This window comes from Lagopus leucura, unplaced genomic scaffold (assembly GCF_019238085.1).
Source record: "Lagopus leucura isolate 7727_CA_CO unplaced genomic scaffold, USGS_WTPT01 Super-Scaffold_100015, whole genome shotgun sequence".
Lineage (NCBI taxonomy): Eukaryota > Metazoa > Chordata > Aves > Galliformes > Phasianidae > Lagopus > Lagopus leucura.
In genome coordinates, this window is record NW_024962269.1 from 11,846,633 (window position 1) to 11,917,938 (window position 71,306).

General features: G+C 45.2%; 2 protein-coding genes across 4 annotated transcripts in view; one reads left to right on the forward strand and one right to left on the reverse strand.

Annotated features, from left to right (window-relative positions):
- Positions 1-7,218: 7,218 nt before the first annotated feature.
- FAM174B (family with sequence similarity 174 member B) lies at positions 7,219-26,317 on the reverse strand. The gene is made up of 3 exons (XM_042875957.1): positions 26,034-26,317; positions 17,655-17,786; positions 7,219-11,007 (listed from the first exon to the last, which is right to left on the reverse strand). The coding sequence occupies exons 1-3, from the start codon at positions 26,315-26,317 to the stop codon at positions 11,004-11,006; spliced, it is 420 nt and encodes a 139-aa protein (XP_042731891.1). The 3' UTR covers positions 7,219-11,003.
- A 26,543-nt stretch (positions 26,318-52,860) lies between these two features.
- Positions 52,861-71,306, forward strand: part of CHD2 (chromodomain helicase DNA binding protein 2) — an 83,010-nt gene continuing 64,564 nt past the window's right edge. For 2 of the 3 annotated variants that reach the window (XM_042875633.1, XM_042875634.1), the window contains exons 1-3: positions 67,377-67,449; positions 70,022-70,093; positions 70,792-70,871. The gene's annotated coding sequence lies outside the window, so the exon portion shown is untranslated. Of the gene's footprint in view, positions 53,084-53,187; positions 53,273-54,821; positions 55,025-62,310; positions 62,391-65,073; positions 65,183-67,376; positions 67,450-70,021; positions 70,094-70,791; positions 70,872-71,306 lie in introns of those variants that run through there. The other variant, XM_042875632.1, reaches the window with a different exon arrangement.

A 71,306-nucleotide genomic window follows, 5' to 3' on the forward strand; every position in this document is an offset into this window, starting at 1 on the left:
GAGATGTGAAATGAGCTGAGACTTAACACTTGCATATCGGGTGCGGATAGGTTCACAAACTGAACTGTTGTTTCGGGGCAGGCTGATCCCTGCAGGGTGTGCTCCTATGGGTGGGTAAAAACACAGCAAGTGGGCAGGGATTGTGCATACAAGTGTATGATGTGCTGAGATAACCCTGCTCTGGGGATTGTGTTCTGCCTGTGACATCTCCCTACGCACGGGATCTCCCACTGCCTCCTCCCAGCGTGGCCAAATAGAGCTGAAGTCCCTCCAGGTGATCCCCATGTGGAATGGACACACATGACTGCAGAGGAGACTGGGCCCAGCCTTTTGCAAAGAGGCTTAGGAGCAGTGGGGGATGATTGCTATCATTAATGTCAGGAAGCAAGCGAACAGAGAACTCTACATTCAGTATTTTGACAAAAGCCACGGGGTCTCTATTTGCACTCAAGTTCTACAAAATGCTCTGCAGCGAGGCTTGAAACAACAAGGTAGAATGTTTATGGCACTAATAACTTCTTTAGTTAATGTCAAGGCAGGTGAAGAGGGTTTCTTGCACTTGATCCCTTGTTAAAGCTTCGGCAGTGCTAAATGCTGGGAAGGAGCGGGTTGCACAGAAGGAAGGTTGCACACTTTGTGTTTGTAATTAGAGAGGGCCGCTAATTGCACAGAGCTGGCACCGGACTGCTGGTGTCCTGGCTCATAACCTGCACACAGCCTGAAATCCAGTGTCAAACCTCTGGATCTCACCAATCATAGAATGATAAAGGTTGAAAAAGCCCATAAAACCACTCAGTCCGCCTGCTGATCCACCCCCACCATGCCCACTGCCCACGTCCCTCAGTGCCACATCCCCACAGTTCTTGCACACCTCCAGGGACAGTGACTGCACCACCTCCCTGTGCAGCTGTGCCACTGCATCACTGCTCTTTCTGACAAGAAATTGTTCCTAACCTGAATAATACCCTAATATCCAGTTGTGCAGTTTTAAGCCTGGGAAATGTAGGCCACTGATCTTCAGTCTGATCTAGCCAGAGTGACGTCTCAGTGTAAAGGTATCTATGGACACAGCTTTGTCTATTTTTGCCTTACAGGAAGGTAACAAAAGGAATTTTATCATTCCTGCTATCTTTCTAGTATGTAGAACAGGGTCAGCAAAAATAAACCCAAACCCTGGCAGGTTCTTTTTGTGAATAAAGGAATACGCAGGGTGTTTCATATGCCTTATCCATCTTTTTTAACCAAAGTGCCAATTCCACTGATCCCTTCAGACTTCATCTTCACTGCATCCATCACATCACTTCAATACTCGGAGTATCTTTAGCTATGAGAAATATGAATAATAGCAGCTGGATTTTGCCGGTAAGGTAAAAGAAAAAACCCTCACAAGCCTGCAAGGTAGGGAGGATGTTTAAAACAACACATGTCAATTCAACAAGCCAAATGAGGACAGGCATTAGAGACACAGCAAGGCTGCACTGAGCATCGTTTTGGGGTCCCATATATGAATGCAAGACATTGCATAGACCACATCTCATTGCTGTGAAATCTCAGCTGATGTGCAGATGGTTTTCTCACCTCCTGTGGCTCCGGGCTGCTGCTGTTGCTTTGAGTTCTTTCCTTGCAATGAGTGCTCCCAGCAGTGCTGGGAAAACTCATAGCAGCAGTGGCTGCAGCCCACACTGTGGCTGTGTGTGTAGTAATGTGCACATATATACTGGTGGTGATGCTATCCTTGTATTGCTGCAGGGAGGGCAAAAGAAAAGAAACAAAATGAAGTGTCCACATTGTGAGAATACGACAAGCGTTCATCAGCCAGGCACTGGCTGCACACTAAATCCACCTCCCCCTGTCTTTCAGCACACCTCAGCTGGATTTGGGCAGGAGCCCTTCAGGAGTGCTCAGCTGAAGCCTAATGCAGGCTGGAAGTTCTCTGGGCACTCTGCAGTCCCACACCGACAGATGAAAGCTGGCCATCAGAACATGCCAAAGAGCTGGGTGAGTCCATAGGGTGAGATGATGTAAAGCACTGCCCACGGCAAGGAGCAGGGTCTGTGCTGAGCTTCATGCTGGCAAAGGCTGCAGAAATCATGAAAAACTCAAGATGGAAGGTACCCATAAGGATCATGGAGTCCAACTCCTGGTTGAATAAATTTGTCATCTGCACTTTCCTAGCTCCATCCCAGCAGGGCTTCCCACAAGATCTGCTTTACTCTGTGCTGAATAGGAGCAGCTGCACATAAGGGCTCTCTGACTATGCACACTATGCATTTTTTTGGGAGTGGTCAAAGAAGTGGAGTGAAAAACTCAGTGCTGCAAAGGCCTCCGTGGCTGACACCTTGTTATTTGTATTCTGCATGCAAGTTTTCTATGTTTGCACACATTTACATTAAAGTTTAATAAGCTTCATTGAGGTATTTTCAGGTTCTGCAGAAAAACAAAATGCCACTGGAAGCCTCAGACTCTGGGTTCCTAATGTCCTTGTTCAGATTTCAGCTTTTTAGATGGTACATCAAAAAGGAACATAATGAAGCTGCTATTATTACTAATGTCTTCCCCATTATCCGAGTTGCAGGGAACAATTAAATGGCATCAATGACGTGCTGCTACGCTTGGGTACACCACCAGGCTGCAGCGTGATTCACCTCCTATCTGCTCCTGCTCTTCCCCACCTGCTCCCTGTCAGCAGGCAGAGCACTGCAGCTCTGCTTCCAGCAAAACTCAGTGAAAACTTCAAATATTTGGAGCTCCTTTCAGAAAAATAAAATAAAACGTGTGCTGAAAGCATCACCCCCTGGGGGAATTTGCCCCCTAACAGCAGCAGCCCCTTAGCGCCTCCAGTGTGGGACAAATTGCACAACAGCTCTCCACGATGCTGAGAACTCAGTATCAGCCTTGAAGTTAAAAAGCTGAAATTCAATCAGTCTGCAAAACTCAGAACCTTACAGCTCACACCTACACCTCTGCAAGCTCTGTTTTTGATTTGCAGCCTTATTCCTCCACCTGGGTCTGAATGGTGAGGAGTAGGATGGGAGAGGCTCCTGACCAAGGAGGGCAGCTGGAGGGCATTGGGTCGTTGATAGGATGCTGCTCAGGGCCCAAAAGTTATAAAGGGCACAAGTAGAGGGCTTAGTGCAGGTGGTGCAGTCACTTGTTTGTTAGGGGCTTGCTTGTGGATCTCCAGGGATTTCCCAGGGACAGGTAGGAAAAGACTGGAGTTTTTTTTTCTATTTATTTAGGGGATGAGATGTCTGAAAACTGAACTTTGATGTGGGCAGTGGTTGAGCTGTCTGTGATTTCCTGTAGCAGCAGTGTGGGATGTGAGGGTGGGCAGGAGATCTGTATTTAGTCTTTGGTTTGCATCTGCTGCTAATAGTATCTGAAACATACAATGCCCAGAGGTTGTGAGCCTGAGTGTGGCAATGGCAATTTGGAGAGTGAGTGCAGGGTGTGTTAGAGCAGTGTTTTTGTATGGCTATAGGTCTGTGCTATGCTATTGTAGGCTTTATTGCAGGCAGGATGGGGAATTGATACATCTGAAGTGTTGTGTTCTGTATTTGACATCTAATGTGGTGTTGTGAGCTGTCTTGTGTGCGTGTGGGTATTTGCTCTCACAAAAGGCTCCTGCTTGTTTGCTTTCTTGCTAATGAGATATTCTCACTCATTTCTTTGTTACGCCAGCTCTCATTTAGAGCTATTTGACACAAGCAACCATTTTTCTGTGAAAGGCTGAGATCATGTGGCAGGATTATGAATTTACTCCTGAAACGTCCCATTAATAAATGATAAAGTGTTTATAAATATGCAAAATAGATTATTAGTCAATTCTACAAAATCTCGGCTACAGGAGCATAAAAGTGTGCCCTGCAGCTTGTATATCTATTATAAAAAAGAGGAAGAAACTATAAAGAAATCCAGGCTCCCTTTCTAACTTCCGAGCAGCAAGTGCTGAATAATTTACTTCTGATAGTGATTATGTTAAAAGCAAATCATTTGTTTCCTTGAACAGCTGCAAACAATGTGTTGTAAATATGTGATTTTAAAAATGGTGTGCATACACGGAGGGACAAAGGAAGTTGTTCATTTGAACAGCTCATTAAATAGCAGCTCTTCAGCACGGGGCTCCCCCAGTCCATGGGCATCCTGAGAGGTACCATTGCTTTCTTTAAGCTTAGCAGGCTTTAGGAATGCTAATCCTGCTTAAACAGACCTGACTTCAACAACAGGAGCTCAGAGTGGAGGCTTGAGTGAAGTCCTATTTAATTTGGTTGCTGTCAAGGCAAAGGATGAGCCATGTCTGCTGTTCCATGGAGGCCCATCCCTGGCAGCTGGTGGTTACAGCAATGGTTTGGCAGTCGCTCCAAAAGAACCCGCCATATCTCTCTTTTGCTGTGACTTTATGAGGGCATTGCTAGCCCATAACTGTTGGGCATGGCAGGGAGGAATTCAGGGCTTTTGTGGCCAAGCGCCGGTGGCAAGGAGGGCAGAAGGGCAGGGACCCCCTCATCCATTTCGTGGCACTGACAGCATTTGCTCACCGTCAACACCTTGAAGTGGTCTGACCTCCTTAGAGAACAAGAGGTACTTTGAAAGCCTCTTTTTCCTGTTTACCTGAGAAATAACACTGGTGGGCTCTGTGCCTTTAGGAGTCCCTAAGCGAGGAATGGGATGGAGCCAGGTGATGGCAGACACTGCCCAGAAGGCACTGCTGAGACAATGCTGCTGACAGCCAGGCAGAAATGAAGTGGGGAAATGTCAAATGTTCTTGACCCGAGCTAAACCTTCACGAATTGAGGGCAGGAGACGAGAGAAATGTCTGTAAAGAAGAGCTGCTTTCCAGCTAAATATATTTGTACCAGGGCAGAGGCAGTCTGGAAACTGATGGCAGCAGGGGGGAACAGCTTGGGGGTGTGAGGGCTTTACAAGTGATGTCTTGAGGAGCTGAAGATGATTTGAAGTGTTTTATTCATCTTTGCTTATCAGCAGCACTGTGCTCACTCTGAGTTGGCATCAGGGCTGATGAGGAACAGCCACATCAACCCAGACTGCTTTGTATCTCCTCTAACAGACACAGGGCAGCACAAACACATGCATTACCTGGCATGAAATACAGCCATGTTCAATCCTTCTGTACTGCAGCTGTTTGATTTCAGTGGTTTCACCCCCCAGGGCTGGAAGGAGGAATCCTAATTCAAAGTCCATGGGCACCTATGTGGCACCATCTTCCCATCAGGTTGTTGGCTTAGAGAAGGTTTTGAGGCTTTTCCTTCCTATCCTGCTGCTAGCTTTATGCCTATTAGGATGTGGAGAACTGTATCTGAAATGGCAAGGCTGTTTGCTTTTTAGCTTTAACAGCAACGGTCACTCGTTCCGTACTGTTGTTTTTTCATCAGATGGAAGTGCTGCTTTGAATTAAACTCAGCTCATTGAACATGCCCTGAGCAAACCATCGTTAGAAAAGCAAAGCAAGTGGGAACCTGGTTGGTTGAGCTCAGAGGAGCAAGTGTCTGCTGGAGACGAAGGCTAGGAGAGTTTCTGGTCTCTTAGAAATTGGTAATTGCCAGCTGATGGGGAGATCAACTGTCTTCAATGATGTTTCTGTGCAGCCTGGTTACAGACTACTTGGTCTTAAGCAATTAGAGCCGTTTCTGCTTCATACTCTAATAGAGCTCGTTGTCAGGCATAATTCAAATTATCTCAGTGCTAAGCTAATGTCTCTTTGATAGCACTTGCCAAACATCACTGACAATTTTGTACTTTTAAGTATCAAGGCATCCAAAGATCACTGACAGACACAGGAGGGGCACCCCTCCCTTCTCCAGCGTTATAAATACGTATTGAGTTAACCTCACGCTTTTGGGTACAGACAGTGGCTGCCAGTGAGAGCAGTACCTTGTATGAAGGTAGCAACACCATGTCCAGTAAAGGAAAGGTCGTGTTAAACCTTGGTCTGTGCAGAACTCTACCAGAAATCAAAATAACCTGTTAAGAGGACCCATTTAAAATATATGTATGTGAGGACGTGTCTTGTAGCTTCAAGTTTCTTCCATGTCAAAATTCAGAGAGGCTAAAATGAGCATCCCCTTTCTGCCCAGAGCCCCAGCTGCAATCATCTTTATCCAACTCCAGCTTTTCAGCCCTTAGCTAAGAAATTACACCAGATTTTTGGTCATTTATCTCCCACTTGAGTTCTCATCAGAAAAGCAAGTGTGTACAGATTGCAGCTGCTGCTTTTCATTTGATCTTCCCTTCTGCAGTGTGCACCAAATGAGGGAGTTAGTCCTGTTTGAGCATGGCTGGGTTAGGCTGGTGCTCCTCTCCGTGGGTCAAACTGCCTATGAACACCAGCTTTGCACAACAGCTGGCTCGTGGCTGAGGCCTGATTACATTTTGATAAGCACGTTGAACTGGATTTAACTTCACTTTGGCAGGACGTCATTCAAAAGGCACTGGCTGGTTGGCGGCTGCCCTTCGTCTACAGCACTGAATTAGTCTGGCTATTAAAATAAGGCATGAAAACATCAAGGCAGCAGCAATTCTGGAATGTGGGAAGAGGCAGAACTGACTCATGCAAGGAGCACTGGATCAGACTGTCCCATAACTAGCAGCCCCTCCTCACTTTATATAACATAGTGCAAGAGGAGAAGCCTTCAGAGGACTCACTCACAGTCCTAAAATGAGCATTAAGTCCCCACGTGCCTCACTGCCCCGATGCTCGTCTCTAGCTCTTCAGCATCTCGTGTGCCCTAAAAGCCACAAGGCAGAATTGTTTCAGATTGGGAACAGGGGCACAGGACCCAGCTGGAGGAAGCCTGCCCACTGCTGCCATGCAGTCTGGCCACCCCGGGGAGGGGGCACGGCTCGGTTCACTCCACTTGCCTCAGCCTGGGACAACAGGGCTGCAGTTTGTGGGCTTGATGCTACTTAACAAGGTGGGAACCAGCAGTACTGATATCTTCACTATTGCAGTGATGTTTGCTTTCTGAATCCAGGTGTCCATCTAGCGTATTGATAGGGAGTCTGTGTGACTAAATGTATTTCTCTTCTGTGCTGTCACAACCAGTTTCTCTCCTTGTCATGCTCTGGTTCAGGCTCACTGTACAAAGGGACGTGCAGCTCTCTGTACCCAGGCAGTGTGCAAGGCACTCTGAAGATCAGTGCACTTCAACAAATGACAAACCCCTTCCCACCCCCTCCCTAAGCACAACAGCACAAGGAGAGGTTTCAAGAACATGTTTAATGATGGCAGTTTCCAATGAAACATGAGATGTCCATTCAAACTTGTCTTACCAATTTTTCTTATATATAAAAAAAAAACAACTTTTGGTCACAACAACAAATTCTCTTAAAACACTTTTAAACAAAGTTCAAGCAATTGCACGAAACAAAATGCATGGTCCTGATAACTCCTCACACAAAGACTGCAGCAGCAGAAACTCATCTAACAAAAGGAAAAAACCTTAATGAAAACCATAGTGTGCCACCCTGCAGAGATTATGCCACATACAGTGCTTTAGAGGGAGCAGTAATGAACAAAATGTTCAAATGCATTAGCAATTAAGTGTTCATTAGACTTCTACAAGTCGTTTGGAGCTTAGGATAAGCACTGACCTGTGTACAAGTTAGCGTGCTGAACAAGTGTCTGCAGTGTCTGCAGTCATCTCCACATCTTCCAGGGAAGGGGAAGATGCTACCTGTGCATTTCTGCCTTAATCCTGCAGGCAAACATGGCACACTGACTTCTGCAGTTGGAGTAACGAAGCTGTGATTCTGTGCAGGGTTTTCTTCCGCAGCACAGCATGCACAAAGAGGAAAGCCTCTAATTTGCTTGCTCTGTTTGACTCTGTTACCAGTCAGTGGATTTTGTAAGCAGTGAGCAAGCTGCAGGCAGACATCTGTAATAATGTTTCTTTTCATTTTCTGTAACAGAAAAATGCCTTTAAAATGCTCTTGAACAAAGCAAGCTCGACTATGCAACACAAAATAGCAGCAAATACTAAGAGACAATCGCAATCAGATTAAATCTGCATTGTAAGATGCACAGAATGTTAAAGCAAAACATTCATGTAGTGGTTAATGGTTATTCCTTTCCAATGAAATAGATCTACCTGAACTGAACAGTTCAAATTATTAAAACTATGTTTTAAACTAATTCCTACAATTAAAAAAATATTCTTATATATACTATTAGATGAGTCACATCAAGTGCTCTTAAAATCTTAACTAAATATAGCTATAGAATATTTAACTAGACAATTTAAATCACATACAGCAACTTCTATAGAGGTAAACATTGCCTCACATTTGCAACAGCAACTGAGCAACATCAAACAAAGAATTCAGGTTACTTTCATGACCGTGAGCAGTGGGTGAGGCCGGCCTTCTATTTTCACCAAGTAGCTCCTCCTCCCTCTCAGCACTCCTTGGCTTATGGCACATCTGGGACTGCTCTGAGGAGCCAGCTGAGCACCTCTGTATTCTACATCTGAAATGCTTGGTCCCATCCACCACTGAGATTTGTCCATGTTATGAAACAGTGGGGTTTTTAGCCACAAGCAAGTGGAGCAGATGGCCTCTGCCAGCTGAACTCTGCAAGTAACCTGAAGTTGGTGGAAATAATTCATTTCAAGAACTGACTTGCCCTTGGAAAGAAGTACCCTTCATGCTCCTCTCATCTTTCTCCTCTGTCGCTTGGTCTTGCCCTCTTTTGTGCAAGGAGGCTTTATTCCCTCTATCCCCACCACTTCCAGAATGCCTCAGCGTAATGAATTTGGCAGAAGTGTGGACATGAACATGTTGCCATGGTGTTTGCTCAGAAAGCACAGCTCCTGCCCTTCATCACCTCCTCCAGCAAATGCAAAACGAGCTTTTAACCTAGCTTTCCTCTCAGCATCGCCACTTCTTTGACTTAAGAAGGATTCTACCTATCTAAATTTAGTTCCTGCTTTTCGAAGCACTGTACTCCTGAAGAGACATGCTATTTCCTTCAGAATCATCCAGCCTGAATCTGAAATCTGCTTTACCAAAGCAGGGAAAGATTCTCTGGCTTTCATCTCAACCTGCAGCACTGCTCAACCCACCAGTACTTACATGCTATACCATCCTGGAGACAACCTGCTCGGCCCCATCATCAGTTCCTCTACTCTCACTTAGTAGCTGACATGAAATATTGCTTAGTAACAGTACTGTGGAATGACTCAAATTCATTCCGTGAATGAAAATAGCAAAGCATTTTTATATTGCCTTGATGACTAATGGTAACACAACAGTCTCCCATGGGATTTTTCCATGCCAGTTGAGTGGGATGTTTGCGAAGCCTTTGCTAAGTCACAGTTACAGAAAGCAAGCTACATTATGGGAGCTACTCTGATGAAAGCACAAGGCTGCTGGGGAAAAGAAATTTCCCTTCTCCTCCTCTTACGGACTGCAGGGCCCAAGGGAACCATGCAGAACCAGCACAGGTTAAGGTATCATGACAAAGCAGTGTAGTGTTCTCAGCAATCATCAATTCCATCAAAAAAAAAAGAAAAAAAGGCAACTCACTGCAAGGATGGTTCTTTGCCAGATACTCTGCGGTCTTGAAGGGCTGTAACTGTAGGAGTAAGTCAAGCAAACACTGGGACAATCCAAAGAAACAGAAAACGTGTGGTTCCCAAGAAAAGCAAGGCTCTCCAGCGAGCTTCAAAACCCAAAGTACAAAGGTTTCAAGGGTGAAGCAAATGAAGAGTAAACGTGTCAAAGAGAAATCTGAGCTGCATCTGTGGTTATTCTAGAGGAAAGCCACAATGTGAAGAAACAAAACCAGTTAGGCTTGCCCTTCCTAATGACTGCCTGGAAAGTATACATGCTTGTGGTTTCCTTAGCCTGATCCATCCAGATGCAGCTATCTCATTTTATTAGTGTCCTCCCACAGCTCTGACCTCTGCAGCGTGAGGCACAGCAGGGAGTAATGGTTCAAAATGCATCCTTGAGTTTAATGGGATTTGCCAAGCAGGTGGTAAAGGAAAACTTCCAGTTTTTCACAGATTAAGATCACTTATATAAAGCTCCCGTGCAATCTAAGTAGTGGTCTTTCTGCAGTCAAATCATTCCATGTGAGGACTTACTCTGCTTAGAAAAAACGTAGTAAGATGATTGGTACACAAGTTACAGGAAGCGTAGGACACACAACAGTACAAAACACTTTAACTCCCTGTGGAAGGGCAGAAAATTACAAAAATATATCTTTTTTTTTTTTTTTAATCCAAGATTGTTGTAGTTTAGGGCATGTCTGATTCCTCCTATTTCCCTGTGATCTCATTTATTGTTGGTCTGATCAAAGCTCCCAGGGACAATGAAAATGTCATTATGAAAGCTTAGTGCAACTATAATGTTTAAAAAATCAGTAGCAAGTCAAGAAAATTTTCTGCATGAGTCAACCTCTCACCTTATTCCCCTTAAAATCCTGTACTAAACATAGTACAGCATTTCAACACGGCTTACATTTTTACCACCTAAAGTCACAAGTCACTTCTGTAAGGCCAGAAAGAAAATACCCTTCTTAATATTTAAATGTATGAACTGTTCTACAGCGAGCAAAGTTTAACAGTGGCTAAAGTACTGAATTGGGAAAAAAAGTCCTTGAGGCAGCTTGATTGAATCTTCCTCTTCTTCCTTCTTCTGCAAAACTTATTTAGACCATAATGAGCTGCAAGTTAGTACACAGGGCTGAATCTTGTCATGCTTTAGTGACACAGCAGTCCTCTTAAAGCAAGAGGGAGCTGAGTTGGCGAGGAGGATCTCCATCATTCCAACATAGTGGTTTGGAAACCAGGGAACTGAATGGTGACATTTTGGTCGGAAGATTTGTAGCCTGCCATACAAACAGCACCTCGAGGAGGTGAGGCTTGGTTTGGTTGTAATGCTGCAGAGATGAAAGCCTCCCCATTCACAGTTATGGCTTCAGCAGGTCCCTCAACAGCAGAATGCCACCTGGCAGGGCACCAGTGCTCCGCAGAACTGCTCTACCTGGAAAGAAACAGGGGAAATCAGTGCTTTTGTAGATTTGCAATTAAATAGCTCACAGACAGAGATGAGAACTGATGTGCATGGTATGGGGAAAAAAGCCTCAAAGGCAGTGTTATTCACTGATTGCTATCAGCTCCCTCCAGCAGCTGATCTCCACGTTGACAATGGACACTGATATGAGGTTACTGTTATGCCAGGAGAAGGCAGACCAAGCAAAGGAAAACAGCAGCACACCAGACAACCACTAAATTGTGTGGTCAGCCACTGTGCAGGCCAGAGCAGGGAGCGTGCACACAGGAGGAGGTTCCTATATCACTGCACATGGAATAACATCTTGGACCTAACAGCTTTTTTCACATCAGTGCAGCCCCTCGCTAACCAGCATGTGTGGATTATTCACCTTGCAATGGATTCTCCTGCTGACTCCCTATTGCTTTAACTGCTTCAGGATTTAACAACTAAAGACAAAAAAGAGAAAAAAGTCTTAATAGAAACTTGTTATACTGTCGTGCATGAGGTGAGCACCTTCCCATAGGACTGCACTGCCTGCATATAATCAGCTGAACTGACCAGCAGAATGTGGTGTGCTCTGTAACAAGTGTGAGGGAAGAGAAACTGTCCTTCAAAACCCAAGCAAAAAGTGCTTTCTAACTATGTATTTCCTCCCCTGCTGCAGATCCACAGGAAATCATAAACAGCAGCATCAAAGCTTTGGCAACTTGCTGTATTTATGGCAAGCAGCTGACTGAGTCGGTGATTTGCACCCCCTTCAGATGAGGGTAAATGATGCACCTCCATTTATACACAACCTGTCACTGCTGCTAGAAAAAAAAATTTAAGCTGCTACAAACCCCAGTGCAATTCACCTAGCATCATCCATAAAGGCCCGAGGCTTTCACTTGCCAAAAATCCATTACAGCTGCTCCCTTGAGAGCAAACACGCTGCCTTAACAAGCAGACAATGCCCCGCTCTGTTCAGGGCTGCACATGCAGTTAGGATCTGGAAAAGATGTATTCAAAGACACCAATATTGCAATCGTATATTTTGCAGAGAGACTCCCAGAAGACTGGAGCACATCAAAGCTGAGCCCCACAACAGTGATGAAGATGTATTCACACAGTTCAGTGCTATCAGCACCTGAAAAGGGGTGAATCCAGAAATAATGTGCTCCACCAGCCCTTTGATACAGCACATCTTTCCTCTAAAACATCCCACACGCTCTCCAAAGCCCTTTAGTCCAATGATGAGTGCATAAATGTTACTGACCTTTCTGCCTGCCACCACTCCTCACACATAAATCTTTCCGCTTTCAAGTGTGCTTTGGAAGATGCATTCCTAAAATGCTTCTGTGCTTTGCTGGTACTGCTGCTGGTAGAGGGAGAGGTGGCAATCCACGTGGAAAACAAACTGAGACATTTCACTTAGCTGACAGGAGGGACAGAAGCTTCAATCTGCCCCGAGAAAAACTTGTGGCTTTCTTTCGGTTCTTATTTAGGAGTCAGACATCTGGGTTGGGAAAATTCCAGCTCTGGTATTTAAATTCTGAGGTCTTCCTTGACTGCGGGTTCTCGCATGGTGCATCTCAGTCTGGACTCCAAAGGCTCTGCAGGAACAGTTGTGAAATTCACGCAGCTGGGCCCAGCAAGCACAGCAGGAGCAGAATGCACTGCCTCAAGCAGCTGCATTTCAGCAGGGAGAGGAGATGCTGATCTCCCAGATTACTGAAGTGCTTTCAAAGTGTTCGTGTATAAGGTACCACAGAATTTATTCAGTGCTTGTTTTGCTTTTTCTATTGAAGCTGACCAGAAATTCCCCCAACGAATGACGCTAGAGTTAATAAGCTTAATAACCTAACAGTTTTAATTACGTTTTCAGAAACTGGTTCTTTTCACAACTGTTCTAATCTCCTTTTCTCTTATTTCTTAAAGCATTCTGCCCCCGTTGTGATGAGGGATGAATGAAGTTTATCGGGGGTGTTTGCCTGTCACCTATTCCCTTCTTTTACTCTTCTTGAGTGTCATGCAGTGCTGTTGTGTAGGAGATCAGAAGATCTATGTGACTTGCTTTCAAGAAGGCGAAGGGAAGTGCTAATATAGCAAATAGAAAGGAACATTTTAAAATCAAGACCTACCGATGGGATGAGAAAGCACAGCAAAGGATGGGATTTAGCTTTCCATTTAATTTATTTTCCAAGATGTAATCCCATCATAAAACATGAAAAAAATACCTGACAGGTGGAAAATGGTGACCAGTAATGTTGATATTGTCCAAAATCAATTGGACATGGATAACTTTCAGCCTTCTGCAGCACAGATTGAATCGGTGATCAAGAAATAAGCATTCTCTATGTTCACTTTGCTTTCTTTGTGTAGCTCTGTAATAAATTCAGAATAATTCTTCAACTTTTCATCCCGATGTCTCATTCAAAACCAGAGCAAACACACCAAAAGCTATCCTCCATACTAAAGAAACATTCCCATGAAGCTTTTCAAAGAGGTGCTAATATCCAAGTGATTAGGGATCTTTGCACTGTGACATGCTCTGATTTACACTTTCAGCCTCTTGTCACACAAATTGTGCTCTCAGGATTAGAGAAGCCATTGACAGAACCATTTCCTCTGACTGCAGTAAGATTGCAAAAGGGGCATCTAATCCGGCACCCTTGAGCTTCTGTGTCTGACAGAGACAGCCAGTGGGTGGCTTTTGCCTCCATGGGAAGGACTGTGTTTGGTTGAGATCTGAAGTGTCTCATTAGGTTGCTTTATGGAAAGAGGCAGCTATTCCTTGGCCCCGTGGAAGCAGAGAATGGGGGATCTATTGGGAGCCCCAAATCTTATAGCCTCCTCAAAAAAAAAATGTAAACACCTTCATCCAGCAGCCCAATTTACACTGCCTGCTGTTCTTTGATGCCTCATGTAAGGCTGCAAACAAATACTTGCAAGGACAAAGCATGAAAGGAAAGAAAATTAGCTGCATGAGAACAATTGGAGAGGTATATGTGGCTTCTCCCCTGTTGCTGCCAGACATCAACTGCCTTTTAATTAGGGCCATTTGCATTGCATGGGGAACGTGGCTGAGAATCTTAATTACTCCCCCAAACACAGACATGTCAATGTGTACCTCTCAACAACCTGGAGAGGACCCCAAACAAACCAGCCCAGATCCACCCCCATCATCCCCAGCAAAGACTTAAGCTACAAACTCGAAAATGAGACTCTCTGAGCTGTTTATTGGCTTGAGAAATATGTCAATACTGAGGTGATATACGTAGTGTTATGGACAGGAGGCACCTAACGTTGTGGTAATCCAAGGTCAGCACTTCAGGAGTCCCATAACTGCCATGCAAGTAGCAGCCCCATGAATCTAAAAGCACGTAATAGTCTTAGAGCCCACGAGTAACATTTGAGCTGAATGATGCTCATACTGCATTGTGGCCCTATTGCATTGCATTTTGGAAACCTCATTCCATTTCCACGATGTTTTAAATGTATTTATGGTGCTTTCCTGGTGGAAAGCATTGGGCAAAGGCCATAGCGGTCACAACTTTCCGGAGAATGGACTCTTTTCCTCATACTTTTACAGCCTTTAAATCACCAATGAACAGCTCCAAAGAATACAGCTAATTTTATATGACTTTCTGGAGCCAGGAAGGCTTCAAAAATTCTAGGTTTCAGTGACAGAAAGTTGGTTTCTGCAGCAGATGTGGTGGCGCGGATGTTACAATATTGAGTGATGTGCCCAGCCAATAGGCTTATCTTTCCCTACCAGCATGTCATGAGGAAATAAAGAATTAAAACAAAATCATCAGAATGACACCTCTTGGTCAGCCATAGCACTGCACCAGCAGATCCTCCCATAGCACTGGGCTGAATGAGGTTCAGCCTCTCTGATAGCAATCCCTGGGATGGTGCAGTCACAGAAGAGCTTTATGTGAAGCAGCGCCTTGCCAAAATCCCCACGCCAGGAACTGGTAGCATAGACAGGGGCCAGAAGTCTGTTGTACTATAAGCCAAGCGAGTGCCGCTGCTAGGAGGTTGACTGAATAAATCCAAACAACTGATAGTGACTGCTGGCAAGGAGGCACCTTCATTTGAATATAAAAATAAACACATAAAAAAGAGCACAGTACATCCTTGCCTGTGGGTATTTGTCAGGAGGCACCTGTTGCTCCTCTATCCCCTTCACAACTGCTTCCAGGTTGCTGTGGTTCGTTACACACTGCTGTAGTTTAGTTAACGAGCTGAGACAGCAGCATCATGCCATTCCTTATGCAACAGCCCCAGTAACAACTGTGGGTGTTCACCTGATGTGTTTGCACTTTTTTGATGTAAAGGAGAGGGGAAGCAGCTTTCCTGCTGCAATAATGAACAACGGTTCCTTTAAATCTGCAGGCTCTTGCTGAACACCTAAAACAATCCTATCACTCCAGTTATGTGGGTACCCACATGTATTTATAACTCCTTTTAACCACGGGCAGGCATTAGAGATACCTCTCTTTACATGATCTTGCTGGAATCTGCCTCCAGCTGCAAAAAAACAAAAACACAAAAGCCAAAACAGAAGCCTTAGGTGGCAAAAGTTAACTACTATTCTTTGATGGGGTGGGGAATTCCAGCTTCTACCAGGTGTTCTGTTAATTCACCAAGCATTGAGGGCATATCTGAGATGCTCACTTATCTTGACACAAGTGCTACAAAGGACTTGAGTAGTTTAGGGGGGATTTTGGTGGACAAACTTGGTATTGCGTGGTTGCAAAGATCGTTTACTGGTTAACAGGAGACAGGAATTACTCAAGACGTGGTCTCTGAGAGGCACAAAGGTATCAGGAAGCTAATGTATCTTCAAAGAAGCTTTCTGATGCTCAGTCCTGCTAAGGGGATGTCTGTAAGATGATATCCCCCTCTAGACTGAGGTAGCACTGTTTGAACTCGAACTGTATGCTTAAAGCAGCAGGGACTTCAGGAAATATGGAATTCAATAGCTGTTGTACTGTGGCAGAAAGGAGGAATTCCCACAGATGAAGAGAGGACAGGTTGGCTAAGAATCAAAACCCCCTATTGTCTCTGAACAGAGCATCACACAAGGTGAGATGAGCCGTTTGTACTGCAAAGGAACCCACGAACACTAAATAGCTTTTGGGAAAGCATCAGTACAGCATGTGCTCCAGGGGAGCAATGTCAGATTACACGACTCTCCTGAGTCAGAAACTTTTCAACATGCTCCCTTCTTTGTTCATCTAACATTTTACTATTAGATATGTTACCCTGAAGCATTGCCATGATGGTGAATCTTCTGTTCTCTGTCTTTGGAAAATCCCTCTGATGCTGCTACCATAAGGTCACAGAGAAAGTACTCAGTTATTTCTGCTTAGTGAAGAGGAAGCAGGGCAGGAGAAGGAGGGCTGTTGAAGGAGGCTGTGGTGAGATAGATTTCTTCAAGTTTAACAAAGCCTGGGTCAAACAAGTTGTCGTTGGCTTGAGGAACGATACAACCCGAAATTATTACTGTAAACACAGAACAGCTACAGGGAATGGCAGTAGGATGTCAAGGACTTTAAGGAGCCTTCTAATTCAGGCACCAATTACTTACGTGTAGCAGCATGACTCACACCCTTCATTGTTTTGAAACTTCCAACTATAGCCTGACTTTTACAGAGAAATAATGCAGTTATTTTGATAATGACCAGCAGAATGTGGTGCTGTGTGTTTTAGATGCTGGCATACAAGTGCTTAGAATAAATACATCGTTCCCCTTTCTAAAGTTAAGAGATGGGCAACTTGAGTGAGGTCTGATTATTTTCCAGTTAGGAGTTGTCAAGATCTGCATTTTTATAATTAGAAAAGCTTATTTCAGCCAAAGAGAGACAGATTTTAGAGTAGGCCATATTTGGTTAAGAATGCAACTCAAGTGCTACATATTGCTGGATGCAAATAAAAATAAGAGGTGCAGATACCCTCATGCCATAAATCAGTCTGCAACATCATTACATGCTGAGTGTCTGCAATAAATCTCAGGTCCAGAATAGGCACCAAAAGGTTTGGATTGTCACACTGCTTCTATCTCACAAGAGACAAACACATTTAGGGAAAGTTTGTTGCTAAGGGATAACTGCTGCAACATTAGGGAGTGACCACAGTCCTTTCTCTGACACAGAACAACACTGGAGCACATCTGAATCCAAAGGTCAGTGCAGATTTGCCACTGTTTCCTTCCCTACCATACTGCAGTAACAGTGCCTGGAAAAGCAGCCCTTGACACACAGTCCTCTACCTAGGATGTGTGTAGGCACTGTGAGTGTGCAGGAATGATTGCTGACAACTGCTGGAGAGGGGAAGTTCAGTCTGTTAAACCTTGTTAGCTATGTGGGGCATGTGTATCCTACTGAGCTGCTCTGCAAAGGAAAGAGGAGGGCAGAGAGAGCCTCAGGGTAGCAAAGTGGTTATTATAAGAGAAGGAGAGTACGGAACAGATGTGTGCTGAGAAACTAGGCACAGGAGCTGTAAAGGAGAGTGATGAGGCTCAGACAAAGTGAAAGGGAGACAGCGATTGCCTCATCTCTGTCAAGGAGGCCCAGTGGAGAGGAAAGAACAACCCTTCCTAATAAGAGCTCAGTAGCAATTCCGACTGGATGGGCTTCTGGCCATACCTGTACTTCACATCAAACACTGTTGAGTCTTCATCCTCATCGTCTTCTTCATTCAGAGGAGCCATTTCTACCCGCTCAGCTGGAGTGGTGATTATGTCATACTTTCTGGTCTTCTTAATCCTCTTTCCTGACCTGAAACAACAGAGGTGGGGAGGTTAAGGTTCATGTCTATAAAGTATTCCTTAGAGGATAAAGCTGTTTCCTGTAGACACGAGCCCACCAACAATCAATCACCGGTCTGTTAGAGACCTCCCCAGACACAAAGGCCATGGAGCCAGTCTGCATCCCATCCTCCTGCTGCCTTCCCAGGGCTCCCATTTGTGCCTGTCAGTGTACAGAACCATTTCTTGTCAACTGCAATCTGGATCAATGTCAGTTTTTTTCAGCTGCTGACAATCCAGAGATCATTTGGCATCCAGGGCTAGCACTGAGCAGCAGTCCACTGCGTCCTCCTGCTGCCATGCTCAGTAAGCAAGGCACAGGCTTAATCAGCAGAAGTGGTTTAGAGAATGTGTTTAAACGGGAAAGCTCAGGTTAAATCTACTGAGATGAGGGTATTCTGGGTAGGATTCTAAGGAGTGAAGGGGTTGGCGATATTTGGGTACAAACAGCCTGCTCTCTTTTTCTTGCAATCAAGCCTGGCTCAAGGCTCCTCCAGCAAAACCCCTTAGCCTTGTCTGAGAAGATCTGTGCTCAGTGCTATGCGAGTGCTATGCAAAATAATCAGTTGTGATTTGCAGCCAACTGTACCTGTCACCTTTCCACCCACAATGGCCTCATGTTCCTTTTGAAATGGAGACACTCAAGTGCTTGCACACCCCAGGATTTGTAAGATCTATTTTCAAATACTTACTTTCAATTAACAAACAATTGGCACGTGCCTTTTCGGCTAATTCCCTGCCTCTAGTTTGAATTGGGTGGGTCCTTTTTACTTCACCTACTTCTCCAGTGTATATTAGGAAGGTCGCACTGCTTATGTATTAATCCAGTTTCATGATCAGACAGTGAAGAAGGTGTTGTTAATCCAGTTGCATGATCAGACAGTGAAGAAGGTGTTGATGCGTACAGCTTGCCTTCAGGGAGGAAAGACAATGTCTTTGCAGAACTTTCCCTTTAACCTTTAATAAAACAGAACTGGCAACTGCCAAGCATGAGCTGATGCAGGCACAAGCAAAAAAACCCTAATTTCTGGTAATCGCAGCTAGTGCTCAGAGCAGGTCAGGACTGTGCTTTCACTGTCAAGAAGCCTTGCCCTGGCATGTTGTGCAAGGTGTGTTGGATTCGACACTACCATTTTTGCATCAAGAAAAAAATGTCTTGTAAAGAGTTACACAGCAGGGAGATTCAAGGTGTAGCCATTACCAAGAGACTGGGACTTGGAGCTGTGCTTGCATCTGGTCGTGTCTCCACCAGAGCAGACTACAGTGGTCCCTTCTGGGCTTAAAGTGAGTTTAAATCAGTGAGAGCTTAAGAGCTCCAGCCTCAGTGCCTCTGCCCAGTATGGCTTCTGGCTGTTAGTCTGAAGCTGAAGAAAGAGGTCCCATCCCTTGGGATGGAGGTGTTTGCATTTCCTCCCTGTGTGCTTGCAACAGAAAAATGGAGACAGACTTCTTCTGTCACCTAATCCTTAGAGCAATCTGTGCTGCTGTACCTCACAGAGCACAGAGTGGGTTTTGCTATTACTGCTGTCGGTGAAACAAGATATTTTATATCCAGTACAGTAGGAATCTTAACCCAAACACTTGAAATTTTTTTTTGAAAGCACTTGTCTGTATTATTCTGTTTCTCAGCCAAGACCCAACAGCGAAGCGATGCAGGGAGGTCTCAACTTACAAGTAATGCATTGCTGTTACAGGAATCATTTACTCACGCTGTGAAGCATAAACACACACAAAAGCTGACCTATGTCTACCTGTCAGAACCAACGAAGCGCAGTCTTAGCACTTCCCTTATGTCTACAGATTGCAATAGCTTTCCATAGGTTCCCAATTTAAGAGCCTACTTGCATATCTTGCCCACGTTAACGAGAAGCAGCCTTCCTCGTTCCCTTCTTATTCTGCAGAGTTCATCTTAGAACAGTAACACTGGAGCATCCGAAGCAATTACTGCAGAATAGCTATCTTTAGAAATGGCAAGCTAGAACCCTTTAGCCTCCAGCAATTAATTAGTCTATTTGGGCTCCATTTTAAAGGGGACCCAGAGCAGAACTCGCTGCACAGTTATCTCTTAATCCTCTGTAACCCTCACTTAACCGTAGCATTCATTTAGAAAAGGGAAGAAGTTGGTTTTGCTGGTTTTTGGCTCAGCCTCTACAATCATTTGCCCAAAAGGCAAACGATTTTCTCCATGAATTCAACACCATTTTAACTAGCTAATTTATCATGAATTTTTGCGGCGGTCACTTTTCTCACATTGGCTCATTTGGACAACTGCCCTTCGTTTCATCAGCACCAGAATCATTACCTGGGCTACTTTGAAGGGAAAACATCAGGACTCTCCCTGTATGCACGCAAAACAAGTTTGTCTGTTGGGAAACTGCTGCACATGAAAACCGCTCAGCCTGGGTAGGACCCTTTTAATCATCGGTGCCGGCAGTGCCAAAGGAAAAGCACTCGATCCAGTGGGCGGGACCAGACGCTATCTTTTGTCTGCAGGCAGACAGCAGCGTCAGCAGAGTAGTGCAGGGAGGAACTACAGCATGCCGATGTTTTGTGAACTTTTGAGACCTCTCAGGTAGGATGAGGACATGTCAGGCCTCGTGGCTCTATTTTCTATGCGCTTTTTTCATTTTGTGGTGTTTTTTTTTATGTTTTAAGCAAACAGGAAAGCGCCGAAAGCTGTGGCCAGAGTACATCCATGGCATAGCAACAAGGTGAAACCTCAGAGTGGTTTCATTTGGGTAGGAGTGGTAGTGTGTGTTTCAGTGCTGAAAGCTGTCTTCCATCTCAAAGGCACGTTGCTCCTGCTGTCCAACTCCAGCCACCTCCTGTAAATAGGAGTGAGGGTGCAGAGGCTGCAGGGTAGGATGGTGCTTGGGATGGAAGGAGGTACTGCAGTGTCTGCACTGTGCAAGTCCCAGCAGCTGATGCTGACAGCTCCTGATGGCTTTACCGCCAGCTCTGGAGCCGTCATACAACCAGCATGGGGTAGGAAAAAGAAGCCAGAAATATTAGCTTTCCACTTGAGACCCGGCATTGCTCCCACCCAAACCAGCTAGCCTGTTAAGGCAGATTTAGTGAGTGCAAAGCTTAACTGAGACAGAACGAAGAAGAACTGATTGGACCTGACGTGGAGGGCTGCTTCCAAGCGCTCCTGAGCTATTCAGCCTCCGTAGTTCTTGCTTATTTGCATTCCCCTTGGGCTGGAATGCCTCAGGCACTGCATACCACGCTGGTGTCTGGCCCGTAAGAAATCAGATTTATTCCCTTCACCACACAGCAAGGGGAGGGAGGACACGCAAAGATGGGCTGGAGCAGAATGCTGACTTTGTGTCTTTGTATTTTGACCCGGGGCTATTTAGATCAAGCACCAGTCACATGCAGAACTTCATCCTTCGTTCTGAGGCATCATGTGGTGGAGTAAATGCTCAAGCCAACTCACTGCTTCATTACATTATTTACGCCTCTCATCTATTTTAGTCAACAACCCTGATATTCAAAGATAATGCTTTTCTTGACCCATAGAGAGAGGTCTCTGCATTTCTAATCTACCATTTACACTTCCTGCCAACAGCTGTGAAGGTAGAAGGCCATGCCCTGGGGAAAAAGAGGAAAGAAAAGCCACAGCTATCCTTTCATAGTAGAACGTTCATTGAAGCCTGATTAAGACAGCTACAAACCTCCCCCTACAAATGCAGCAGTGCTGTATTGGGAGCAGAATTGGGGCCAGTTTATTTCCAGTACGTGAATTTCCTTAGCAGTTAAAAAATATGGAAATACGAAGCTGGGGAAACTCCAGGCTTGTTAGTGGCTGATGAATTAGATCAGTGGTATTTCATTACTGTTGATCGGTCTGGGTATCTCTGCTCTCTGAGTGGTGCTGTACATGCTGAAGTTAAACCATGAAGTTAAGTCCTCATGTGCTCTCAGGGTATGTGTTCTCTGTTGCAAACCAACGATGTTTTTTATAGCAAAGTCCTTGAGATGGAATATATGTGGCCACAAAAGCAAAGTGCCAACTTGCTTAAAGGCATGGCTAATAAGAGGGATCTGATAGCTATTGGGAATAACTTCAGGAACATCTAAATGAGACGTTGGTGAGGTTCCATGAAACCCACAAGCAATTAAAATACATCAGTCGTGGTGTTAGCCTGTACTTTCAAACATTTCAGTACAGTCTGACTGGATGTGCTCAGGAACTATCCTTCTTTTATAGGACAAAGCTATAGAAATGTTCTACCCAAATGCTTTAAGCCAGTGAATCCCAAAACAAGAAACAATCTATGCTGTCATGACTGCTCAGAGAGCTGCAAAAAGCCCAAGACAGCATTACATGGAACCCATCTTCCTTCCTTCTGCCAATTTGCTGTCGTGCTCAGATGAAGTCTTACCAGGTACACGGCCTCTGAGACCCAGGACAAGCGTCCCGTTTTCATTCTTCTCTCTGTGGCTCTTGCTAAACTGCACACAGCTTAAATGAAGCTTTCCATCTGGGATCACAAATCTATGCTTTTTTCCTCCATTTCAAGTCCTTTTAACAGTGAGGATTTTTTTCCTGTTCCTGGCAGAGGTCTTTTCTTTGCTGGATTAGTCTGACTGGTTATAATATAATTAGTTTTAAATCAGTGCAACTCTCTGGGGTTAAGGCTTGGATGGCCCACAGCCACCGCCAGCTTTTAGAACAATGGGCCTTGTATCCTGTGATCATATGCCTGAACATTTCTCCTCAACCTAAGTAATTCATCCTGGTTTTGCAATTATTGGAAAAACAAGCTTAAGACGGTATTTGAGGGAGGAATTGTAATGGAACATGTAATGTAGCAAAGCAACAAGTAATAAAATCTGCAGTAGCTTTCCTCTAAAAGACAGGTAAGCAGCAGCTGTTTCTAGCCTAGACTTTGTTTATTGAAGGGCACGTCGAGACACATAGCAAACGCTGTTACAGATGGTGCTCTGCACCTACAGCTTTGGGTTGCTTTCAGCTGGCACATTTGAGCACGTGTAACTTCTCCAGTTTTCCCAGAAGGCATATGGCTGTATGTGCTGGTAGAGCATGTCTGAAGCATCGTGTTTCCTGAGAGCTGATCCCAAGGATCGTATTGCAATGAAATGAACCGAGCTGCACCAGGGCAGAAAAAAATATTAGAATATGAAGGTAGAAAAGCAAAATCCAAAACACAGATCGAGCAGTCCAACTGAACTGCAGAGATCATTCAAAAGCTGTTTCAATAAACTGTGCTTTTAGGGAATACAACTTAATTATTTGATTGGGAACAACATGAAATTTGGTCTGCTAGGGGAAGGACCTTGGTTTGAGAGCATGCAGTGCCCAGGGATATAAAGGAAGAAAGTTCAGAACTGGACTTGCAAAAAAAGTAATAATAATAATATTCAATTACTGTAGGCAATTAGGCCTTGCCTCACACAGACAAGCAGCAATGTGTTAGCAGGCCTTTCTGGTCCCCAGCAGCCACAGACAGAAAATTCAGATCACTCTGGGTAATTCACATTCTGAATCACACCACCATCAAATGGATTCAGAGGATAGCACTACTAAAAGGAATGAACAGGAATCCCTGAAATGTTGTCTTAACAACAGAGCTGGAAAGCTAGAAATCCATCCATCCGCACTCTAGGTAAACAACTACAAATAATATATAGAGAAATACATTAAAATGAAATTGTAAATAAAAAATAAATAAATTCAGTGCTGGTGACAAAAATATCTGGCCACTTGGCAGTTTATTTCATCTCTATAATTCATATCTGAAAGGATAATTTACTTCCAGCAATCCAGAGCAATTTCACAGTGAAGGTTTAATCAAAGATTGGATTCCAGCAAAATCTCTTTAATAGGAATCCATGACACTTCAAAAAAAAAAACAAACAAAAGCAATGTTTTTGACTAAGCATGAACAAAGCTCTTATTTTGGCAGAGGAAAGCTGCACATTTATTGAGGGTAAATCTCTTATCTCTTTTGCAACAGCATCTCCTGCAATCTGTTTTGTCAGCTACAAGTGTGACATGGTACAAACATACCTGTTGGTATTTTTGCCTCATTTCCCAGCTGAGATAATTATTTATAAACAAGTGCTCTGCCTGATAAATGTTTTTTGAAGCTAAAACCTTCCTTTCTCATTTTTCTTGCAGGGTTGATTAAAAACATAGGAGAGATCTCAGAGGGATTTTTCTTTCTTAACGCACCTTTAATGCAACATTAACTCTGACAAGTTGCATAACAGTGACTTTGGCATGGGATAATTCATCTACCATTCCAATGTGACTTTAACATGGACCTATTTCTGCTGATTATGGTATAGGGAAAGGTCTTTATAGGCTACCAGTTTGCATACTTCAGCTACAAATACTCAGACTTACACCAGATCTGTTTGATACAAGGTCTTGCTTTACATCCAGAAAAAACTGAGGCAGAGGGTACAAGCCCTCCAAGGGCAGAAAGCAAGAGAGCTACAAACTTAGGCTTTTCATTCTGCACTTACTTACAGACTTGCTAATTCTCACGTTTGTCCATTAGAACTGTATGAGGCTGAAAAGTGGTTGATGTTGATTAAAATAATTATTTTTGATATTTTACTTGCTTCACCTGACCCACTTCGCTTTAATGAGCAGATCTTTCCTTGTGTTGTCTTTGCCAGCTACTGCAATGGAATTTAGTTAAATGTCAATTTCTTTAGAAAAGCGGCAGTTCTGATCCTCTCAGTCTCTAAGTCCATATTTAATAATACTGCAGTTGTGAATGCTGCTGTTCTTAACGCAGAATTGATTCAGAAACAGGAGAAAGGGAGAATTCAGCTGCAGCCATCGTGTAAATACAAAGGAGCTGCTTGGAAACAGAACAAGGAAGAATCTGCAAACTCTGCTTGTTCAGTCGCTTCTGTCACCTCGACGCAGCGCTCACCTCCTCCCAGCGAGCTGCTCTGCTTTCCAGGCACCCTCCTGCAGCCTGTACCTACAAGTCAGATCACCGCTAACTACTGAAAGTTTGTAATCTTCTATGGCAAAGTTAGGAGTGAACAGGCAATAACTTTGTCATCTGCAAAACAGGAACAGCTTTTAGCACTGCATGGGGACTCTCACTGCTACTCGGAGATAAATAATAACACTAACAGTGCCAAAAGGAGATTAATATTCATTTCTATTTCTGCTTCAGCAACAAGCCAACCGGAGGACTGGCTTTTTAAAGCAGTTGAGTTTAAATTGTTCTTGTTCCTCCAAGCAGGAGACATTAGATAAGATTCAAGGACTGTTGGCCTAACTCAAGCACATGCCAGCACCAACCTGCTTCAGCAGCGTGACTGAGCGAGCCTCCTCTGGCTGCACACACTGTGTGGACCAGAGATGAGCACCGAGCAGATGAGAACCACTGCCAAGCTTCCTGCTTCCACCAGCCCTTCTTGCAGTTCTGCAAGCCATCAGAGCTTTTTGCCCTTTTGCAATGGGTGTGGGGATTTGCATCCATCAGCATCTACTCAACAGAACACCAAGGAGTGTTGTTCCAACCCATGTACTGCCATGGACTTTGGGCTGGACCTTCTCAAAACAAGCCTACCTGCTTAAGCTTAACTTAAAAAAGAAGCGCTCTAGACCTGGTGTGACTTCTCCACCAGGGACATCTGCATGGCCCCAGCTGTAGGCAAAGCACTGAGGCTGGAAGGCACCTCTCCAGGTCACCCTGTCCCATATAGGCTCACCGTGTCCACTCGGGCTGAATCTCTTCATGGCCAGAGCCTAGCAGGGCTGCCTCTTTCACAATAACACAGCAAACTGTTTCCTTACATTGGATGGAAGGTGCTGACTGTGTCTTTCCCAGTCTGCAGGCAGCGCTAAGAGCTTGGATCCATCTCCTTCACACCAGGTGATCTGTAAGGATGCCCCACTGTCTCACCCGCCACGGTGACGTGGAACAGAGCGAGGACCTATCCACGCCACACTAAAAGTGCCTCGAAACCCCTTTTTCTTTATTTCTTCCAAATCAAAGTAGAGCGCATTGCATTTCAACCCAATTCCGAGGACCGCGGGGCCACCCAGAATTCCCACGGGACGCCGATCACCCTTCTTCCCTTTTACCCGAGCTCGGGCTCGACGAGAAAGCCGAGCGTCCAACGCACCGCCCCGTCCCGCACCGCGCCGTGCCGGCAGCCCGAGGCCCTTCCCGGGGAAGCGGGAGCCGAGCGCCGGGCGGCACCTGCCGCTCCCTACCTGAAGACGCGGAGCAGCAGGCAGGCGATGAGCGCGGCCGTGAGAGCGCAGGCCCCGATGACGGCGGCCTTCAGCGCGGAGAGGTCTCGGAGCAGCGCGGGCACGGGGCTCAGCTGGGCCCGGCTGCGGTTGCCGGCCGCTCCGTGCGGTTCGGCGGGCAGGCGGCTGCCGTTCACCGCCGGGCTGAGCGCTACCGCCGGCGGCTCCCGGCTACCGCGGGCTTCCGGCAGCGAGAGCAGCAGGCAGGCCGCGAGCAGCAGCAGCAGCGGGCACGGGGAGCGCATCCTGCCCGGCTACGGCCGCCACCGCGCCGAGCCCCGGAAGGCGGCGGCGGCCCTGACCGGCCCGCCTCCCGAGCGGCGCCGCCTCCCGAGCGGGGGAGGCCCGGCCCCGCTCGCCGCCCCCTGCGCTCCGGCGGCGCTGCCCGCGGCCGAGGTGCGCGCTGTGTGCCGGTGGGGCTGCGCTCCCGGCTGGGGTTGCGCTCGCTGCGGGGGTCCTGAGGGCCCTGCGGGTGGAGATCCCGCTCCCACGGCTTGGGCGCAAGTGCTGTGGGCTGCGGCTGAGGGAGATGGGGTGGTTCGGGGAGGAGGTCAGGGGGAGAGCGCGTTGTGGTCTGCGCTCTCCGAAAGTAGTGGTGAAGTGAGGTTTGGGCCTTCTTTCTCAGGTAATGGTGAACGAATGAGAGGGAACGGCCTCGAGTTGTGCCAGGGGAGGTTCAGGTTGGACGTCAGGAAAAATTCTTCTCCAAAAGTGGTGATGCATTACTACAGGCTGTCCAGGGAGGCGATGGGGTCGTTGGCCCTGGAGGCGTTCAAGAACTGTATAGATGTGGCACTGAGGGATGTGGTCAGTGGGCAGCGCTGCTGGCAGGTGGATGGTTGGACGAGAGGATCTTAGAGGTCTTTTCCAACCTTAGTGATGCAATGACTCATAAAGGCCTTTCTCTCTTACCAGTGGGAAGCAAGGAGGAAGGACGCTTAGAAGAAAGGCTGATGGCCTGTTCCCATCAGCAGTGGAGGAAAGGGTGAGGCAGGACTGGGAAGGATAAAGCTATCGCTGCCAGCTGGGAGCCAAGCAGACAGGCTGAGTTTGGTGAGCAGTGCTGCACCGACGGACAGATGTCATTCCCAGGCTGGCCTGCTTTATGTAAGTCAACCATTCCTGTGTTTAAAGGGTGCCAGAGGCACTTGCCAGCTGGTGAGGATCTATGCAGTTAAAGGGTGTGTTAATCCATAGTGACTGCTCTATAAATGCAGACTTGGATCCTATTACTTGTCTGGTGAGCTCACGGTGCTCGTGTTTCCTTAGCAATTGCTGCTGTTGTTGGCTTAAGCAAACAGATACGGTATTAAATGTTCACCATCCCTTGGTGCCCACTGAGGTGTTTCAAGAGTCTGTGCCTGGCTTCTCCCTGAGACTCAAACCTGTGATGATGACTCTGCACAATCCCCTTTTTGCATGGGACTGCTGTCTGGGAAGGGTGTGAGCGGGACTTGTCCCTGTGACTGATTTTACTCTTTCAAATGTGTAAAAATTCACAGCACTTCGGAAGCCTTCTCAAAAATGAGAGTAGAATCAAAAAACATTTTGCTTGAAAAGTTGCCTGCTTTCCATACATGCCACCGGACTCTTGGGGAAAGGGTTCAATTATCTTGTTTCACTCTTGTGTTTCTCTAGAGACATCTATCTAAGAAACAGATTGGACTAATTTTATTTTTGTATGCCTATTAAGTCAATGGGGTAACATTGGGGATGAATGTGGCCCAGTGGGTTCCTGAAGAACTCATCTGCTCCTTATTCCAATAACATTTCCTTGCCAATAACAACTGTTTTTAATTACAACATGCAACATCTGTCCAAATATAAAATGAAGTGATCACAGAGTTCAAGCTGCTATGCATTTGCATGGGCATTCTCATGGAATAAACCTCGTGTTGCTGATTCAGCATTTGGTGTCTGTTAAGCTGAAAGAATTACTAAAACTGCTTTACTTCTTTTGCCTTCAGCAACAAAATACACTGATGGCCTCGACTTTGGGTCTAGATTGACATCTGTCAAATGACGACAGTCCTTTTCTTAAGATTCATGGAAATCAGAGTGGTGGCTGTGAAATTAATCCAGGTGTGCTGAGTATTTGAGTAGTGGCATTAAGCCAGACAGCGAGAATAAATAGGGAAGCCTATGCTTGGTATGGTACTGCTAGGACATAACTTAGTTTTGCTTGCCGTGTGTTGTATCAGATTAGCACAAGTTTCACTGCTGCAGAATAATTGCTTGTGTCTGGGGAAAAGGGCACGTTGCCACTGAAATGAAGTGAGAGAAGGGAGGAGAGAAGGAGCTGATTTCCTTCCTATTAAACTCCGCCTATACTTCGAGCTTATCATGGCAGGGTACAATCTATGTGTGTGTGTCAATCAACTTTGAAAAAGATTACATTGCTGGCAGTGTGCAGTTGGAAAGACAGCAGTGAATAATGTATGGTTCATAGGCTTTCCTGGCCAATTGGGATACTGTATCAAACACCACCCACTCTATAATAAAGGCATCCTGTGCTTTTTGCAGGAAGTTCTTTGGTATGAGGAAATTTTGACATGTACAATGTGCAGAAGGGCATCTGAACTGTCTGAATTGGTCATTGTTCCAGCTTTATTTCATTGCTCGTTTTTGTGTAGTTTCCCAGTTTCTGACATGGGGCCCCAATTTATTTCTGTTCAGCAAAAGAAAAGAATCCAGCTGGGGAGGAGATCAGATGGGTGATGCAGACTCTTTCCCAAACATTGGTGTGAGCACTGTTCACTTGATTTATTAATTGTAAACACTGACCCTGATGTTGGCCCTGCCTGTTGTGAGATGTTTGCCAGCTGCTGCTTTGCCTCTGTCAGACTTCACTGTGTCGTGCACTGCCATTCCTCTTGAAGCTCAGTGCTTTGCCATCCAATGAAGTAAAAGGTGTAGGGGCTTCCAAAGTGAGAACTGATTCTGGCTTGTCACGAGGCTTCGGGTCTAAAAATGCATCTGTCATTTGCTGTTGCTTTTGTAAGTGTTATTAGAGCTTTGCAGCGACATGTACTGGTCGTGAATCTAGACAAAGGCACTCTTTACCCTCAAAAACTAATATCTGTAACTGCTGCCTTCAGTGCCCAATGGTTATGCAAAAATGAGGGGTAAAAAGCAGATGCTGTCCCGTGTGGACAGCATCTTTTGTGTTCCTTGTGCAAAGACAGATGACCCATAAAGATTCCTTCTATGCTTGCTTAGAACTGAGTGCTGCCATCTTTGCAGTGGGGCGATGCAGGATGGTGGGAAGCACAAAATCCTTTCTGAGTGCAAAAAATCAGCATTTCTGGATCTGTGATTTTCCTATGATCATCCTTAATCTTCTCATAGCATTGCTGTTGTAGTGCAGGACTGCAAGCTTTGTAACCCATGTCAGTTTGTTTCACATCCATTTTTTAATAGAATCGGACTTATTCCCAAAACATTCTGCAAGTTGGGGACAGAATTTGCTGTATTGTATGAATGCATCAGTTTAATTTTCTCTAAAATGCTTAGCCTGAAACATCTGTTACTTGACTAGCATAAAGCAGGCAGTGGTGGATGCTAAATCTAGCACTTTTGTTGGACTTTTATTGCTACTTTTGCTTTTTTTTTTAGTGTTCCTGCAGCAGATATTTCAATCTACTAAGATTTATGCTGAAAGCCAGCACGGAGAATTAATATTTATTGACGCTACAGAGTTCCTCTGTTTGACAAGGTACAATTGTACCAGTATGTGTGGTGTCAAAGATATTCCAAACAGTTTAGAAATGATAAAGCTCAGGATTTTTCTGGCTTGTTTTGATCCCCCTAAGAAGCAGACTTGTGCTGTTGGATTTTTTTTTGATGCTCAGATGAGAAGCAGCACAGCAGAAGTAAAAAAAGGCATTATCTACGTACAGAGTGCATTTGTACCTTTGCTCTGTCCCCTGCCTTCTAAGGTTCTTCTTTATGGCCATTTCTATCTTCAGTAATCTGGTTCTGAGCATAATTGGCTTTAACCAGCCACTCGGTGATGGTGATTAATGATTTGGGTGCTTTTTATTGCACTCCTTGCATCCAGGTAATTTCTGCTCAGCAATGTCTAGACATATGTGGGAGTAGAGGCGTGACTGTGTTTAGAAATGGGACCTGCTGAGTGGAAGCCCCATGGTAAGTTACCTCTGTGTACCTCCTGCATGAATTTTGCCTGTTTTGCCTGTCTTTTTCACTGGAAGAGGTCAAGGAGTGTCAGAGAGATGCAGCTGTGACCAAAGGCAGAACATTTCATGAAGCTGGTTTGAGGTTATACTTCAGCAGTGTTTGAGCCACGTCTGAAGTTCTCTGAATGAGATCTATTGGCTTAGATGAGCCCTGGATTTATTCCCTGGAATCTTCATTCTGCGAAGCAATAGAACATTATATTCCACCACGTTGTGTGTGATGCTGAGGTGCTGTTCAATTACGATTTAATTTCATTTTGTTCTTTAATTAGGACAGATTGGGATTTGTTCCCATCTGTTCGGTGGAAATCCCAAGTGGCTGATTCTTAGGAAAGTAATATCTCAGCTCTGATCCATTTTTTAATGAACTGCACAAGGCATTTAGTGTAGTCACTTCCTCTTCAGATGTTAAAAGGCTGAACCAATGGAAAATGGCTTGGCTTTCTTGAGAACAAAGCATGAAGCCCCAGGAAGAAGTATCTCTTCTGAGGGCTTCCCAGCATCTTGGCTAATTTTAGACAACATCAACTGATCCAGCTGTCATTGCTGTCGTAACTTCTCAGGTGATTTATTTCTCCCTGGAGCCAGGAGAGGGAAAGTTTACCCCAAAACTGAAAATAGTAAACCAGTGGCAAGAATCAGTGCTTTGGAAAGGAATCACAGAACTGTAATGCAGAGGGAAAAGAACCCTCGTCTTAGCAGAGGTAATGTAAAAGGACCTTCGAGTTTTTTAACTTTTCAATAAATAGCAGCCAGAAAAAAGACTCAACTTTTATAATAACAGTATACTTGTTCTTCAGATTATCCTTGGAACAAATAAGGTGTTGGAGCACAGGGAGCTTGGAATCTTCTTTATAGTCCCATCCCTAAAGATGCCAGTAAAGTGGGGAGCAAGACGTCCAAATTCTCTTCCAAATGGCAATATCCAAAGGAAATATTTGCAGATTGTTACATGTAAAAATAATCTGTAAATGTTCCTCCTGAAGTTTAAATTAATTTCACAATCCTAGCTCCATATTCTGAGGACACAGAGGTCTTCTTCAGTAAATGTATTTGAAGTAAAGCGTCATTAGTATGTCAGCTTTGCAAAACATAATTTGTTTCACAAGGCTTCAGGGTTGTTTTTTTTTGTTTCAGCCTTTTTTTTTTCCCCTCAGGGATGCTTTACTGATATTTTTTCATGTCATTTGCCTCCACTGGGAATCATTCCTGGTTCCTGGTCTGGAATGTGACATTTTGCAACTGTGTTCTTCAATGACATCATGAGGCTTGTTCTGAACAGAGCAGTAATAAATACAAGCAACGGGAGTTTGCCAGCCCTTGTGCAATAAGCATTCTGCTGGAACAGCCATTTGTCTGAGATTTGAACTAATTCACAGCGTTTAGATTTTGCACAGTACGTCACATTTTCCATGTGATCAGGACAGAGGGTCCCACCTGGATAACAAGGAACCTCTATCTTTCTTTCACCTCCCCCTTAGCAGTGTAATGCAAAGGCATGTGCTCCCATAAGCTTTGGTAGAAGAACAAGATTTTGAGGAGAAGAAATTCAGTCAGTGGAGAATGCAGGAAGTATCTGGTTTCCTTTCTGGTGAGAGCTTGCTTTTCTATCCTGTTAAAACATGAACCTGGAGGAGACTTTACAGCAGGGGTGGGAGTTGTTTCAGCTGTTCCCCTTACTGAGCTGTTGTTTCAGTTTACACCTGCTCGGTGTCGTTATAGACTTGAGCTCTCAATAGCAGTAACACTTTTGGTAGAAGAGCCTGCTTCTGACTAGATAGAACTAGGAAGTGTTTCTCTCTGCTACTTGCTTGTGGGAATGGCAGATTTCTGTACTTACGGATGCCTATTACAGGATCCCCATTTGTGGGGAACGCTCTTTATGCATTGCTTAAAAACGCAGGTGAAACTCAGGTTGCCCATTGCTTTGGGCTTTCTGACGACTTTCACACAGCACCCAGATGTATTATAAGGCACTCAGAATGAGGGAGAAATTGCAAGAAATGGTTCAGAAAATAGATAAGCAAAGGAGATGAATCTGGCTACATCATTGGATTTAGGCAAGTTGGGATTTGTGGGAATGAATACACCTTCTGGGTAAGAAATGAAATGTACACACTTTGAGGCAAACTGCCTTCCCAAGGAGCTTCTGCAGAAATAATGCATCTTCTGAACAAAGACCAGGTGGGAAATGAAGTGTGATGTGTAAAGGAGCGGTGCTATATGAGCACACTGCTTCCCATGCCTCCAAACTAAAAACTCAGGCCACTAGCTGAGATATAAATGCAAGGAGTGACCAGGTCAGGTATCATCAGAGGAGTCTTAGAGCTTGTATGTCAGAAAAGAGGGCACATGCCACCAGAGTTTATGTAACTTTAAAGGTTAAATCCTTTTTCTGCTCGACCAGCAGTGCAGTAAAACCCCAGTGCCTCATCTATCAAGAGTGATCTGAGGGCTGCTGCCAGGTCCTACTGCTAATTAAAGACCAGTGATCTAGAGCAAGCAGTATCTTTACATATGCTCAGACAAGTCTGACTCCTTTGGATCCTCCTACTTAGCACATTATATTAGACTGCTATTTCTATAACCTTGTAAAGCGTTTATGGCTTTTTACAGACACTTAAAAGCCAGTGTTACTGCTGTAAAAGGCTTGCAATTTAAGTCTAGGATAAGCAACGGATTTCTTTTAAATAAAGGCTGGCGCAATCATTAAACTGGTGCGCAGAGATTATCTCTTAAACAGGTTTCTACAATAACCATAATATACACAATGTCAGAGTGTAGCAGTTAATCTGGGGAAAGAAAAAAGAAAGAAAAAAAAAAGGAAGAACATCAGCAAACTACAAATCTTTGTTTAGTTTGAATAACAGTAATCAAAGAACACAAAAGCCGATGATGACTTTGCCTCCCACTGGCTGGCTGGCTATTCATGCAGTGAATCCCGATGGCTTGCTGAAGTGCAACCTGAAGGAAACCAACACGTAAATTAAGTCGGTTTTTTTAGATAATTTGCAGACTGCATTCTTAGAGTGTTCTGCTTTATCTCAGCTGCATTAAATAAACTCATCGGGGTGGTAGCTAATAATCTTGTAGCCTCAGATAACTTTGGAGGTTTATTGATGGTGTTACAGTGACTGCCAAGTAGCAGGACTCCATACAGAGCTACAAGTGACCAGGATGTGAAGAACACACGACAAAAAAAGCCCTACTTTTCCTGTCTCTTGGTCTGGCTGAATGACTGTCACCATCGCACGTGGCACTTGTTTTGTCATTGCAGGAGGCAAGTCAGAGTGGTATTTCTATGAGGGGATATATGCATGCTGTAACAGAACTTCTCATGCTTCAGCACCTACTTACATGTGTCTTAGAAGTCCTGCATAGGCATAAGAAGCAGAGGATCCATCTAATCCCATGTATGGTTTTGCAATATGCATCTCGATCAATTATCACTGTGAAGGCAACCCAGGGACATCTGCACACCATTTCTCATGTAGACATCCTCTGGTGTGTGTGGCTGATCTTCAGCAAGGCTCATGGAGTTGCTGTGTGACTTGCCGATCCCACAGCACGCATCTCAATGTGACTGATGTCTTTGGACATGTTATGAACTTTTCCTTTTCATCCTCTTACCCTGTTTGGGAAAAAGAATGACTCCACTGATCCTAGGTGCTCTTGTGTGTGTTTCCATGCTGTGTACAAGTGCTGTGGAAGAGCTAGTTATTGATCTAGAGAAACCTTGCCAAAACATCTACTTGTAGGAAAGGCAAGGAATCCTAACAGCTGATGAAGCATGCATAGGATGAGACAAACTGCAGGTAGCATCTGCTCTCTGGGGAAGGTAGGAAAACATCTCTTAACATCTGCAGCCAGAATGCAAAACCCCCAGTGTGAACCAGACCTAATGTTGCCTCATAGCAAGGTGCATACCTGGAGGGGGCATCCCAAAAAGTGCATGGACAGAGGGAAATGACAGCTCTTGCTTCTGCTCAAAAAGGACCTCAGTGCTGTGGCTTGTTTGTGCCATTTTTGTTTGGTATTGCTATAGTTTACAGAAAGGGATCACTCTGTTTTTACTTTAGAAGTCCAAAGTGTTACCTTTGTTTGGCTGCAGGGTCTCTAAGGATGAGTGGAGGCAGTAGGATTATGACCTTGCTAGATCAAAAGATAAAAAATAAGCAATCAGGGAAGGAAATATTATTTCATAAATTGCTAGAAACTCACTGTTGCTTCATCTGTTTAATTAAAATATTGGAAAAGTAAGTGGGGTGAGAATCTAAATGTTTGAAAGATTCACATGTCTCTCCACTTTAAAAAAACAACCCTATACCTACTTTTTCCTCTGTTTAAAATGCGAAGAGCAAAGAAGAAAGGGAAGAGGCCTGGATAATCCTCAAATAACAAACACATTTTTTTTCAGCTAATTTTTAAGCCTTCTTTATACCTGAAGAGTAGGTGTAAAATTTTTCCTTTACAGAGCAGCTTTAAATCAACTAAATAAATGCAGCTTTTCACCACAGAAATTGTCACTTAAGCCTTGCTTTTGTGAGCAGTAATTTCTACCCATCTCTTGTTTTTGCTGTCTGAAACCCCATTTAAAATATTTTCCGCATCAACCCAAATACAGCTGACAGTTTTTGGGAGTAAGCACTTCAAATAAGGCTGTTTCTAAGGAATTTGCCCGGTGCCTCACATCTGCTGTCAGTGCTGTTATCAGCGCAGTGCCACAAACCCTTCCTCACCTGTGCGAGGCTAATAGGTTTATTGCGGTCAAGATGAAAGATGTCCGGTCCATAAGCCTTTCCTGTTTCTCTCCATTTTCTTTCACCAGTTCAAATACCTGAAAAGGGATGTAGTGTTTATGAAGCAGGAGTCTGAGCACCGTTTGGAGCCAAGCGTAACCTACAGTCTTCCCTAGAGGGGCTAATTCACCATGGTCCTCGCTGCGAGGACTGGCTAATCTAGCCTATGCTCTACCTCCTGCCCCATGCTAAATCTGCTGTGCCTCTAAATGCTGAGCACCAAGACATGCGCACATGCACACATCCTGAGCCAGAAGTTGGATCTGCCTGTGAATGTTGGATCTCATCTCAGAATCAGCCTCTTGAAATTTCAGTCTTCAACTTTGCACGTTGCTCTACCCTGTGAATCTGGAGTGGTAGGGTGAATATTATTAGAGCATTAAGCCCTCACACAGCCCAGGGAGTGGTGTGCCCATTCTCTAGAAGATCTGATAAAAAAGCTGCTCATCTGAATTCAGCTTGGAAAGTTTTCCACTTTATGCGTCGTGCTTCCTGCCAGCAGAATGCAAAGCCTTTTATTGGAGTAAACCTTCTCCAAACCCCTGGGCAGTGGGTAATAATGTCTACTTCTATAGCGTATTTGAAAGCGTTTCTTCAAAGCTTCCACTACCTGAATAACTCCATGATGACCTTTATTTTACAGAGGGGTAAAGCCATGCTAGGGAGCAGCAGAGGCTGACAGAGTAAGGCACGGCAGCACAGTGTGCTCTGCAGGCAGGTCCGTGTGCACCGCTTTGGTTGAGCGATGTGAGTGGTAAATTGGAAGGCACTGCTAGGTCACAGGGAAATGGAGTCATGCAGACAGTTGCTCCCTGCTTCTGGGACAAACAGGCTAGAGGGCATTAGAGAGCTAATGCCAGACAGGGTGAGGGCGGACCTACAGGAAAAGATCATTCCTCCCACGTATACAAGTTCTTTAGCTTTGGGTGTTCCCAGGCCACGAAGAGCAACCTGGCATTATGTTGTGTTGTCTCAGCTCCACAGCTGCAATGCTATGTCCTACTGTTCCTGCAGAATGCCCTTCCCTTGTTACTGACATAGACTCAAAGGAAGGGGTGCCACAGCCTGGCAGGGAAGCCCGAAGAGTTGCTCTAGACTAGCTAAATGTTCCCTGCATCCCTGGGTATAATGATACATGATCCATGTGCTTTGACAGTGTCCTTAGGAGCCTCCAGCTCTTAGTCCACTACTTTCCAGCCTGGAGGTGCTCGGTCTGGTGCAAACTGCCTGTAGGCCACAGCACATTCTGAGTCCTAAAGCCTGTCATGGTGAGAAGGTGATGTCTAGAATCCATCTTTCAGTAGAGGTTGTATGTTTAAATCCAGCCCCAAATACTTAAAGGGAAGGCAGCAGACATTTTCATTTGTGAATTTTCATCCGCCAGCAGAGGAGCAAGTGTAGATTTCAGAGAAATAAGAGAGATTTAGTTATGCTTCTGTGAATAATCTACTCATGTCAACAGAGGTTGCTAATAGAGGCTTTGCCTGGGCATTTGGATGGAAATTAATGCAGTGAGGAGACAAAGCCTTGTGCAGCTTGCAGACATGACACTCGCTCAGTGAACGGAAATGATGCATCGAGTTTGATTGTAGAAGATTCTTGGCAGACATGTTTGTTAAATGCCTCACCTGCCAAAGGCACTGAAGGGCTTCTCTGTGATTTTCTTCCTGGCTTGCTGTAACACATATCTGTAGGGCTTCAGCTGGAGCGTGTCCCCACACACTGCATCTTTTTATATCTTTTCATCATGGCACAGTCTTAATGAACATCACCTTTAAAGCATTTAGGCATCAAGAGATCGAGACTTCCAACCTGTCTGGCTCTGAAATTCACTGAGATGTTTTCACTCTGTTTCCAGTCTATCCAGATTCCTTTGCATTCTCTTTCTGATTTCCCTAGCATTTGTGATCCCTTTCAACTTCATGTCACTTTTGTGAATGCCTGTCACCCTTTTGTTCAGTCCTTTTTTAGAGTCATCAATAACAATGTCAAAAAAGACCAAGGACCTGATCTCTCTGATGCCCTAATAAACATATTTCTGCAACACAATAACTCCCTGTTTAGCATTTTTCTTTGTCTGCAGCCATTCAGCTGTGATTCAATCCATGGACTGTTGCATTCAGATCATCCACAGAACTAGATTTTATGATGTGGTATCAGATGCTTTACTAAGTCCAAACGTGCTCACAGATAAATTTTAAGATAGGGAAAAAAAAACCACAAGAGCATCAAATCTGCTCTTTTCAGCCCTTGGTTGAGCATGCTAATGTGTATCACTAAAGCTTCTCTTCTTGAATGACTTGAGTCAAAGACCTCATGGGATAGAAAATCAAATACTTTGCTTCATTAATCACGCATATTGCTTTTTTGTTTTAAAAACTTAGTGTTAAATTTAATCAGGCTTTACCTCCCAGCCATTGTTTTGTGTCTTTTTTCTCTAGATTAAAGATTGTCTGGTGTCCAACCATTCCAAGTTGCGTTTATCAACGTTTCATGCAGCGATCTTTTAGATTTGTCTTTTCTTTTCCTCACTAACGTTGCTCTTGATTCTGCAAACTCTTCTTTCCTTACGCACCTGGAGAAATCAATCAGTCTCTGCGAAGAGGAATATCTGCTTTCATAAGGCAATTTGCAGGCTTTGAACTAGAGTTCACAATTCTACCCATAAACAGATACATCAGCTCTGGCAATGCTCCTTTTCCTACAAATCTTACTACTGCTTGTAGGTTCCCTGTTGTGTTTTAATATTCTTCTCTACATACGTAACCCATTTTTGATCATTTAAAAGCTTAGGTAAGGTTCAGTACAATGATACATGTAAACAATGGTCCTGGATTTTCTACACACTCAAATGTGGACAAATGCAGAGTAATGACTTTGAAGTCAGTGATGGAAAACAGTTATAAATGTCAGGGGAAACAGACACAATCTCTTTCAGTATCTCTGGAGCAGGCCATGCAGAAATAGCATCCCAAACAACATCTATAATCAGCTGTTCATCCCGTGCCTCCAGTCATTCTCCACATACCTCAGATCCCATCTCCCAGCTGACAAGAAACCCAACTAATCCAAAAATGGAATTACCTAATTTTCTTCCCTATTATCTGAGGCATAATAGAAATATGGAATGACCTGGGGTGTTTCCACAGCGAAACCAAAGAAGCTAGCTGACTCTCTGGTCTCAGTTCTCACTACATCATATTTCCATTTGCTAAGGTCACGGTCAAACCTGGCGGGTTTTCTGCTCCCTAGGTATTAAATGAAATTCTTCTAGGGTTAAAGAGGGAGGGAGGAAAGAAGGGAAAGAAAGAGCTGGAAGATTTATTTAATGGAAAAGCCTGCTTTGCAGGCGGTATCGTTCAGCATTGTTCAGGGTAGCTGAGCTCCATGGAGGACAGACAGGCAGCTCTCTCCTTATTCTTGTGCCTGTGATGGATGGTAATCTCACAGGTAGGAACTGAGAGGAGGTGGAGATAGATAACACTTTCTTTACTCTCTCAACATACCTCTAAGCTGAAATGTATGGGTCTCCAGGCCTGGCCTTAAGTCTGAGAGCTATAAATAAGGATCTGTAAGCTGTCTTAAGCTTGCAAATCTCCTAATGTGGTAGCTCAGTCCTATGAGGACACGCTTCATTACACTGATTACTCAGGGTCAAAACTGAACTTCAGCACATCCCACAGAGCTGGACCCTCTGCAGGCAGACACAGAGCGGGGAAGAAGCGGCACCCACAGAGCCCACAGCTCTGTGCTGCTGCTGTGTCAGTCAGCGGAGCTGAGATCGCTCCTCTCCTGAACTGTAGCAGCAACACGTGCCCAGCAGCTGCCTGCAATGCCATGTGTTTGGATTCCCAGCATCCAGGTTGCTAAGGAAGCAAAGTCAGAGGCTCTCCTCCACCATCATCTCTGCTGTTTTGTAGTGCATGAAGTACACGAGGGAGGTTTTTCCCCTGGGCCTTGATCTAGACTCTCGATTGAGTGTTTGACTTGTGTGGTAGCGAGATGCCAGAAAGTTAAACAAATTATTCCAAAAGCAGAAAAGGTTAAAAGCTCTTTGCTGTGAGCTCAGTGCCATGAAATGATTTTGCACTCGGTTTTGCGCTTGACAGTGTCAGAAAGGCTCATGTTTTATTTCTGAGCACCAAAGCTAGGCACCGTGTCCTTGTCCATTTGCCTGAATGAGGGTCAGGCTATGAGTTCAGGCTGAGGTGTGTTTGCCACGGCTCACGTAGTTCTGCAATAGCTTTTAATAAAACTTCCCTGATTGCGTGACTTCCCATGCATGATGCTGATTTATTGGCTTTCGGGTGCTGGAAGGCATCAGGCCTGCCTAAAGGGTAGCGAGGAGAGCATTGAAGATGTCCTTTCTTCCCCACACACACCCTTTCCTTTTGGAGGCTGCAGTGGGACCATGGAAGTACAAGTTTCACCAGGGAAAACGAAGCCAGACAGATGAAAGGAAGCAGCTTCTGTGAAGTGAAGAAGGTCAGTGAATCAGGCAGGAGCACTGATCCATGTGGCACATCGTGAAGATGCTATATAGCACACTGAGGGTATTTTGGAAAGAGAGGCCGAGCCCTGGCTGGCAAAGTTACATTCCTGTAGCTGCAGTGATGAATGGGAAATGATTCCTCCAGCAAATGTGCTACTGTGAATGGAAATCACTTTGCCAGAGAGTAGATGATACTTGGCATGGCTCAGTTCATTTCTTTTGCCTCCTTGCATCTCATTCCCAGGTCCTGCAGGGCACAGGTGTCACAGCTCAGCCTCCACCTGCCCCTGGCATAGCCCAGGCTGTGGCAGTGATTGCAAGGTGTGGCTGTGCTGGAAGGACAAGCAGTGGTGCAGATCCCTTTGCAGACAGCTGGGAGTTGTCACAGCCTGGCTAAATATGTGGTTGGAGTCCTGCTGAAAAGCTGCTCTGGCTGGAGGGAGATCACAGTGACTTCATGCAAAGTCCTAGGGAGCAAAAGGTTGTATAGATGAGGGTGTTTCCTGGTTCAAGCTGTAAATAATAACTCAAGTTGCAAAAGGACGAGTCCTTGGTAGGTAAGAGTGGGAAGAATTAAAGCTGGGAGGATTTTCAGTGCTATCATTAAAAGATGTTTGAGATTCCAGGGGCAAGGTACTCCTTTTACACTCCTTTCTTCCTCTCCACCGCTGCTGGGTAAAAAATACAGGAACAGTGGTGTGGCCTGGGGACAGGACTCCAGTTCTCAGGAAAGAAGTTAAATCCTGATGATTTGGTACTTTTCTTTTCCTATATATAAAAAGAGGGACTCCAAGTTCAGGAATATTTTGCAGAACCTTTAGGGGTAACAAAATGAAGTTTTCTCCCCTGTTGCAGCGCAGTGCAGTGCAGGTGGGCTAAAAAGAACTGTATTAAAGCTGCAAGAACAATGCCAGTCTTCCTCGGGGATCGGTGTTGCTGCAGCTTTCTTTCCTGCTATATTTCAAGAGGTTTTTACTAACTCTTGGGTCCTCTTAAAACAGATTGTCTGATTCCTGGCAGTATATTTTGAGCGCCCAATTTGTTTCATGGCACAGAAGCATTTGTGAACCATGATGTTTCTATGTCAACACGTGCTTGAGGAGGCAGTCTATTCAGCTGAAGTGGCAGGTGTTAGAATCCAGATCAGAGCTCTCTCCACATCATTATTTTTAGTAAAGAACTTCTTTTTTAATAAGACATGTTGATATGTTTTTCTCTGTGTGGGATTAAAAGTACTTTAGGCTCATGCATGGAATTTCACTTTATAAATCTCTGTGAGCACAGATTTTCTCCACTCTTGTCCACTCTGGTTATATTGCCTTTGTGAAATGGGAATAATAAACCTTGTCTGCTTCCTGAAGGGGCAGGGAATTAACTCTCTGAAGTTTGTAAGACCATATAAATGCCTTGCTATTATTAAAGTTACTGCTATTCGGGGCTATTACACAGCTGCCACATTTCACTTGAGGGGAGGTTGCCTTGAACTGGTAGGTGAAGTGAGCACAGTATATCAGGGTGTTATGTTGGAAAAAAGCTTTGGGATCTGTAGACTGAAAGGTGCTATATAAATATGAGTTATTTGCAAAAATGGATTTTATAACCCCATCACTCTCCTCTGGTGTACCTCTTAATCTAAAGGCTCCAGTATTCTTTATGATCATTTAACAAGATCTATATTAAGCTTCAAACCTCTTCAGTGCACATATTTTATATTTGCATCACTTTACAGCCTGAGTCAATGCAGTGGGAACAGATTTGGTTTTCTGCCCAGCTCACACAGTAGGCCAGCAATGGACATGACTTGCCTGCTTTGATAATTAGTAATTCATAGTGACCTGCTGTCTGAAAATGGTGAGAGACCTGCTGTAGCTTTAGGAACAGGGGCCTTTCAAGCTGTAATGGTCTTGGAATATGCATGCTTCTTCCTGTCCTTGCAGCTTTTCTAGGAATAACTAACTGATGGTTTCATTTAGGCTCTGGGTAAGTGGGTTTGGATTACAGGCACAAGGCTCTGCCTCTCAGGCCGGTTTATCTGTGTTTGATCCATAGTCACTGTTCCCATTCCTTTCATAAATACTGGGACAAGAATAAACGATGAAAGCCTGTGAGTATCTCCATTAATGCAGTAATGGTGATGTGATGAGCAAACTATAGAGACTGAGCAATGGAGGCAATGAGCTGGCATTTCTCACAGTTCTGTATTCAGGCTGCCAGACTCTTCATTGCTAGAAGATGAAGGATTTAAGCCCAGATAAGCATTTCTTGAAGGAAGATGATGAGAACTTCATTACTCCCGGTCCTTACACTTCTAACTTAGTGAGCTTTTGAATCTGCTTTGAGTCTTTATTAGTGAAGCAAAAACATTGTTCCTAACCTTTGCTTTGTTATTTCTGCTTGGGAAGATGTGAGACAGGAACCAAATTTTGATCTGTGATACTTCACCAATGTGGAATGACATTCCTGAAAAGCAGCTGTTTCGGACTGAGTCTGGTGACTTGTTTTGAGCTTCCAAAGCTGCAGGGCACAGCCGCTCTCTTGCTTCTGCTCAGGGAGAGGCTCTCCCCACACAGTGTCTGTGGGAAGTCAGCAGTATGTTAATGTCTTACCAACAGACCTTAGGGAAGGCACGAACAGGCTGAGTCTCTTTCCTCCTCAGCAAGAAGTGCTGTTGTTTTTGAATTCATCATTTGTGTTGCTGGAGAGTATAGGAGCACAGCCTTTCACCTTGCCATGGGAAGCAGCGGGCACGTTTGCACAGGATGTGTGTGGACACGTGCTATGCCCCGTGGGTTGGGACTGGGATAGATAGTGTGAGTATCCAGGTTTCTCTTTGCTCCCACGTGCTCTGGGTCCCTTCATTAGTATCTTTGCCAAGTATCTATTGATTTCAGGCACACTAAACACGGTCCCTAAAATGCATTTGTTGCTTTATGTCTTCGGAGTACTCAACAAGCATTAGCAAATTAATCTTTCTAATGTGGCCTGTAAAATAGATAAATATTATTCTTGCCCTGTAGCCAGAGAAATGAAAACAAGGAGATACAGCAGCTCCATCAAGCTAACCTGGAAAGTTTTGTTAAGGCCAGAAATAGTGAAGAGTTCTGACTTTTGATGGCAGTCGCCGTCTGTGCTGCCACAGGCAGATGTACGTGTGGCATCCTTTTCTAGAGGAATTAACAGCAGAGAACTCATTTGTCATTGTGCTGATAAGCGAGATGTAGCATGAATTCTAATTTTTAGCTCTGCAATCCACATGGACTTCACCAAGTCTGGAGCTGCCAGAAGGGACTAAGCAGAGCGCCATCCCTGTTCGCAGCATCACTTTATTTTAGATGCTCAGCTATCTATGCTCAGCTGCATTTACAGGTGCCACAAGATTTAGAAAATGAAATACTGTGAGACAGCCTCTTCTTTTACAGCCACTTCATTTACAGCTGCCACGTAAATTGGATTTTGAAGAGGCATCTGAATTTAGGATGTTTCTTTCCATCAAACCACCAAACCTCCCAGAACTGGTGAGTCTACTAAGCAGCCTTTCTAATGATAGTCAGTAGTTTTGCTTGTTCTCACCTGAAATCTGGTAGGAGGGAAGGTGAACTATGGAGGCAGGAGAGTACCCTGGATTTGAAAACCAAAGAAGCTTCCTATTACTGCTCTCAGTTTGAGCTAAAATTTCTCTATCAAGTTTGTAGCTGCCAGCATGCGGGTGGAAATTATTTGCTTTACTTTTGCATGCCTGTGTTTTGAATAACATAAGTCTTAATAAGAAAAAAAATACAGCCCAAAAGCTTGACATTGTTTTGCCCCATTCGGTGATCAAAAGTTCTTTTGTTCTTTGTGCTGCCCCTGTTGTTTTACATGGAGAAGTGGGGCTGCACAGGCAGCTGCAGAGAAGAGGATTAAACTCCAGGAGTGAGCACCTGGTGATACCTGGAGGTGTTGTGTTTTGTACAGAACATTTCATTAGCTCCCACAACGCTAACGGACGCCTGTTCATTAGCCATATACGTCCCAAACCAATTGCCATGTAGCTTTATCCCAGCAGTGCCATATGCAGAGCAGGAGCATTCTGGAATTCAAGCTAGCCCCTCAGTAGGAGATGAGGGAGGTTGGTCCATCAATATTTCACTGCATTTCTGCCCTGCGACAGAAGTGGCTGTGGGATGTTTCTCTCTAGCTCTTGTGCTTCTCAAACTTACCTCCTTGACAACTTTAAACAAGGTTTTTTTGGAACAGGAGCTGTCAAGGAATGACTCCAAGGAAGTTTTCTTGTTAAAACATGTTGGCTCGGCAGCACCATCTTCTGTTCTGCCCTTTGAACAGCCTTGGACATCACACAAAGTGAGTGAGCGTTGTCTTGGCTAGCTCAGGGCAAAAGGAGAGTTTGAAAAAGATGGAGCTAATGTTTTCCACGCTGGGTGCCTGAACCATAGAGCTGACACAGGAGGTGTGGGTGCAGGTCTGCAGAGCAGGAGGACAGCAGGGCTGTGGCACACAGCGGGAGCTCCTTTGAGCAGCTGTGGGCACAGTGCTTGCAGCACAGTGGAGAAGAAGAAAGTGAAAGAGGCCGTGTGCAGACCCAGACTCGGAGTCTGAGGACTCCAGGGAAGTCAGTAGGTCCCATCAGTGTGTTCCCAATGCTTACAAGCTCTGATGCCTTTATCTTTGCAGTATCAAGCTTGATACCTCATCGTATTAATATATGTACACAACTGCCTACGTGTGTTACTTTAGCATATATATATATATATATATATTTATATGAGAGAGAATATCTATGTTTTACTTCTGATTTAGAGTGTTTTTGTTAGGCCATAAGTAATTAATACATGAGCGGCTCAGATCCTTGCATGGTAATCCCCACACAAGAGAAAAGTGCTCCTATAAAAAATACAACAAAGGCCTTAAATCTAAACCACAACAGCTTTCTTGTCAGAGACACTCGGTGGCAGGAGCCTGCAACACAGCCATCAGCCCCTTTTCAATATCCACAACAGAACAATGTGGGAAATACTTGGACAGCAGCCACAGCTCTCATAGCAGCTGCTGCTACATTTTTGTCAGGATTAAGTTCATTTCAATTATAGAAAGGCTTGTGATCACCTGCTAGGAGGTTTTCAGCAGCTCAGGTGGCCGAGGGCATATATACAGCTATATTTATCACTGACCCCCTTACGTTTCCTGCACTGTCCCATTTGCAGAGAGCTCTGCGGACATTCCCTACGAAAGTGCTTAAATATAGATTCCTTCTTCCTTCACGGCTTGATACGAGTGGAATTTTTTAAGATCCCTGTAAATCCTCATTTACTTTGAGGAGAATTTAAAGGAACTGAGGAGACGGACATCGGGTCGTGGATCCCTTTGTTACTGCTGCATTGCTCAGGCTGTGCCAGTAGGGGGCTGAGCACTGCAGCTTTTGGTGCTGTCCCACCCCTTCGCTTTCCACAGCCAAGTGTAAATAGTGCCAAGGGCAGGAGTGCTGGCCATCGCCTCAAAAGGGAGCATTTCACTGGCACAGGGGCTGGCGATGATGCAGGCATCAAAAAGCCAGGGCTGAGAAGGCAGCATGGAGACCCGGAGCCCTCTGTGCAACTAGTGTGGAAAGGGAGAAAAAGAGGAAAAAGAAGATGCCCCATCCCTGGAGGTGCTCAAAGCCAGGTTGGTTGGGGCTCTGCGCAGTCTGAGCTGGCAGGTGGCACCCAGCCCATGGCAGTGGGTTGGAGCACAGTGATCCTTAAGGTCTCTTCCAACACAAGCCCTGATTCTGATATGGCTAGATCCTCCTTTGACTAATGGTTACAGCCAGAGGATACACAATTTCACATGCCCTCCCTTGATCTTATCATGGTGTAAATGAACCCAAGCAGCCTGAGTATATAAGTGGTCATTAATGCTGATCACCATGCCATTCCTTGCTGGTTGTCACCAGAGTCCTCCATCACTAGGAAGGTGACAAGTTGGCAGTGAGACGTGGCCTCCAGAGTGTCTGCACTCACAATTTCCTGTGCCTGTCTGCTTTCACTCATGTGTATCCTTCCTTTCCGTCCATGTTTGAATGAGACAGAGAGGGATTTCTGACATTTGAATGCCACAGACCAACTGATGCTGTTCTGCACGTTTGCTTGTCATGTCCCATCAGTGCCACGGCACCATCACACAGGATGTGCTGCAGCAAAAAGGGACAGAGAGCAAAGCAGCCAGAGGACAACGTCAGCAAAAGGGAAGCCTTTGGTGACAGTAGCAAGTGGGGTGCTTGGCAGCTATGGGAAGTGGCTTCCAAGGAGAACGTCTGGCACCTCACCTTCTGGTAATGTATCTGGCAGGCGAGCCACAGGTATCGTTTGGCTTGGGGGGTGCTGTGATTTGGTTTTCTTTTTACAAATAAATTGGAAAGTGGCTAACGCCAATTTTTAAGCATCTGAATAACTGAAGCTTCGTAGCACTTTCCAAAGTGCTGCCAGAAGGTTGTTCTCAAAGGAATTCATTTTGTCTAATTAAATATCTCTGTAGAGCTCTCCAAGTATCAAACCAAAACATGCAGCACTTTGCACGCTGGAGCCTGGCATTGTGAGCTGACGGGCGGGCAGATGGAGCTGATGGTGGTGGTGGAAAAGTGAGAGGATAAGCCTCCCTTCCTACCCCCGCCCCAAATAACCGGTTTTGTCCCCCGTCTCAGTTCACCCATCTGTAAAATCTCTAGAAAATACTTGCTATGGCAGGATTTACCCAGAGGGAAGCTGGTCCTGGTCACGGAGCGTGAGGCAAAGGCTTTGTGTGAGCTGAGAGCTTTGTGCTTTTTGGATGGTGTTCTGATGAGCAGGGGCAGCAGCTCTGGTGGGAACCGGAGGATTGCATCTCACTCTGCACTGCAGCAAGGCAACACTCAGTGCTTGCAAACCCCAAGCATCCAGGCCCGCCACTGTGTGCCCAAGGCTGGCTCGCAATCTCTGGGCGTTGTTGCATGTTGCACACCAGAGCACTGAGCTCCAGTCTGGAGCCAGAGGGCATCCACCACAGAGTCCTGCCCTGGCGCATCCTCTTGGGTTTCCATCTCACACAAAACACCAGGAATTTCTGCTTTCAGCCTTCTGCAGCTGCCAGCTCCTTTTGAAGTCCCTATGGAGTGCCTACCTTGCAATACAGCTCCCCAGTTGCTGCTGTCAGCTCCTCTCTATTGAAGCATAGTGTTTACATACATTGCTGTGTTTTTGCAAGCCAGAGAGATTTTTCATGCTTGGAAAGCAGAGGTTTTAAAAATATTTCTTACCATAACACCTTCGATTTTATAAAACCCTTAACAGTCCTTACAAATGAGGTTAAACAAAAAGAAGTGGAAAATGGCAAAGTCCTCAGAAGGTATAAATAGCAGTTGAAATGTCAGGTGCAGCCAATTGCTGCTTGGTGTGTGTTATAATATGTATGTTAAGTACCATCTCAATTACTTCTCAGACCATTCTGAGTTTGCTGCCTTTACCTATAATGAGCCTTTTCTCTATTTATAGGAGACTTTTCTATACTGCTCAAATGCTGGTGAAAGCTGTCATGCTGATTACCTTGCAGCAGACAATAAGGTAATTCTGGGGCTTTTGGGGGGCTCCTTTAGCGAAGCTGCAGACACTGAGATGAACGTTTGCATGCTGGATGGTTTCCATTGATAGGAATAAGTTCTTTGTTTGGCTAAGCAACTGAAAGTAATAAGGGATATGTAAAAAACGCTCAGTGTTCTGTTTCTGTATCCACTGATAATTCAGCACATCTGGTAACTGACGTTTCCAATGGCCCCATTCCTGTCAGTGCTGGAAGGCTCCCAGGGGTGGACAGGGGCTCAAGGTGATTTTTGACAGGAGGGGGAGCTCTCTCTGCACCAACTGCTGTGGAAACACTGCTTGCTTCAGGCGGAAGGGCAGGGAAAAAGCCACGCTCACCATTTTGTTCCTTTGTGTGTTTTCTCATCTGTTTGCAGGAATTTTGCTGTTCTAACCTCAGTGATTCAGGTTTATACATTTATAGCAAAGCTATATAAACGTAGCAGTAATACAAGCTTCTGTGCAAGGTGTGGTTCAAGAAGAAACATGCCTGCTTAAATCCAACAGCTTGGTTGTTTTGGCACAGGAAGGGGATGGATGGTGCACTGCTCACATCCCTCACGTCCCTAGGGGAGAACACCTCCCATGTAATGTCAGGAGTTGCTAAAAGTATGCAAGGCAGTAACACACGGTATCCAAATTTCTTATTAGCAGCAGCAGATTTCATATCAGATAAAAGTATTGCTGCCCTTCAAACTCAAATAAATAAGAAAAAACCAAGGACTTAAACATGAAGGGAAGGGAAAGGAAGGGAAAGAAGCTGCAGCAGGATTCATTTCTTTGACTGAGATTTGCGTGTTTACAAATAAACATAATCCCAGTTTTCTGATCACGAGGACTCCGTTGGGGCAGTTCCCTTGTTCAGCTGTTCAGCACTGTGCACCACAACTTGTTTGGGCTGTTCTGGAACACCTCTGTTTCTCACTTGCAGCAGTACTGCTGCTTACTTTTCAGTTTATATCACACCCTTTTATCCAACTACAAAACACCATACATCCAAACACACACACACTCATCCAAAAGCCCCGGCGATGCGAACCAATCCAGAAGCTAAAGGCATCATTTATTTCTCGGCGGGTTTTTACTGCATTCCTAGTTTCTGTTTGTTAATTTAATTATTTTTTTTCCCCCCAGCTATTCCAGGTTTTGCAGCAGGGCAGAGGCCCGGGGCTGTGCAGCCGGCAGGTGGCAGCAGCTCGTTTCCAGCGGGGCCGGAGCGGCTCCCGGTGCGGGATCGCAGGCACCGAGATCGGTGAGTGGAGCTGGAGGAGCCGAGTTCTATTTGCTCGCCAATTTTGTGCTTCATTTCACTCTGTCCGTTTGAATATCAGATGTAGTTTAATTCTCCTGGCTGTTAACGCGCTGAGCGAGTAGGGCAGATTAGCAGCCCTTGCACTCGAATTCCCAATTCCTTTTTTGTCTTAGCTCATAAGGCGGAATTACTTTCCAGTTTACTGCAGTGGACAAAGTGTGTGGCAAAGATGTGATTCCTTTTTACACACTGTGCTGGTTTTAGTTGGATTACAGCTGTGACCTCAATCTCTGTATACAAAGGTGTGTAACAGGATTTGCACACGTTGTGATAGGTGTTAGGCAAAAAGCACAGCCAGACAAGCAGGACTTCCTTTTTGCAATTCTGATCTTTGTCTCAGAACAGGAGGAATTTAAAGTCTGCTGGTATCCATCTGGTGAAGCATCCAGAACATTTTTCATTTTCATTATTTGTTTCTTCTCTGAGATACTTGCAGACATTAACAAATTGTGTGATCCCAATGACTGTTGTAACACATCGCCAAAACAATTCATACTTGCAACAGCCTTCAGAGTCATAGTATGACTGCCTGCTGAAATAGTTTTGCTCACTGATGATAGAACGTTTCTGTGTTTAAACAAGACATTCCGTCATAAAAAAAAAAGCCAAGATGGAGCTTTGACTACAAAATTCCTAGCAGATGAATGGCATTTCAGGGCCAATTTTATCTCTGTATATTTCACAGTTTCAGGAAGATTCAGAGGACTTCAGCATTTCATGCAGACAACAGGATGGAGATGTGGACCCACCTGAGTGCACCTCCCTGGGCTGGAATGAAACAGAGCAGCTCCACACTCACTGTGGAGAAGGAAATGGGACCAGCTGCATATTTTCCAGTTTCTGGCAGCCCCATCTCAGGAGAGGTCAGTACAAACCCTTCAGTCCCAGTTTGCAGATGTGGGTGTGAAAAATCTGTCTTCACATACAGGGTGGGATGGCAAAGAGACATGGTTAAAGTCAAGGTCCCCAGAAACCCTTTTCTCATAGCAGTGCTTTAGTCTCTAGCCTACCCTTGGCATTCACATTCATTTCTCCCTTAAAGGTTTTGCATTTATTCAGCGTAATGTGTCAGTGTGGTAGGGCTGTGCCAAGCAGAGGGGCAGCCCTGACACCACCACCGCAGGCATTTACAGCACAGCTGTGCCAACAGGACATGGGGCTAAGGCTGGGGTGCTGATGTGGGATCTTCCAAGCGCTCTCAGGGCTGCTAGGTGGGCATTATGTGTGTTTTGGAGAGCAACATGCATATTTTAGCATATTTTCCCAGAACAGACAACTGGAACCTGTTTCTCCATGAGCAGAAAATAAATCCCAGTTTCCTGTAAATCTGCGTCCTCTATAACTGGATTCCACCACAAGCATCCCAGCTGCCTGCCCACCCACACTAGGCGGGCAGGACGTGTTGTGATTAACTGTGCAGTAATTGTCAGCTAAAGCACACGTGGGGGCTGGGGGGGGCAGCGGGATGACAGATGGGTGCATTTACAGCCTCCTTACCCCTGGCTCAAGAGCATGGGATTTGGGAGAGAAAGGTGGAGACTTCTGGTGGGTTCATGCACCTTTCAGACGGGGCTGAGGTCGGGGCTCAAAGTGTTGCAGGGAGGCAGTGGCAGATGGTGCAGCACAGTGTTTCCATGGGGAAGTAAGACAGCAGGACTGAGCCAAGCTGAGCCGGTTACTGTCTCATGTGATTTCACAAAATGTCCACTTTCTGTATCTCCCAAACACCCTTCCCAGGTCTGCAGCTGCAGCTACCAGCACATCAAACGGGCTCCTGTTGGCTGCAGGCTGTAGCCGTTTCTGCATTTGGCCTTTTCTGGGCTAACACAGAAATACAGAAAATGTATAGAGAAATCAGAAATGCAGTTGGGTGAGTGAAAGACCTGCTAGTGTCTCTCCTGAAGTTCCTCTTCCTATGTTTCCTCTCCATCTTCCTGCCCCCCTACGTGGTCAAACCTTATCTCAGCATGAAGGAAACGCAGAGCATGCTGTGGTGGCCATGCTCTTTCTCCCCCACTGCTGTTTTTGCAAGCTCAGCAGAGAGGTACAAAGCTGCAGCAGGAGCAGAGGCACCAAGGGAAGGTTCAGCAGTTTGTTAAGAAGGGCATGAAGCTGCAGCTTGACAAACATCTCCTGACATACTGGGGGCCGGCACCTGGCCTGGCCGAAAACCCTCTGTTTCACTGTCACCCAGAGCTGCTCCTCAGCCCAGCAGCCTACAAGGCCACACAAGCACTGCTGCCAGCTCTCTCTCATGGGTCTGTACCCAATTAAAATGACTATTAACTATGGCTCTCATTAGTAAGATTGACAACGACAACTTTTAATCATGCGCTTGGCTTGTGGAAGAGGTGGAGGAGGGAACGGCTCACTTTTCCATTTACCACGGATACGCTCTTAAAAAAGCAACTACAAAAATTCCCTGCAAGTAATTTGAGTGCAGTGCAGCTGGATTTAAAATTCAAGATTTAGGCCTGAGAAGGGCAAAACATGTTTTAAATCCCCATTTTCTCTCCCAAGCCAGACGAATTTGAGCATGGATCAGGTTCAGTTAAGATTATTTTCCACAATTACTTTTGTATTTCTGCCAGGACTGATTTTTTACATCCTATTTACAGTGGTGGGGGTAGAGTAGAGGTGCTGACATGGCTTCACCCCCACAGCGCTGCTGCTAAAGACACGCATGGAGCTGGCCTTGGCAACTTACCCAGGGCTTTTGGGAAACAGCTCTAAAAATAAGCCTGAGGAGAGCAAGCTGCTTACACTGAGTGGGTGCAGCATTGCTGCTAGCTGCGCTGCAGTCCCAGGACACTGCCTAGGGCTTCTCTAGAATCACTACCACAAGATGGGGTTAATGGCTCAAGGCGTGCTGGGAACTGCTGGCCTGATTTATGAATATCTGATATCCCAGGTACATGAAAGGGAGAGGAAAAACCTAGCTGTGAGCTAGAATGGCCCTGGGTGGCCAAGGGTGGGGTTGATCAGAGTGCAAAGACAAAACACAGCCAGTCTGTGCTGTGTCCTTCTGTCCCTGTGTTAGTCCCTGGGAGCTGTGCTCCACAAGGGCACTGCCCTTCCCTCACCTCCTGCTGAGATGCTCGTTGGGCCACAAACCACACGGTGAACCCACTGCAGGTGCAGGCCGTGACAGTTCTGCTTGGTGCCTGGATGCGGAAGGGATGGCACTGCGAGAAACAGCCTTGTACTGAACAACACACAGTGTCTTAAGCTGGGGGCAACAACGTTATCTTGATTTTGAAAGAAACCCGGGCCAAACCTTTGAGCAAAGCTGAACCTGGTTGTTTGCAGTGGGGGGAATCTGCAGAAATAGGAAGCTTGAGGCTTGCTCAAGCAGAAATGCTTGCTCAAACCGCAACAACTGAAGGGGAATTTAAGAGAGCCAGGGGCTTTTTACAAGAATTTGCTCTTTTCACACAATGCGAGTTCCTCCAAGCAAGCAGGGCAGTGTGAGAGGAAACGTGAGAGTTGCTCAGGAGTCTCTGTGGGCAAGATGGAGCCAAAAGGCAGAGCACTGTGGGCTTCACAAGAACTGGAAAAATGAATTCAAAATGAATATTCAGGTGGATTTCTGCGCCCACCCTGGCTGCAGGAAATGTGGTTATCCAGTCACTGGCTTCATTTGGTCTTCCCCTTATGACAACAGTATCCGCTATATGGAATCCCAGATTGCATTAGCAAAGTTATAAAAAAGCCAGCAAAGCCATGACACATCTGCATTCAGCTCCCTCATGCATGGTTACTGAACTTAAATTCTTTTGCTGTCTGTCAGAGCACAGCCTCAGCAGTGCAGCAGAAAACACCAGCAGCTCCACAGGAAGAGAAGCACGGGGCCACAGCTTACTCCAGCCTCGGATGCCTGCACATGGATCTCTTCTGAGCCCAAGATGAGCTTTCACCCACAATGCACATTTGTGGTTCTTCCAGGAGGTCTCTGTAGCAGCATTATGCAGTGCTGGAGGGTTTCATTTCATTTCTCTATACACCTGTAAAAGGTTTCTTGGAAACCAGAGATCGTTGCATTTGACTTGAGTTTGCTTGTCTGCCAGAGGCTGTTTCAAGTTACTCTTTGTAGCCATACTGAATGAATCCCGAGGTGAGAAGGAGGCAGCAACAACAAGTGCTCTTTATCCTTGTTTAGAAGTCACTGCTTCTAATTATGTTCCCTCCTTGTAATCATTAATATCAAGAACTACAAAATGAGGTCAACCTCTATTAAATGCAATGACTTTGCCTGCGGAGTTGGCGATGAAAGCAGCTTCACAATAAAGGTTTCCATTTAGGGGGAAGCTTCTGTTTCAAGAAGTCCCCTAACCCAGTGCAGCAGCTTCATTTTTCATGTGCTGGTTATAACAACACACAGAGACTAGGGCTGAGATTTTAATCAGCAAAAACCCAGGAAAAACAGAAGAGTAAAATCTAAGCATGCAAATTAAGAATACAAGAATACCAAAAGACAAGTTGCTGCAAGTCTGGCAAGCAAAACCTTAATTGGCAGAGATGACTGAGAGCTGCAACCTCGAACCAACTCGGGGTCATCATGAGCAACAGCTGCATGCAGCAAGAGGCAAGCAAGAGCAGCAGGTTTGCCTCATTTACCTGTAGGTAAGTGGGAATTCCCTGCACCTGGTTCCCTATAGGTGCCCCCAGCAAGCAGATACTGTGTGCTGTTTCTTGTGGTGGTAAAATGAAACTCGTTATGGATACAGGAGATCATTTTGAGATGTGAAAGGCTACTGGCTGTGTAGCAGCACTGCTTTCTGCCTGGTAGAGGAGTGTAGTCCTGTCCCATTGGTAAGTCTGCAATCTCTAATGTCTGATTTTCACCCAGCAGTAGCATGCAGTTTAAATGGGGTCGTAGTGTTATTACAGCTATTTGCATGGCTCTTTAGTTTGGCTTTAAGGTAGGCAGGCACAGGGCTGCCTTAAGAAATTGGCCTCTTTATCACTTGAAACTGGAGGTAAAGATGGCCATGATTTTTCAAAGCAGCTGATAAAAGCCTCGTGACTGGGGAAGTGAGATTGTTTTATTCTGAAGGACTCCTGCAGCTGAGGCAGAGCGTTAGTGTGACTTCAGCTCATGGCTACTGTTAACTGCACCATGCACGGGTTGCCATCTCTGAGGCCGTGCTGAAAGCAGATCTACCATGTCTCCTCTTTGCTGCTCAGCTCTCTGCTTTGCATTTCTACCACTGCAGTCTGCTGAAATACCATGCAAATGCTCCCTGCCTTATTAACGCCCCAGCGTGCCGCTGACGCACTGCAGACCAACCTTCCCTGCTTAAAGGGGATTCTCGCCCTTTAAGAAAAAGCCCGCAGTAATTTTCCATTGCCCTGCTCTCTCTTGCCTACGTGGCAAGAATTGTTTGCGGAGGCCGGAGCGCAGCAAGCGCCGATCCTGCTGCGTTGCCTGGGCACCCGCCTCCCTGGGTGGAATTGGGATTCTGTCCTCGTGCTGTGGGTGGGTGACAAATACTGCCCTTCCAAAGCAGCCTGGGGTTGGAAACACCAAGAGCCTCCCCAGATTGTGATAATAATAGATTGGGAGTTATCGCCTGCGATGATTTCTCTGCCTTCACGCAAGGAATTGCCTTATTAAAATGAGGTCTTATTTGCCGCTGCAATAGTTGCTTCTGCAAAGCAGCGTGTCACGTCACAGAAATCATACCAGCAAAATCTCTTACATCCCCCTGCGTCTGTTCTCATTTAATAAACGAGATGGATATTAGCTGCTCTGCAGCTTGCTGAACAGATTTGTTGGGCAGCCCCTGGGGTGCCAGTGGGCGAGTCCCTGCCGCAGTCTGTGGAGGGCTGTGGGAAATGCTTGAAATACTTGCAGCACTGCTGACAAGTTGTGTAGCAGCAGGGAGGACTGCCTCTACGTGCTTTATCTGCCTGCTGATGCCAGGAGAGTGCAACAGGCATTGCCGTGGTGGCTCAGGGATCATTTATTTGTGCGAGGCTGGATCTTTCCACACACATAGCACAGCTTCTGTGTGCTTCTGTTAGCTGCCTGTATTGTTAAGGATTTTCCCTACATCAGTGAGGTGTACCTCCTGTGTTGGGAATGACCAAGTGCGCAGATGCTCAGGGCTGAGCTTCTACATCCCAGGGTCACACTTCCCCTCATGAGTAACTTTGAGGTTAGAAACAGCAGCTTACCCACCTGTGTGCTGCCCGGCTCCCTCTGCTCAGTTATTTTTTTTGACGTGTCTCATCTGTCCCTGGATTGTGAAAAACTTCAGCTGCTGCCTCTGAGCAATCTTACTCAACCTTGGTATGAGTTTGGCCTTTGAAAAGTAATCATTAGTAATGGCTGTTTTCCTTTTCACTGTATTTTCAGGCATGGAAAGCAGGAGGTCTGGGCTCAAGAATTTTCCAGCTAACCCAGCAGCAAAGGGGGCCCCTTACTAACACTGGTTTGGCCCCTTGTGCATCAGCTCCAATGTGCTGCCAGTGCTGGACATTGCTTGGCACAGTGCAGTGCAGAGGATCTGGTCCGCCAGGAGCAGGACTCGCCTCTTGTTGGAGCAGTCAGGAATGTGGGTGAGTCACTGCTTTGTCTGAGGAATGCGACCTTAGATCTTGGTTTCTTAAAACTTTGTTTGCTTTCAGAACTGCAGTGGTTTTGAAGGCAGCACACGCTCCTGGGTCTCCTTTGCCTCTCAGTCTTAACATCAGCTTTTGTATTTTTCATTTCTCTATCTTGTAGAAACATGCAGGAGGGAATACGCATTTTTGCATGCACTTGTAAGTCCGTAGGATCCCATAGAATTATCTAGGTCAGAGCATGCAAAACGAGCTGGCATTGCCTTCTTCTCTGAAGCACTGCCTTGATACTGTGGTCCTGCCAACTTCTGTCCCCAGTGGTCAGGGCTCCTGTTCTGTACAACCACTGCAGCAGGAACTGCTCAGGGTTCTTCCACAGCATTGTGACTAATGAAAACCGTCTCAGTTTCCACATGACACTAGAATGGTCTTTGAGGCTGATTTGTTTAAGGAGGGTGAGAAAAGCAGAGGAGAGAACGGGCAGGGAAAACAACAGAACACAGCACAGTCTTCCAACTTTGTAGCTTTCAACTGTTTAATTAAGCTTAGGGACCTGTGGCCATTTTGCGAATGGTTCATCTGATTTCAAAGGGTTTGGATACCTCAGGAGCTATTGCTACCTTTGAAAATAAGGCTTTTCATGTGGATGCTTCAGCAGGAGCTTAGGTTCTTCCTATTATGTTTGCAAAATGGAAAAAGATGATGCTAAAATATTGCTCAAATATTCCTCATACTGTTTTCCTTCACGAGTATTTGATATCTAAGCCTGACCATATTTATGTAATAGATATTTTCATTATCTATGTATTGCTGTTTTGCTTTTTACAATTTATGATTTAATTCTACCAGTTATTCCCAAGTACTCTATATTTATTCAGTAGCGAGCATGGACTGCTGTGACCACATAATTATATCAAAATGAATTCGGGTTCCTTTTCTTGCAAAACATTCTAGGGCTGCAGATAGAGACTGAATGTATGATAAGCTCTGAGCATTGAGATCACAAGAAAAGCTATCTACAAAATCCTACAGATTAAGGTCATGCACGAGTTACTAATTCTCCCTCCAGTGAGGTTTGATTGCAAGACATAGTCAGCTCCCACTGACTTCTTAAAATGAGATGGCTTGAAAAATTGACCAGATTCTGTCAAATCTGCTGCTAGAAGAGCTGGAGGTTTTCGAAGAAATAGGAAACTGTCAGGAAAGAAAGAAGCAGGGACCAAGAGAGGGTCAAAATCCGTGCTGGCTAGCAGCTTGAGAGTGAAGGAAATCACTAAGACTCCTCCTTTTTCTTTTTTCCCCTCTTGGAACTTGATCTGCTGTGGAATTATGGTGCTCACAGCAGTGTTTTTGGGGCTGGGACTGAGGCTCCATTGTGCCAGAATACGCATCTTTCCAAGTAAGAGATACGAGAGCAGAGAAAATATGGAGAACAGAATAGGGGGGTAATAGGGAAAGCACCTTGATCCTACAGAAAATTCAGTCACTGTCTTCTCCCGTGGAGGCAGAGATGCAACAGCCCACAACTGTATGGGGAAGGACAACATCAGCATGTGCTTTTCTACCTCAATTTGCTGTTATCTACATTTGGTCAACGCGTTTCCCTGTGATCTGTGCAGCAGAGGGTAGCACTGGGCTCATCAACTTAGAGAAAGTATTTTTATTTGTTGCATCTAAGTACTTTGAAAGGTGCCAAACTGGATATCCCTCTAGCTTGTAGATTTTTGCTTGGTGTTGACTTGCAATGCATCATGTGGCTTTGTGCTTGCTTACCTTCTGTTACACCCTGAAGCAACATGCCACAAAGCCCTGGTTTGCTGGAAGTTAAAATTGGATTACTCTCCATGGGCCAGCCAAACGAGTGAGGTGTATCTTTACAGGGAGAAAGCACTGTGTTTTTAATGGTTAAATATCAGTCAGCTGCACACACATTCCTCTTGAAATAACCCGTGGCCGTAACAGTCTCATCCTGCTGGAGCTGTTATTAGTCTCCCCCTTTCTTCACGATGCCTGTAACTAGGGCACGCTGCTGCCTGGCTGCACATCCCAAGGGAGCCTGGTGGTGTTTGTACAAATGTGATTGGGCTGCAAAAGGGGTGGAGAAATGCAGTTCTCTGTGCAGGATATATTTAGTGAATGCAGCTGTGGGAGGCAACAGGAACAAGAGAGCTCTTGTACTGCCAAGGCTCAGAGCTTGCAAGCCTAAATCTGCTGTTTGCTTTGCAGTACATTTCTTCCCTTCTACAGTGTTTATTTGAATGTAGATTTGCACTTCAGTGTAGCCAGAGCTGCTCTTGGAGCTTAGAAATGAGATGTCACAGTGCCAACCCTGTTAGCTCCTTCTGCACACTCTGAACTTTTTCCTGGGTAAGGAGGGAGATTTGACCTCGTTTTCTCCGTTGGAGAGACTAGTGTTGTAGGAATAGGTGTGTTGTAGGAATAGGTGTGTCATATGCTGTGGCTCCTGCCTGGAGTTGAAGCAGCCTTGCAGCACCAGGATGGCTTCTCCCCAGCAGCGAGTGGGGAGCTTAGTGCATGTGCTGCCATGTAAACACTCCTGGCTTCCCTGACAGTCTGATCCAATATTCTCTTCTACGTCATGGAATACGGAGAGCACAAAAATAGGTCTGCTGACCTGCCAAGTCAAGTGGGAGCCTGTTGCCCTTAGGTGCCCAGGCATGGCGCTGGAGGAAAGGGCTGGGAACTGAACCTTGTTTGTCTGCTTTGTTCGAATGCAGTTGGGGATAAAAAAATATTTAATAAAGATTAGCGAACGGAGGACTGTGTCTGGGCACAGGGGATTATTTAGACACATATGTTTAGAGGGAGATGGGTTCTATCACTGCTCTCCCATGCAGAGGTGTTGTTCTGCCTGGAGAGTTCGCGTAGGAAATGCAGCACTTCCCCATAGGATGGCACGGATCTGGAAACGCTTAGAGCTTCATTAGAACTGGCGCGCTTTAGTTCTGGATGCGGCCGTTTGGTCCCTGCAGCGCTTTCAGCTCCTCACCTCCCCGAGCCCGTGCCTGAAGCTCGAGTTTCCCCGCAGCGAAGCGGTTAACTCTCTGACTAATTGGCTCCGAGAGCTCCAACCCTTCGCAGCAGATGACTGCGGGCGGGGGAGCTGCTCCCTTCCCCCATCGCAGGAGCAACCGCTGCGCCGAGAAACCCAACACCGCGCGGCCCCGGCCCGCTGTGCCCCACGGCGGGGCGTCGTCCCGCAGCAGTCGGGGGTGGAGCGGCTGCGCGGGTCAGGCTGAGGCTGTGCAGAAGGTTCTGCCCGCACCGCCCCTCTAGGGCTGAGAGCAGGGAGAGAAGAATAATAGCGAACACAAAAGAAAGTGGTGTTCGCGGCCTCCTGCGGGACGCCCTGCGCCTTTCCAGGCGGCGGTGGGTCGAGCCGCCGCCATTTTGTGGAGCGGGGCGGGAGGAGCCATGTTGTGGAGCCGGAGCTGCTCCGCCTGGAAACGAGACAACCGCCCTTCTGTCGCCCTCCTTTAGTGCGGAAGATTCTAGATTCAGACTTAAGATAAAGAAAAGAATAAATTATATACATATAAATTAAAGACAAGAAGGGAAAGCAAGGAAAAAATGTTTTCTCAGGGAATAAGTGAGTGGCGGGAAACAAAAGTCTTCTCCAGAGGCTGCAGAAATGGCGGAGCTGTAAGTGGCTCTCGCTGTGCGGCCGAGGTGCAGGGAGATGAGGTGTTTCAGCAGGAGGAAAAAGGTGTTTTTGTGCAGTATTTGGCTCCAGTAGGAGAAGATGGCTGTACACAAAACAGCGGTGCTTTCTGATGTGGCTTCCAGGTGTTGAGACAGATAGCTTTGATTGAAAAATCTCAGGCTGGCAGCAGCTGTCAGAACTGCCTGTTAGATGGGGAGAACGTGGAGGTTTTTGTCAGCATGGCCAGGCCGACTGCCCTCCAGCAGACCATCCTTAGAGCAAAAAGCAGCATTTCTGCATGGACCTCTGGTGTCTGAGTTTACTTTCTTTGCTCCTAGATCTCTCCCCTTCAGAGCGCGTTATACAGCTGGTTTGTTTAATGAGCCTCTGGGAGAGGGAGCGTTAATGCTGGCATTTGGGAAATACAGGAGAGATTGCTGCATGTGATTTTTGGTTTTGTGTCATTGTTTTCTGGTTTCAGACTCAGGAAAAGCTGCTCATCTATTTTTCATGCTGCTGTATTTTTATCCTGGCTTCCTAATGAGGCAGAGCTTGAGAAACTGTGCTGTTGGAGGCCTTTAGCGTTTGATCCAATGGTGTGTTTCCAGCAAATTTCAGTGAAGTTTGTGGGAAGCTCTGGGTTACAGAGGCAAATCAGTGCTTCCACTGGAGAACTTCACAGTGCATGTAAGGGCTCATTACTCTGCTGTCCTTGCTGCCCAGACCATCAGCGTCTTCTGGTCAGCGATGCTTGGCACAGAAATACTCCAGCCCATGCTGTGTGGCACCCAGCCCTGCTCAGGACAGGGGGCAATGAGCTGAGATTGTTGGGGAGAGGAAAGAACCTGTACACAGCACTGGGATTTCAGAGAGTTTTACTCATAAATGAAGCCAAGAGACAGCTTCATCCATGTTAACTGCAGTTCAGTTTTGCAAGGTGCCCAATTCCCTGTCTCTGCCTCTAAAGGAATGTTTCCTTTCAAATTTGTCTCCAACTATGAACTGCCTGAGGCAGTGATTCCTTTATCACAGAAAAAGAATGGAAAGAAGCCGTTTTGCAACCTCAGGATCATTATTTTCTTGATTGCCCATCTGTATTCTACTTGGGGTACCTTAAATCCATAGGTCAGTGTGTCCTGAAAGCAGCATGCATCGATTGCCAGCAGCATGTGCAGCATAGAGATCTGGTACAAAGTTGATGTACGTCTTTAGTTTGTTTTTTAAGACTGCATTATTATCATAAAGAATATAGTAATTGTGATTTATAAAAATTACTTTCCCAGCATATACTAGTACACTTTTCTGAACCTCTCAGTTAGGTTCTATTTTCTCCTAAGCTTAATTCTGTTTTAGCATCACTTGAGTAGACTTTCTGCATTTAAATAATTGATCTTCAGCTTCATTTTTTGTTCCAGTTTTGGTCATTTTTGAATGTGTATGTGCATATAAAGACAATCCTTTATTAATCTTTTAAACGTGAGGTTTTGTTCATGCAGTAAAAGCTCTCTCCAAATACTTATTATCAGTACTTGATTTTCTAGCCAGCAGCGCAATGTTTTAATAATTGGGATTAAAAAAAATAAAGTCCGTTATTAAAATCCCAGTGTTTCAATTTTGCTCGTTATGATTCTGAATTATTCAAGCATTTCACTTAATTTCCTGCATATACACACTTGTATTCCCCATACGTTTCCCTCCACAAAGTGTTCTGGAATCTTTTTTGTCTTGTGTACGTTTGCTCTTACTCAAAATTCTTGCAGTTCATTTCAGATCCTTAGGACAACATTCCATTTAGACACACCAAGAAAAAGCTGGAGTGATTCCACTGACCTAAATGTAATTACTCAGAGTGAATTAAAGGCACAGATGTGCAAGTTAAGGCCTATACATCTGGAGTAGCAAGAAGAGATCAAAATCACAGCTTTTGTTAAAATGTTAAATGTTTCTGCATTTTAAAATGAGACAATTTCTAGAGCAAGTTAAATAACTTTTAGTTGCGCCCAGTATTCAGTCTTGAAGAAAATAAGTGATCTTTTTGGGCACGCAGAGCCTGAAGTAGATTTTCCACCGGGCAAAACTGCAGTGAAGTTTGCAGTCCGATAGTGATGGGATGTCTGACCTGAGCTATCTTGTCTTCTGCCCTAATTTTGCAAAAAGCTCCTGGCCTTATGTTGTGGCAGTGCTGTTCTGACAGTGCTTCTTTGGGCTGCATATGTTTTTTTTACCTTTTATACCCTTTTAATATTAAATCTTTGAGTAAATATTAAAAAAAAATTCTTAGTGAATTATTTCATTGAGACAAGATCTTCACCATTGATGACTTGGTTGGAGAGAGAGAGAACATTTGTTTCAGCATGCAAATTTATTGCTTTCAAGTATTAAACCTGCTTATTCTCAATAGATAACATGCTGGACGTGCACAAAACTGCTTGAGTTTCAGGCTGGGTGAGGCCCTGCCAGCAGCCAGCGTGTAGCAAATTGACTGCAGGAAATAGAAAACCTCATGGGTAACATCAGGAGCTGTTTCTGGGAAGGTGACATTCTAATCCAAGCACGTCCCTGATACAGTATCACTACATCAAAAATTGGCTTTCTCTTCGTCTAACTAGTGTTGACAAATATAGAGGAGTTTGTTTTGAGCTATGAGTGTAAGAAGCCTTTCCTTTTATATATACAATGCGTTGTCATGCTGGTTGTCCATAAAATTTAAAAAGTAGGCTTGTATAATTTCGGAGAAAAGCGTGGTTCCTGTTACTGCATGTGGCAATTTGCTGAATAATGCATCGTTTTGTCAACTATTATATAGTAATCAATACATTGCCCTGTGGTGCTACCTGTGCAGAAGAGAAAGGAATGAAGATTGTTATGGAAACAGGCTGTTACTATGTTGTTTGACTTGCTTGGAACAAGAATCTCATTCTGTATTGTATTTTTCGAGGCCTGGGTTGTTTTTCTTTCTTTATTCTAGAGTAGCTGTAATTCGTCTTGCTCTCTCCGAGTGAAATTCATCATGTTTGTAAGGGCAGCACAGAGCCCTCGTGGCCCTGGAACTCCAGAGATTTTTCAAGAAGAAACACCTTTTGTTATGTTTGTCATCAAAGCTTTCATAAGTCTCCCTTGACGAAAATAAAAATTGAGATTTAATAAAAAATAAGAATTAAATCTTACAGAGGTTTTTTCCCTTGATTTTTTTTTAATCTGTAAACACAAGTTTGTGCTGTTTTCCCTATTCTCACACTATTTCTTAAACGCTGAAGCAATCAAACGTTACTGACTCGCATTTGAAGAAAACAAATTGGAAGGATGAATAGATGAATGATTTCAGGAAGTAAAATTTAAATCTGTACAGGGCACAAGTCATGGTAGGATGTCAAATTATTGGAGTTTGAAAAATACTACATTAACTTTCTAGAACTTATAATTTTGTTTTTTTCAGTTGTATTTGAAATCCAAATATTCTGAATGTTTTGTTTAAAAACTATAAAATATTGATTTTAACTCTTTACATCTCAGCTGTGTGTTACCTTGGAACACAGGAGTATGGTGTCTTTATTTTGAAACGTGAAGCTGGGCACAGCTCTCCTAACCTTGCCAATGCTTTCTTTTTTTGTTTTTTCAGACTCAAGATGAAATGATGACCATTCCCCATCACAGCAGAACACTTCTATGACTTTGCAGACTGTATTTACAACCAGAATGGTAAGAATACTGATTGCAGTTCTTCATTTTAAACCCTACAGATTTGTCTGACCTTTGCATGACTACCAAGTCTTTTAAGTTTCCAAAGCAGTGAAGAGCATCAGTACAGAGAAGTTAAAGCATGTAACTCAAGTGATACAGCCTGACTTCACATCCTGTAGCTGTTGGTGTTAAAGTTCCTGGGAATGTCCACGTTAATCTCGTTTGCTTTCAGAAGTGATGTCAGTTATAAGCAGAGTTGCATCATTCTTCTTCATGTCGAGATACTTGTTAGCACTTGTACAGATTCAGGTGTTGAAGTAGGTACGTGGAAGGAGTTGATCAGTATTTTTTTCTACAATGTCCCACTCCTTTCATAAAAGTTTGCCAAGCCAAGAAGAATAGTTTAATAGTTACCTAAGAATCAAACTTGAGAAACCAGGGCATTCCATACAAGTAGCTGTGGTAATAAGCTCCAGTAGCTAAATATATAAAAACTTCAAATTTCAGAGCTCCTTGAAGAAAAGAGCTCTAGATTTCTCCAGAAGAACAAGTGTGTATTCCTTGGTCAAGTCAACATAAAGTGCAGTAAGCACCAGGCAGTAGTTACCTTTTTTCTGTTTGCGTTATTGTGTGTGGGAATTCACACCAAATGAAATGAGCTGGGCAGGTTTTTGGGTGGTCTTAGATCTAAAATCTGAGCTCAGACCACAACTTCATGTGTACAGAAACAGTATCAATTCTTTGCATTCTGACCAACAAGTCAAAAAAATTGCTTAGGATAGGAGACTAAATGCCACAAAAGGTATTAGTTCAATTTATCATTTTCCTATGATATTATTTGCGTATTGATAAATTGTTTTTCTTTGAAAACATAAAAAGAGCTGAATTGTGGTTAAAAGAGTTTAATTTTGAATAAGCTGCAGAAAGTACTGGAATATGGTGTAGCGGACTGAAAGATTTATTTTCTTTACCATATGCTTGTGACAGCGAAAAAAATTTGTTTCAAATTATTCTTGGTAATAAAACTTTCTCTTGCTGCTCAAAAGGTTCATCGTTCTAAATGGGAGCACCATAAAAGTGCTAGCAAAAGTGCCATATTAACAGAATTGTCGTTTTCAGCATTAAGTCATAGCAGCAAAAAGGGCATATGCAAAATTTCTCCATGTAGATGTGTTTGCAGTTGTTCCTTACGTGATGGAACAAAGGTCTGAGCTTGAATTCCAGTTCCAGACCCAGAGTAGAATGAACAGCATGAACTGACTGCTAGAACTGTTGGTGCTATCACTGCTTGCTGTGTGAAAGTAGCAAAAAACTTTAGCTAGGATCAATATACCATAATAATCTTTGCAGCCACAGAGGGAAGTTGGTTCTGTGCTTAGAAGAACTTTGTCTCTATTTACCTTTCTGTTTATTGACATTATTCTGTGTCAAAGTTTAGTCAAATCAATATCAGTCATTGTGAAAAGTCCACAAATGAGAGCAGTGCAGCTGCAGCTCTGTTCACTCAGCCTTGGTGCACGCTGCTCCAAAATTGTAGGTTTTCAGAAGTGTGATCAAAGGTAATTTTTATCTGCCTGGGTGTTACTGTGTTTTTAATGGTGAATTAATAAGAAGGAAACACAAGAGAAAACACTGTTTATTTTATTAACACATTATATACAGGAATGGAATGTAGGAGTAGACTTAGTTTAGGATGAAGTGACAATTTCTGTGAACTCACTGGAGGAATTTAAATGCCTACCACAAAATCGCTTATGTTTTTGAAGGGCTTCTGTTATCCTGTTTGATAATGACCTTCATGGAAGCTGGGGAGGAAGGTTGAAAGCTCATAGAATAAAATTGGGTGCCTAAATTGGGAGTTGTAGCCACAGATGCAGTCTCAGAAAGCATTTCCCAAATTAGTAATGGAAACCCTAAGTTGCCTCATTATTCTCTGACAAGTGGTTCATAAAACATGGGTGAAGTATTTGGTTTAATGATACAGGAAGCCAGAAAAAGAAAGTGCTGTCTAGAATAGAATACAGTGTATAGAGGAAATTGCAGTTGATCAGAAATAAGAAATTTAGAAACCATAGAGGTGGTAGGAACAAGAATTTCGTGTTTATGCGGAGCTGACCATGGGAGATGAAAGTGTGAGAAAGGAAACTAGCACTGTTCTTCTGTTTTAGTAGGAAAACAGAATGCAAATGGTCTGTCATTGATATATGAACACGAAATTTGTCTGATGAGTGTAGTGACTGGTTGGAGTGACTGCATTTACATTCCCTTACATACAGCTCACTGGAAGCCAAGAAAGAGGAGGAGAAATGGATCCTTCTGTCAGTCTTTTTGGAGCTGCTTTTGCCTTGGTGGCCAGGAAGCAAACGAGCAGCACTGACTCTATTTAATTAGGATATTAGACTTCCAGTAACTTTCTGGTTATACTTAAACGCAGTAGAGTAATCGACTGTTAAAAACATACATCTGTAGAAGGTACAGGAATAAATATGTTTTTAAAGATGAATAATCTATTACATTAGGTAGTCCTGGGGTGTTGGAGAAAATCAGATAAGCGTGCAGGTCAGGTCTTGTTCAGTTATAACCTTAAACCATTCTGGCTAGAACCACACTATTCTTACGAAGTGCAGTTATGTCTTAAACACTTGATCTTTTCCATTTCGTGTGGCTGTCACGAGTGATCGTACTTCATATGCTTTTCTAGGAATGTGTTCTGGGAAGAAACAGCAGAAAGGCTAGGAGTCGTATATTGAACTTCATGTCTTCATCCTTGCTGTGAAGACAGGCCTTCCACACTGAGTGACGATGCCTGTGTAAGTAGCAGTGCTTTTGCTGTACTGTACTTCTGTCTGATTTGTGCCTCATTGTGGTTGCCTTTCCCTTCTCTTCGTTGTTGGTATTCTTCCAAGGAGCACAGGCAGCACCTGGGTTCTGTGCATGCCAGCACCTTTGCATGCAGTTATGCATGCACAGTTCCACTGAGAGCAAGAGGATTAGCTTTTGCTTTGCAAGAATCTGAATGGAAATGAAGCTGCAGAACAGGTTCCCTGTACCCCATATTTTCAACAAACCAGATCTCCGATTCTGCTTGTGGAGAAAAATCAAAAGGCCTTTTGTGCTCTGCCAGTGAGAATCCAATATCTGCGTGTTTGCCCCACCAGTACTTCCTTGGCTGGAGGCTCCCTTTATCACCATGTGGGCCACCAGCACTGCTTTTAGGAGACTGCTAATGCTGTATCACCACAGTCTGTAAGGCAGCAGATTTGTGCAGTCCTGCCATACAAACTGTCTCCACCTACCCTACGCAGAGAGGTCTGCGTTTCTCTGTATTTTGCAAAGAAATGCATCTCCCAGCTCAGAATCATTATCCTTGGGGACATTAGTGAATGATTCTTTCCAGCTGACCAGATACTGGCTTTTCCAGGGCTGCAATTCAGGAGACTGCTGCTGCAGTCCAATTGCATGATTTCCAGTGCCGGACTAGCTCTCTATAGGCCTTTCCCAAACATTTCAGGTATTGCTGACTTAATTGCTGCCACACCTACTCGCATTACTGTTTAAAAATAGGGGAAGAACGGGCCATCTTTTTGCTTTTAACAGAGTAAGCTGCACAAACAGAAGGAGAAAGGCATGCTAATCGCTCACTGTGATCGCTGAAGCATGTAAATATTAATTATGTCATTGTCACGTTAGCTGGGTGCAGAGCAGTATCCTCACTGACTGGCTGCAGGCTGACATCTCAGATGCTGGCCAGCACATGGGGATGCTCCCATCCTCTTGGTATCTGGTTTCCATGGCAGTAGTCAAAATAGGAGACAGCATCCCGGTGAGGTTGCCATATGAGCCAGTTTCTATGGTGTTGGCTAAAAAAAGCAGGGTGCTGTGTTGTGTTTGGGCGCTTGTGGTGTTTTTGAGAGGCTCTAATGCAGACAGTGATGCTGCAGGCAGGCAGGTGAGAGGTTCCTGCAGCTCTCTGCGTGGATGGGCATGTGGAGCAGGTGGAGGCCTCAGAGAAGGCACTAGGGTGAAGGGAGAAACATCTCTGCGGTATGTGGTGAGGTGGGCCCTGTCCGGACACGGCTGCTGGAAGGGCCCAAGCGAGATGTCCTGCCTCAAGGACGAATGAGAGCTGAGGCACTTTGTGAGCGCCTGAGGGTTGTCGAAGCCCCGTCTGGGAAGGAGGCGGCGCTCAGCTCGAGCGGGGCCGAGGCTGGGTGGAGCCGGGGATGCCCCGGCCAGGTGGGGTTGGGGCCGCCGGCAGGGTGGGCGCTCACGGCCGGCTCCCGCCGCCTCCTTCCCCCTGAGGGGAGGCCAGGGCGGACGGGACGCGAGCCCGCGGCGGGCGGGGCGGGCGCGAGGAGGCGGGCGGGAGCCAATGGGCGGCGGCCGGCGGCCTTGAGGCGGGGAGCTGCGGTGCGCGCGGCCAACGGGAGACGGCGGCTGGGGTGCGCGCGAGCCCGGAGCGGGGAGGTCGAAGGAGGGCGCGGCGCGGCCAATAGGAGCGGTGCGCGCCCTCGGTCCCGGCGGGGAGGGCGCGGCGCGGCCAATGGAGAGCGGCGTGCCGCGCACGCGTAGTCGGAGGCGGCGGCGGGGGGGGGCGCCGCGCGCCGTAGGTTGGGGGCAGGGGCGGCCCCGCCCCTTCCTCGCCGCAGTGAGTAGCGAGCGGGCGGCCATGTTGTGCGGGGGGGGAGGGGAGGAAGGAGTTGAGAGGAGACGGGAGAGACTCCCTCACACACACGGCACAAGATGGCCGGGGAAGCAGCCGCCGCCGCCGCCCGGCTCCTGGGCGCTTTCCCCGCCGCTCGGAACGGGGGGGTCCGACGGGCGCTCCGGGTGCCGGGCTCGGCGGCCAAGTCGGGCCCGGTGCTGCGGGGTCTCCGGGGGCGACGGAGTGCGGCCGGGGGAGCCGCCGAAGGGCTGCGACGGGCGAAGGGCAATGGCGCCGGGCTGCCGAGCCCTGCCCGAACCTCGCCCTCGGCGGGCGGGCGCGGAGCCGTCCCCCGGGCGCCGGCGGGGCGAGGAGGGCGGCGGTGCCCCGTGCTCGGGGCCCTCGTCGGCCGGCAGCGGGCTGCAGTCGCCGGTAAGTGCCCGAGCCGCCCTGCTCCTCATTGTCCTTTGTCCTTGGGAGGAAAAACAAAACGTCCTTGGAGCCGGGAGGGGGAGGGGGCCGCCGTCGCTCCCGCCGTCCCGTCCTCCCCCCCCACCCCCGCCCCTCTCCCCGAGGGCGGCCCAGGGGACCCCGGCTTTTCTCCCCGAGCCCCTCCGGGCCGAGAGGGGACCTTGGGGCCGGGGTGCCGCGGAGGGAGCCCCGCTACGACGCGTCCTCCCCGCCGCCTCTCGGGCTGCGGAGCGCTCCCCGCCCCCCGCGTGCGGGGCGGCCCCGGGCCGGGGAGCCGTGGATAGGGGCGACAGCGGGCGGCGGCCCCGGTGCTGCGGCAGGCGGACGAGGGACTGCGGGGCCGCACCGCTCCGTGCAGCGCCGAGCCGCCCTACGACTCCGCTGCAGCGGCGAGAACTCGGGGGGTGCGGACCGTGGCACGGCAGTGGTTATGTGCTTAGCCCCGAAGCTCCCGTCTGTTTAAAGAGCGTTTGTTGCCCGTCGCTGCTCGGATGGGGGGTATGTTTTCGTAGTTGATAAGAACAAAGACGCCATGTCCTTTTCTCTTAAAAATAAAACTTAGTGGGTTTTTTTGGTGGGGTGTTGGCTTTTAACTCTTTCTAAACCAGCAAGTAAAAAAAACAGACTGCGGATGAGACAGCTCGGTACTTTATTGAGACAATGGATAGGAATATACCGCACTTGGAAAACAGTTGTTCAGGTGCTGAACTTTAAAGAAAACTCCAACAATTACGGATGATACAATTTTGCTATTTAAATGGCAATATGAAAACTTCGAAACATGAGGAAAACAAAGATCGGTGGTGCCAAGTCTGTAGTTTGAAGTTGGCAGAATACTACAGTTGTGATTTAGGTGATGGCAGGAGGAGAGAAGGTACTTATTTAAATAGGAATTACGCGATACAGAGGCGAATGGGTTCCCGTGTGACAGTAGAAGCTTTTAAAAAGCATTTATTGGGTGACAGTTTTGTTCCTAGTGTTCAGTCCGTGCATTTTTCAGGGAGCTTGCAGTCGTTTCAGTTTATATAGCGTTTCTATCGTTGTTTTGCTTGTTAATAATTTAGAAGTTGTCCGACAGCTATTGCAAGACTTTTGAAAAATGCAATTTTAAATGGAATGTGTGATGTTTGTTTTGTGCTGGCTTACGTTCAGCAATTAACAATTTAGGGGTAAAGCTGTAATTCCAAATGTGTAAGAAGTCACTGCAGTAAAGCAGGAGGTAAATATTAAGAACTTCAGTTTTAATTGGATATTGTGTGTAGCCATATTTATTGCATTCATCTGTTGTACAAGATTATAAAACTCCGTGCAGGTTTTAAATGCTGCAGTTAGAGGTAAACCTACATTTTCATTTTTTTCCTCTGCAAACACGAATCCATCGTGGCAACAATGAAAGTGGCTTTTTTTAGAGATGGAGATAGAAGTTTGAGCAGCCATTGGACTTGTATCACCTTTACGCAGGGTGCTTCATATCTTTGTTTTAGGTTTGGGTTCTGGCTTTGTAATTCCAGCAACAGTTCTGCAGTGTAGACCAGGTTCTGACATGCAGACTTTGCAGAAAAGAAAGTTCTAGCTTTAGGTGGGGGGCTGTAGTTTTTTGCTCTTTTTTAGTACGTGAGGGGACATATTTTCAAATAGCTTTGGTTTGTTTCTTTCAGCTGCTGAAGCCAAAATAGCAGCCGTCACTCACAATGAGTTGCTTGTAATTTTTAACATATTTTGTTTAATATCTGTGCATTTTTGTGTACGTGGGATGTTGGTCTTATAATTTAAATCCTTAACGTAACATGAAAATGATTTTTAATTTACCCACATATGAATGGGATTATTTCAAACTTCTTGCAGAGTATGAAGTAGCGATGGCAAATGTGAGTGCTGCAGGATTAAATGTTGAGGCTTTTCACAAAAAGCGAGGGAAGTTGGCTGAAGGTAACGCAGATATGGGGTTGGGTGTGTGGAGGAGCACGGTTTGGGATCTCATGAAGGTCGGAGAGCTGGAGGCTTTAAATTCTATTCGGAGGGGCACGAAAGAAACCTTATTTGGGGAAATGAGGTAACTCTTGACTTAGCATTCAGAGAGGCCAATGACAGAAACCATTTCAGAACTTGCAGCGATAGCAAGTAATTTTAAATAACGTTGCATAGCCTACTTGTAGGGACTTTAATGTGGGAAGAGTGCAGGGACTGAGAAGCGTTCTGCAATATAGAAATGACTCCTAAGGCAAAGCTAAACTGGTTAAGCATTTGATCTTTTGGTCAAAGGAATAGGAGACAGAAGAGCAGATTACAGCTCTTCATGCAGAAACAGAGATCGTGCATGTTGTGTGTCAGTCACTCTGCATCTCCTGTATTTTTCTTCAGCCAAGTATGTACAGTCACCCGTACTTTTATTTTTAGAGTTGAGTTATAAAGATGCAGTTACTGCTATTGTAAGTTTTTCTTAATTTAATAATCATCAAAAGGTCAATAAATTTCAAGCATCTTGTCCTAATTTTCTAAAGCAAAATGCTGAGTATATTTTTTTTTCTTTCAGGTAGAGTTCCATGAACAATACCTTGTTCCCTGAATGGCTTCCAGAAGAATCATTGGTACCTTATTTTCTTAGGTAAGAGTGGTTATAACTTGTGTTAGTACATATAGTTATTGTTAATTATATGATACTGAGTTTTGCTTTTTTACTATTGTGGGGGAAAAAAAGGCGAAAAATTCAGCTTAAATTGGAAGGAACGCATTTTATAAACGGTCTGGACTTCTTGGATGCCTTCTTTCTGCAGACACGGTTAGACTTCCAGCAATTAATGAAATACATGCCCCCTCTCTTTTCACTTTAGCTTTTCTAAGGTTATTTATGAAAGTGGACTGTATGTGTGTAAATATACACACGTGTTGTATTTGAGGGAGGTGACAGTGTATTTGTGTAGACCCAGATAACTGCATGCGTCCCGTTTCACCTGTGAAAACAGGCAGTCAGCTTCAAAAACTGTATTTTTTGTATTCAGAAAGTTTGTAGCATTAATGCTTGGGCGCATGGTGACATCTGTGTGTGACAGAATAACTTTAGGCTTCAGGTATTTCTGCAGAAGACCGTTCTGCGGCGTCTTGTTCGTTTTTGGAGACCTGAATGGTAATGCTTGGTAAATACAGATATTACCTTGTATTCTAGGTACAATTTTTATCAGTCGTAAGACACCCAACATGTTTTCCATAAGTTTATATTGGTCAAGAACATAAAGTCCATAGGTAAAACCTGTGTGTGCCTTTTTTCTCTGACAGACTTGTTTCTTTTGCTTTGTTTTTCTTTAGTGGCTATTAATGAATACGGAGGATTCAGATGGCTGGTCAAGTAAAAGACCTTGATCAGAATTGAATGCTGTGTGTGCCAGGTATGTTCTACCATTGGCTTTCTGTTTTTAATTCTAGATGTGTTATTTTTTTTAAGCAAAATAAACATGACGTGTTTAAGCTCAGACCTTGTTGAATTTTCTTTCCAATCTCAGTGCATTTGAGAACTGCTGTTATATGCTAAATAATGCTCAGGTCTCTTTACTAATTTTCTGATATTTATGTTATTTGTAAGACATTTTTTAAGAATCTGAAATGAGCAGAACTGTGAAGTAAGCCTGTGCTTATGGGAGTTGCCATTCTTGTCAACGACGACCAGTTTAATCAAACTTTAGAAATAGTTAAACTGAAGGTATTGATTTGTTAAAGGTGATGTTTGTGAGTTTTTACGCACTATTTTTACAGAAGAAACATAGAAATTCTCTTCTCAACATTTTAATTTTTTTTTACTCTTAAGAGCCTAAACCCACATTCAA

Excerpts from the sequence above, each read along its gene's own strand:
- FAM174B (XM_042875957.1), bottom strand. The coding sequence starts at position 26,317 with ATGCGCTCCCCGTGCCCGCTGCTGCTGCTGCTCGCGGCCTGCCTGCTG. Across the intron at positions 17,787-26,033 it reads CTGCTGCTCCGCGTCTTCAG|GTCAGGAAAGAGGATTAAGA; the intron begins GTAGGGAGCGGC and ends CTGTTGTTTCAG.